Here is a 50908-nt window from a genome sequence, read left to right on the forward strand (position 1 = left end):
TCTGCTGGAAAAATAAAATCAGCGTCTCCATAGCACTTGTCAGCAGAGGGAGGCTCTAAAATGTTCCGGTCAACAACAAGATGATGACACGGCTGGAACTCAAGCAGCTCGGAGCCTGTGGTGCTCCACTCGTCCTTGGCACTGATTTTAAATTAAATTCAAACGAAATGCAAAACCTGCTTTCATCTGGAAAAGAGGACTCTGACCCACTGAGCGGCGGCCCAAGTCCTTTTCTCACCCCGGTCCAGGTGACATTCTTGGCACATTGTCTCTGACTCAGGACGAGCTTCATGAAAAGAGAATGTGACCTTTACTCTCCACGTTTAGGGGAGGCTCCAGGTCCAGCTGCAGGCCACAGTTTGAACATTTGTCATTCATTCTTTAATGGGTCTCGCTTCCAAATGCCCTAAATGCTTGTTCACCTTTATCTACCACATTTTTTTTCCTTTCACTAAACTTTCCATCGATGTGGTGGGAAGGAGGGGATAGAATACTATAAGATGAAAAGCCAGCTGCGGGTCAAATCATCACATTTCTTTAAATAAAATAAAAAAATAAAAAACATATTGTTAATGGCGTAATCTACATTTTCTGAGAAACTGTATTTCTGTAGCGAATCTATATCATATATTAATTTCACTTTTTAAATTCAATTACCGGAATTAATTAACATGTCGATGACGTCCTAATTAGAGTAGACGGGCCTGCTGTGTGAATTGAGATTAGGGACCCCCAAACTAAATCCTGCTTGGAGCTCAATACAATAACGGGCCAGATATATTTGTCACACAGCCATAAATAAATAAATAAATAAATAATACTAACGTAGAAAAAAAAAAACCCACCGAGATTTGACGCTGCTTTCTAACCGCACGTCGCCTTTCATATTTAGGTTCTATTTTCTATCAAATTATCCACGTGCCTCATTTGCCACCTAATGTGTGTTTAAACCCAGCCGAGCGCTCTTTAGGACTTTCAGCGGAGCCTTCTAGGTGTGTGTGCTTCTCTCTGAGCGAGTGTTTGTGTGTGTCTCCGTGTGCGCGCGCAGCCAGTGCCGTGCGCTGGAGGCTTATGGTAATTGCGGTCTCCCGACTGGCCTTCTGGGTAGAGTCTGCGCGAGTGGGAGTGGAAGCGAGTCGCTCAGTCTCGGCAGCGTTCATCCATTCTCTCTCGCTCTCTCTCTTTCTGTGTGTGTGTGTGTGCGTATATATATATATATATATATGTGTGTGTGTGGGTGCGTGGGTGTGTGCGCGCGGCACTCCCCGTAATCACACAGCTCTGTGTGCGTCCTCGGTGCGAACCGAGGGGCTCCCGACACGGGCTGTTCTCTGCCACTCTGGAAGCGAGAAGAGAGTCGGAGCAAGAAACAGAAGGAGAAGAAGAAGAAGGGGAAAGAGAAGAGAGAGAAACTACACGGGATAGATTCTCTCCGAAGCCGCCCTCTTGTCGCACGGATTCCGCTGTTGGAAGCAGGGAGGGTGGGGGACGCGCGGAGCGGAGCGCAGCGACGCAAAGCGGGAGGAAAAGGGGCTTTTTCCGAGCGCGGCGTGCTCCGTTCAGACCCAACATGGCGCTGCTGCGAGGTACGGACGAGCTGATTTAATTTCTCCGCCAACCTCAACCTCACCACCTGTGTCCTCTGAGCGGCGCGGACCGAACAGTTTTTCTTTCTTTCTAACTGGTCGGATCCTCTTTTGTGGATTTTTTTTTCTTTCTTTCAGGATTTCCCCCTCCGTCTCTCTGTTTCGGCGCAGGATCTTTTTTGTAGCTCTATGGAAGCTCCTAAAAAGTCCGCTTGAAATAGAGAGTAAAGGATGAGAGTCGGCTGTAGACAGTAGAACGCACATTGAGGGGGTTATTTATAAGATTTCCCTCGTTTCGTGACAAGTGGATAACCTGTTAGACACTTTTTTTTTTTCGTTCTTTATTTTTCCTCCTCCTGGTCGGGATCGTCTGTCTCCAGCAGACGGGACCGTAACCGGGGGCCAGTCTACGTATATACGTCCACGCACTGGGAAAAAAACAGGACAAAAGACTTGAATCGGACTCTACGGAACTTGCACCATTTTAACAGGTGAGCCGAAAACAAAAGACTAATCTGAATGTGTTTTATTTCCCCATCACCATGTGTGAAATCCCCCTTTTTCCGGAGCCCCGGAAAAAATTAAGAAAGAAAGAAAGAAAAACAAAAAACGTGCTCCGCTCTTTTTATAATTGTGCCCGTAACGGTTTTGGCTGTCTTGCCTGCTTCAGTGTGATTTTCATGGGAAGAAAAAATAAAACAGAACAAAACAAAACAAACTAACAAAACAACAACAACAACAACAAGAAAACCCAGACTGGCTTCTGATCGCGATGATGTGCGCAGGGACTGTGGGAGAGGATCGGACCACTTCTAAGAATAGCGCATAGGGTGGTCTTTGTGCGTTTCGGCGGGGCAGCGGCATGTGGTTGATAAACAACGCGCACACACCGCACACACACGCGCACGCAGACACACACACACACAGCTTGCGCTCCCAGCGTCCTGTCAGCCGGACGGAGGTGAGAAGGACGTCCCAGAGATTAGCGAACTTGAAAGTGGCGCCGTCCTTGGTTGGTGTTGGTGGCGGCGGTGCCTGCTCGGGCTTTTCGCACCCCGTTGTGTGTGTGTGTGTGTGTGTGTGTGTGTGTGAGAGAGAGAGAGTCTGCCTGTGAGGGGCTGGTGCGAGTGCTCGTGCGCGCACACGGAGCTTCTGCGCTAAACAAGGTTACAGGAATCCAGCCTCGCCCTGTACCAAAGGCAGCGCGAGCGCCGCTCGGATGAGACAGTCCGGTTCAGTTGGAGGGCATCCCCCCGCGGCGTGTGTGCCCCTGCTGCCGCCGCTGCTGTCACCGCACGGCGTGGAGGTGTTGGAGGGGGGGGGTGAGGTTAAAAGGGGTAGAGGGGGGAGGGGGACTTTGTTTGGACAGATCGGACCCTCATCAGTCCCAGAGGTAGTGTGAGGCGTGTGTGGTTGTGGACCGCTCACCTTCCTGTCTATAGAAGTTGATGGAAACCGCTCTGGCTGCGTGCCACCCCCCCCCCCTCTCGGCCCCCTCTTTCCTCTCAGCGTGTCTCGCAGGTGTTCTCGGGTCTGACTTTGCGCTGCAGCGTGTTGTTTCTCTTCCCCTCCTTTCCCGCACGCAATCTCGCCCCGCGCGGAGGATTAATGCACCCCCCCCCCCCCCCCCCACACACACACACGCCCCCCCTCCCCCCTCTACATTCTCCACAGGATCCCCGGAGCTCCGATGCGCGGTTCCTCTTACTCTTTATATCCAAACAACCTACTTTCCAAACAGCCATTTATCACTGCCACTATAATTTCCCTAATTGCTTGGTGAGTTTCGCGTTGTTTCCACACCAGTCTCGTTTTAAATGATCCTTTTCTTTTTTTTTTTCCTGTCGCCGTGGAGCGCATCTTGCAGCCTGAAGTTGCAGTTTAATTGAAATAAGAGCCGCAGGGCTTGTTGGATGCGTTCCAAACTGAGAGTTTAAAGCTCATCTGCGGGCTACGCAGACTGCTTTCCGACGATACCGTTAAGCAGGGGATCTTTTTTTTTTTCTTTTAAATTATTTCTCTTTTAGGATCGGAGTCCCGGTTCAATAATTAAGGGGACGCTCTGCTCCCCTCTCCTCACAGGGAGATCGATGCGCTCCCATATTGGCTGGCTTCAGCTCGCTGACTGATTTTAGCAGCGACAGAAATACCTCTTCATCCTTCCCGGCGGCCAATCTGCGCAGATTAGACCTTATAGGCTGTATAGAGCATCGCGCGTATAACGCGCGAACAGATTGGAGGAGCAGGATCAGGACCTCGCGTTTATGGGACGTTTCCAAGGAGCAGAGAGGAGAGGGGGGGTGGGGAGGAGGTGGTGATGGTGGTGGGGGGGAGATTAACTAGTGGGGGGAAGGGGGAGGTGGAGGCTACTTCAGTGGGCTTTGATGCAGAAAGAGAGCTTTGTTGTGTTCGGATTAAAACCGCGGTCTTAAACCTACCAACCCAGACTTTTCAGTAGAAATCAATCATACTGACTCCAGACGTAGTTCGCCACCACCGGACCTTTCTATTTATTTTAGATGTAAATCGGTGTTTAATCAAGATAAGACATACTCAACGTGCCCTTGATGATATCACTTTAGGTACAACAGTTCTTTTACTCGTTTTGCCCGTTTTGAACGAAATGCCCCCCCCCCGTCAGGGGTGTGTACTTGTACCCCGCACGTTTGAATTTCAGGAAAAGTTGGCAGCAATGAAACAAAGAGAAGATTTTCAGGAGCCCGGGGGGGGGGGGTCGGATAAGATCTGGTCTCAAATCCTATGTCGAAATCTGTTTTCCAGTCTACCCTGATGTTTTCCTCTTTCCTTCCAGCTCACCGCTTGTACCTCACGTTACGTCATCAGCCCAGATGCACCTAAATCGGAATTAGGTTTTTAGTTTGCCCCCCTCCTGCTCCCCCTCCCCCCCCATTTCGCTTTGAAATTTCCTTGCGTTTTGTGCGAGCCCGTCTTAGAAATCTATACTTTTATCACACACTCTGCTTTGCTAGTGGAAATAAAGTAACGCCATCCGACTGTGCGTTTCACTGGCGACGTGAACCCTGAAATTTTGTGGTAAAACAAAGAACTCGCTTCATTCCGAACTTGTACACTTTAATTTGAACTCTGATTGATTTGCGTGAAGCTGCCCAATTATCAGTTTCTCCGCCACAGAAAGCGCATCTTCAGTCACCTTCCATTTGAGCAAACCTTAAATAAATAAATAAATAAATAAATAAATACAACATCTCACACGGGCTCACGCGGTGGACGCCCCAAAGCACAACTCTTCACATTTTGTGTGGGCCGAGTTTATTTTTAGCGCGGCCCCGTCGGACTGTTTTGCGCGTCATTTTTCCACTGAGCGCGCTGTGAAAGTCGGTGCGGGGACTGATCTGTTCTCCAGGTGTTCGGAGCACAGACGGGGAGGTTTTACTTTCTATATCATTTTTTTATTTCTCTCCCCTTTCACGCGTTCGGGGAGCTCTGCCAGCCCCCCGCCATAAACGGTGGCTTTGATTTGCGCTGATGTGCGTTTGTCAGGTTTCATTTGGTTCCAATTTGGATGGCGAGGAATCCTCACAGATCGCACTCACCTGTCGGTGTCCTCAAAGTTAATGGATTTGGGGGAATTTCATAAAAGGGAGGACACCGTTTCCAAGCAGCTTGTTGGATTTGCATGGTTGAGGGGAAAAAAAAAAAAAAAAAAAAATCACCTGAAGGCAGTTCCAGCTCGGCTCCTGCTGCTGGGTGTGGGAGGGAGGGCTCATTGTCATGGTGAGTGATGTGTGACAGTGGTTGTGTCAGCGTGGTGCTCCGTGAGGACCTGCTGCGTTAAAGAGAATGGGAACAACCACACCGCCTCCATTCTAAACCCATTAGCCTCCTGTTTGTCCCCGTTTTTTTCTAATCTGGGATCAATAGGGACCACGGCGGGGGGAAAATTACGCACGGGGAGGGTGCGTCGATACAATCACGGAACGGCTTTTTGCTTATCATACCCATTGTGTTAGAATGGGTGGGCGGGAGGCGGGGGGTGGGGGGGGATGGGAATAAATTAGTTTTAAAAGAACAACCGATGTTCTGTTTTATATCCAGACGGAGTTAGGAGGCTTGTTTTTCTTTCTTTCTTTCGTTTTTTTTTTTTTTTATTGTTGCCGTGCTTCTCTCTTCTCCTTCACTCACGCTTGGATATAAAACAACAGTCTCGTCGCTGCCGGCGCTGCTCTGCGCTGCGCTGCCGAGTCGAGATGCGTGTGAACAAAAGCTGAGGCGCGACAGAGAGCCGCGGTGAGATCGGTTTTCCAGGCGCTGCGCTGCTCCCGGAGGAGACGTCACGGTTTGATTGAAGCTATGCTCCGTGTTGGTCTCCCGGGACTTGGCGATGAAACAGGAGAACCCTCCTCCCCTCCCCTCCTGCCTCCTTCCTTCCTCCCCCACACAAAGCCCTCAATCTCCCTCCTCTCCCCTCCCTCCCTCCCTCGGCGCTCCACAAAGCTTTTTGTTTCGACGAGGTCTGGAGCGCACGGGTCACTTCCCCGCAGAGATGTGTCGGGGCCCCCAGCGCTGCTGTTTTCACCCACCGCACCGGGAGCAGGGAGCCAGAGAGCATTATTCACGAACACAGCGGCTCTGTGGCATTTTCAGATCAGAAAATACAGACGCGCATGAATTTTGTTGTCGCCCCCTCCACCACCACCCCATATGAATGCCTTAAAACAAAAGCCTTGAGATGAATTCAGGCTTTATCGCTTGAATTTCTGTGCCGTGTTTCTGCCAGTTGGACAGCGTTTAACCTTTGCTGTCAGAGCGAAACCCCACACCTCACAGGACCTAAAGGGTTTAGGGTTTGGGTTTGTGGAGGACATGGAGGAAGGCTGATTCTGTACATTCTGAGCCATTTCATCTACTTTGGATCGCAGTGACCCAGTGGAACCTATTTTCACTTTTCTAGCAGAGGCCTACTGATTTGTATTTGAAAATGTCCGGCACTTCAAACAGTTCTTGGTGCTTTGACACTAAAAAGAGATTTTTAGTGTCCTTTGGAAGAGACGCAATCCCACAGCATCATGGCGTGCTGTGGTGGCGCAGGGGGTTAGCACGCCCCACATTTGGAGGCCTTAGACCCACGGATGTGCGGGTTCGACTCCCGGTCCAACGACCTTTGCCGCATGTCCTCCTTCGTGTGTGTGTGTTAATCTGTGTATAAAAAATTCTTGCTGTAACTGCGAAATAATTTCCCTGCTGGGATGAATAAAGTAATTCTTCTTCTTCTTCATAGATCCTCTCCTATGCATAAATAAAGTGCAGAAGTGTTTGTTGTTCAGTCTTATTTCTCTCATTACTGAAACAGGTGGTTGCAGTTAAAGTTGAGCTTAGCATGCTGAATGTTGGCGTTTGTGATGGTAGGACCAACTAAAGGCTTCTTCAAAATGCTGTCTCTGTGGGTGGATTAGGTTTTATGGTCACTATGGAAACTTGGTGGAGATGCCAGCAATTCTCTAGCAGTGATTTGGAAATGTCTTCTACCTTGCTTCTTGGTACTGTGCACCATACACACAGTCGTTACCTTATACACCAACGTAACTACAAGTCCTGGATTACTAATCAGAAGAAGTTAGAAGAAACTGATCTACTCAAAAGATTATAAACATGCAATGCAGGATTTTGGTTAAACGTATCTTTAAAGAGATTGTTTTGTGCCACCATTAACCTTTGCTAAAAGCCAATTGTTTCTTAAATGAACGAACGTCCTTAAATTAAAGGTTGGGTTTTTCAACCGGCCCCTAAACACGTTTATCAAAGGCGCCACTGCCAACAAATCTGTCCGTGTCTGTCAATTTAGGTCGACCTTCAAGATGTTAAGTTTTTCCCTTCTTAATCCTGGCACCAGAAGGAAGATTTGTTGTTGTTGTTGTTGTTGGGAAATGCCAGCTGCAGGGATTGGATGTGAGGAGACTACAAAGGCTGTAAAGAGAAAACCTAAACCTCCCCCTAAGATTGCGCTCGGCTTCACCGGCCTCGCTGTGGCCTATCGGAAGATTGATTTGGCAGAAGAGCGCTGATGACATGCATACCTCCCCTCCTCTGAAGCCCGTGCAGGCACAGTCTTGATCAAGGCTTTTGGTTTGTTTTTAGACCTCGGTGCCTCGGGCATCGCTGACGAAACCCCACGGATTTTTTTTTTTCTTCTTTTTTTTTTTGGCAGCGCAGTGGGGAGGTAGCCAGAGGAGTTTATTGCACCACGTAGCCTTCAAAGCAGGAATGTGCTATCTGCCGTTTGGCTGGAGTTCATGTTGGCTGCAAAGCTTTTGACCTGCCGTTCTGGGGCCTTTTTATACAACAGAGTCAATAGGCTGCCTATAGGGTTCCCTTCAGAATTGATCACGTATACCTGTTTTTTGGCTTGAGCATCAGAAATACGGCGTGTGAGGGTTTTTATTTATTATTTCAACCAACAGTAAAGCTACCCTGAACTTTTCTCCCTGTCTGATTCTAATCACCCCAAACATTTTAAGGTGCCTGTTCACCGCAGGAACGTTTTCTGGAATACAGGGCAGTTTTGTTGTTTTTTGTTTTTGCTCTGTTGCTCTGCTCTACAGGAACCAGGGCTAAATCAGATAACCAGGGTAGAAAACCTTTGAAAACAGCTCTGTCAGAGAGGTAGTACTTTTTGAATGTCTCTGCCCTGAACTACGAATGAAGTTGTTTTACCCTGGCTGTTTGGTGTTCACGTTTTGAACAACCAAGCTACTTATGCAAATTACTTCTGTGATGACTGGCGATGCAACGTGGGGGAAATGTCCCTCCTATTAGAAAGGTCTGGCCACCTCCCATGACAAAACTTCTCCAGAAAAGGTTCGGGGTAATTACAAGGACAACTACCTTTGGTTGCTTTCATCGAGCGAGTGTTTGCCCTGAAAATGACTTTTATAACTGTTTCCTGTACTGAAAAGGACCCAGAAAACTAGTCTGGTTCCTGAAGAATAGATCGACCCTTTCAGTTTAGAAAGTATTCATCGGCCGCCTTGTTTAATATATGTCGGATGTCATGTGGAAGTATTGTTCCTATAGCATATCACGACAGCGAGGCCAGCTTCTGAAAAAAACAAAAAAGAAAAAAAAAAGCGTCAAGCAAGCTCCGGTAAATGCCGGACGACTTGTGCATGCGCATCTCTATTACAATCGTGTCCTTTGGTGGCATAAAGAGCCATTTAGTCCCCCATTTGGCCCGCGATGAATAGAGCCAGTTCACTGGCCGCCACCCGGGCCCCTGTGACAGCACCAGGGGTGGAGGCGGTGCGACGGGGGAGCGCACAATGCCTCCGTTGTTGTCGACCGTGACGCCGAGGGGTAGGGATTGAACCGAGCACCGACTTGCGTGCGGCTGTGTAGCGGGCTCCGGGGAGGACGCATGCAAGCGGGCCCCCCTCACTTGTTTACAACTCGCTCGCTAATAATGTGACAGTTGAAGAGCCGCCGCCATCTCCCTCCAGCAGCTTCTCCCCCTCCGTGCGTGGTGCGCGCGCGCGTGAGTGTGGACGCGCTCCACTCTCCCTCCCTCCTCCCCCCTCCCTTTTTTTGGCCCCTCTGAGCTCCCATCTAAAAATGAGAAACAGCTTGTCAACTTTTCACAGGGTCTTCATTGTGACGATCAGTCGGACCATTTGGCACGCGTCAGCCTGATAATCAATAACAATTAAAATTGTGCCGGCATTCTGTGCGCCTGAGCTTCTTGCTCATTATAATGCGGGGTGTCGGCGCTGGTGAGAGTGTGGCCCGAGGCGGAGGGGAGTTTGCCGCCAGGCAGCACTTCTGCCCCTCGCTCGTGTTGTATTTTCCTCCGATTTGCTCCCCACTGCTTTCCGTTTTGTTCACCTGCAGCGGCGTGCGCGAGTTTCCCTTTTCTCTCGTGTGTGTCCGTGTGTGTGTGTGTGTGTGTGTGTGTGTGTGTGTGTGTGTGCGTGCGCGCGTGCGGCCGTGCTCGCGTTTAATCCATGTTTATCCTCACCCCACCCTCGTCGCTGCGGAGATTATCCTGCGTCACAGTGCCTTTTTTTTTTTTTTTTTTTCCTGAGCTGATCGGAGCTCTGCGCTTCACAGAGCCTGCTGGCAGCGCTCCAAGGACAAAGAGCGAGAGGGCGCGCGCAGTTAGACCTACATTCCCCGGTCTGCCGTTATTCTAACGAGCTTTAAAGCAGGACACGGCAAAACGCTGCTCGTTTGCCGCTTATTTTTGCTCCGCTCGTGTATTCCACTTGGCGATCAGATCCCGCCAGTATGAAGATAAATAAGGCTCTAAATTGTGGATCGCACGCATGAGCGGCATGCGCGCGCAGGGGACACACAAAGGGCCTCAGCCATGCAGGAGGAGATGATAAGCGGAGCCCGGTGTTTGTTTTTGTTTCCACACCGCGGGTCACTGAGAGTTCAAGGCGCTGTCACCAGAAGGAAGAGACAAAGAAAAATAAGCATTGTGTTTTTTCTTTTCTTTCTTTCTTTCTTTCTTTTAATCTGTCAGTTTTGAACTTATCGGTTTTCCGCGAGAATCAGCGCAGAAATCCGAACCTAATTATGTCCATAAAGGCTGGTGAATGCTGCAGCCCCCCAAACCCCCCTGCTACTTCCTTCAAACCGCCGCCTCCTCCTGCCGCTGTTGCTGCATGCTGCTGCCGGCCGTGCAGTGACGGATTGGTTGGCCCTCGGGAGTTGTTTGTTGCCCCAAACTATTCTTAGCTGCAGGGATGGGCGTCGACGCGCTCCCTTTCCCTCCCTCCTCATCCCCCCCCCACATACACACCCCTTCATCTCAGGTCGCTCCTTCCTCCCCGTCCGCTCCACTCGTGGCGCGGTATTATGTTCGGATTTGGACCCAGAAAAATCCTCAGCCACCAGACTCACTGGCTTCTAACTGCAGGCCCGTTTGATATCTGACACCCTCTGCAGGCCCGCAGCTCCCTCTCTTTCGCTGCCTTTACAGGCTCCACATTATTGATGTGAATGTTAGAGGGTCAATATTTCCCGACAAAACCAGCGTTGCTCGAAATAAGTTGGACATTTTAAATAAAAAAAAATGGCTCACATCTCACTTTGGGGATAAATTTAAAAAAAACAAACAAAAAAAACACCTTTATTGCTCTTTTAAATTTGTTCTTTATTTAAAGTTTGGGTTAACTGGGACATTATTTAAGATCACTTAATTTTTCTTTGTATTTAATCATGTGACGATTTATGTAATTTTAGTTCATCGTAAGAAATGTCGCCAAGACTCCAATAAATAATAGACACCAATAAGAGGACTAGTTATTTTAGTTTGATGAGGGTAATAAGAGTCATCTGGCAGGTTTTTTAAGTAGCTATTATACAATTACATTGAATTATGCACGAGGTTTGAGCATTTTTATGATAATTTATGTCAAGAGTTCGAGGAAATACTTAATTGAAATGAATATTTAATACAAATTAAATAGTCCAAGTTTGTTTACAGGTAAAAAATTGGAAGTAGGACGTGACAAAACAGCAAAGTGTCAGTTCGGATATTGAAAGTGTGGGTGCCGTTCACAACAGGAGCACCACTGTAGCACCACGGGTCATGTTCTAGCTGCCTCGACTAAGGATTATGATAAGAAATGCGGGTTTATGACTCCAATAAATAACACAGGAAATCAGGAAGTCGCTTATTTTGGTTTGACTAGGCGACCCAGTCTGCCATATTCCACAAATGCCCCCAAATCGAGATCAAAATCTAAATAAAAGAGAGCAGGATACTGTGAAATTTAAAAGATGTGACAAATGAGCATCTTTATAATTTAAAATCATTGTAACTTGTAGGGGGTAAACACTAAGAAGGACAAACCAACATGCAAAGGTTACACGACAACGCAGTTTATTTACAGGCTTGCCACGGGAAGCGGCTGGTACGAAAGGAACAAACTGACCCAAAGCCCTCATGTCTGCAGCTTTCCATTTCGAAACCATGTATCTTAACACATTCTAGACTTTAGATCATCATTTGTCAAAGCAGGAGCTGCAAAGAAAGTCACAGTCGGAAATGAAACAGATGAAATCAGGAAGTTTCTCCCTCCCCTCCTGATTAATATGTTTATTGTTCTGTGCTTTAAATTATCCTTATTTTATTTTTATTTATTTTTTAAATCACAGCTTCGCTAAAACGAAAGAAGGAACAAAATAAGTGAATGGCTGAAGGTTTAGTTTAGATTTTGATTGATTCCTGGTGTTCTGCGCAGACTTGTCAGCGCACGAGGAGCCGTTGCCTGCCAGACTCAGACACAGAGAGAAAGTGTGTGCATGTGACGCTTCACGCACGCAGCACAGGAAACTGGAGAGAGAGAGAGAGAGAGAGAGAGAGAGAGAGAGAGAGAGAGAGAGGTGATTTCTCAACAGCGTCTGCGCTTTCGGAACGGAGCCGAAACGCACACGTGGCCCCACGCACACGTTCATCCCGCGCCAGAAAAACTCACGCACTCACGCACGCACGCACGCGCGCACAGCTCCGTTTCGGTTCCGTCAGATGCGGATGTTGTTGAAGCAGAACGGACCGACCAGAGCTGCTGGGTGAGGAGAAGGAGGGGGTGGGAATGTAGAAGCGGAGGAGGAGCGGGGGGTCTCTCTCTCTCTCTCTCTCTCTCTCTCTCTCTCTCTCTCTTTCTCTCTCTCTCTCTCTCTCTCTCTCGGCAGGCTGATTAATGTGCTCCGGGTCACCGCAATAAAAAAAAGTGGTGTGCCAGCGGCGCGGCAGCGAGGCGTTTCACCGCGATGATCGAGGAGTCGAGCTTCTCTGCTGCTCTCAGCTCCGGAGAGCTCCGCGGAAGGCTCACTCTTTCTATTTAAAGCAATTGCTGCCTCTCACTTTGCTCCCGTGGAGGCTCTTCCAACCGGACTGCCTTGCAGAAATACCCACATACTGAAGGTAGCGTTCAGACTTTTAGCTCAAGGGGAAGCTGTACTTTCACATCTCCTCGCTGCTGTTTTGATGAAGCCTGTAGAAATTTGGCAAACCACTGAGGGTGTGAAGATGTCACTTAAAGGCTCATAACTGTTCAGTAATCCTGCGGTTTTGTCACTTAGCAGATTTATGAGTAACTAATTGCTGTCTTTTCCACTGGTGGCCTTTTTTTTTTTCTTTTTTTTTTTAAGTTGGAAGTATGGCTCACTGCCCAGGGCGGCAACAGATTCAGCTGCTGAGGTTAACCTGAAATCAAACAAATCTGTACTTTTCTTAACAGATCAAATTATAGCTGCACAGACCAGTAGGCCAGATAAAATGACGATCATTTACGAAATTTATATTTTTTAAAAATTTAAAATGGATTCAATTTTGTTCCCATTAATTGAATCCATTGAAACTAAGGCCTCCCACGATGTTCACTCTACTAACGCATCGACTAACAGCAACATTTTGGAATTGCGTCATTTTGGTTCTTTTCAAAGCTACCTTCAACATATTTCCCCAATCTTTTATCTCTTACAGTTCTTCAAGTAAAAATCAGATCTTTCAGGTCAGAGGCCCAAGTAGTACGGAAGTTAGTATTGGCCAGTAAAAGCTTGATTAGTGCTTTGCTAAAGTGCACAGATGTTGGAGGCATGACAAGTAAAAATGGATTGAGGTTTGTGTAGAGAGCTGCCACTGATCTGTCCCAACCCCCAATCTCCAGTTTGCTCTCCCATGAAAACGTGTCATCTTGTAATCAACTTACAAGGACACCTTTTAGCAAGTGTTTGTTTATATTACCGCATCAATGCAAATACAGATGAGGAAAAGGGAATCTTTCCACTGCAGTCTCTTCAGGCTGTGCAAATCTAAACTGTGTGAGTGAAATCACAGGTTCAGGGAGCCAGTTGTGGAACTTATTTCAGAAATATGTAGAAACATATAATCGATTTTCTCTGGACTTATTTCAGAACGTTTAATAATACTCGTACACTGTAGTGTCTGACAAGAAATTCAAACTTATACAAACACGTCAGGATTCAGGGACATTTATTTGTGCCTTGATGGGTTTCTTTTTTTCTTCTCTTGCAATTTGTTTTTTGAACAAAAGTCTTTTCACTTAAATCTTCACCTGTTTTCCTGCTATGCTGTTTCAGCCTGAGTTTGTTCCCCTCTATATGTGGCTTCTTTTCTCCTACACGCTCTACCTCCGTGCGTGTTCTGGTGCGAGGGTATTGTTGATCTGAGGCTCTGTGTTGGCGGGTGGTAAATGGGCTCCCGCCGAAGTGCTCTGCGATGCATAATCTTCCCTCGCTCTGCTGGCTGAGGCAGCCGAGAGAGCAGGTCAAAGAGGGCACAGAGAAACCGGTGTGTGTGTGAGGGGACGTGACTGAATAGACTTGGCCCCACAGGGCTCGGCTAGCGAGCCCCGCTTGGGGGACGCTGAGAGGAGGTGGGGGGCGCTATAAGGATGAAGGGGTGTTGATGGATGGGAGGGGGCAGAGCTATTGTGGCTGTCCGCTTTGCATTTTCACCCCGTCATGTTTCACTGTTTTCGGAATGACGCTCAAGTACAACACACTGTCTGTTTGAGATTTTATGAAATTTCAGTGGCAGTGTCATGGAATTGTGTCTGCAGTGTGTTCATGTGGCAGAGCCAAGGCGCTGACTGCTAACTGTTTGCTCTTCTCCACAGGGCAACATCTGTTCGTGATGTCGATGCTGAGACACAAACTAACCTGGCACTAAGACGAGGAAACGACATCACACAAAATATGGCAAGTTCCTGTGGTTGTCATTTGTCACTTTGAGAACAAAATACATGGTTAAGGTCGGTTGGTTAAAATCTGAATGGACCGCATGTAAAAAAAAAAAAAACAAAGAACAACAACTGTCATATTTTAATCCTTTTTTATATTTAAAGGTACTAGCCAGACTTGCTAAATTAAGTTAGTCAGATTCACATTAAATATAGTAAGTCATATGTCATAGTCAGTTTCTCTATTTCTTATTATGTAAAATCTGCCCTCATAAACGCAAGCACATGCCTCTGGTGACACCACAAAAGGCATAAAGAATCTGATCAGAGTTCATTTCCTACATCCCAATTTTTTCTTGTTTTTCTTCCTTATTTGTGTTTTTAATCACATTATTTCATTCTCAGGTGTTTACTGTACAGCTGCAGGAAAACATTTGAGCTTTTTGGCAGAGCATTGCATGGACTTCAAAATTTGTAAATGTGTAACCTCAAAAATTTGTGTCCAAAAAATGAAAACTAATTTCTGAAGAGAACAAGGAAATGCCTGGAATGGGACTTAAAGCTTCTGAATCTATGTTGAAATCTCTCAAAAGTCACTGGTCGCCAGTAGAGCTCACTGATGCTAGGTGGTGGACTCCATTCTCCTCCCAAGTACAAACAGTAGCATTAGCATTAGTCCTTTTTAAGAGAGTATTTTAGGAAATCCTTAATTGAAATCCATACTTCATTACAGCTGTGTTTAAGGTATCTTTGTATTGGAATAAAAACATTTCACTAAATAGTAGCTGTAAGTGATTAAACTCAACTAAATGCATTTTTTTTCTTTCTTTCTTTCTTTCAGGTGGATGCAAGGTTGACGCCCCTGGCTGCGATGGGGCTTGACCGAAGCACTCTGATACACGACAGCCTCCGTCTCCATGGTGGAGTCGTATACCCAGGGATCAGAACCCTCTCAGCGGAGAAGAGCAGAGAGACACCCACTCTCCCACTCGCCTACAGTAGGGATGGTCTCCCAGAGCTAATTTACAAACCCGACAGCCCCCTGGACAGTCGTAAGCCTGCAAATGGTTACCAGAGCCTCTACAAGGGCAGCCACCCAAGCCTTCACAAGCCTGTGTTGGTTACTGGAGCTGAGGGCCTTGGCTTGGAACGGCGAGTAGGGCCCGGAGAAAAAGTGTCAGAGCTGGGGCTGGCTGGGGCGGGTGGCAGCTACCTCCGCATGCCTTTGCTAAGCCCATACCCGGAAGCAGGCATGTATCCCTTTATGGACACATCCAAGTATGCTGCTTTGAACATATACAAAGCCTCCCTGCTCACCCAACCCAGCCCCTACCTACCCCAGCACCTGGCCTACCCACCCCTGTGTGCAGCCCGGGGCGCCAATGTTACATCTGCTGCAGCTGTTTCTGCTGCTGAGAGGCTCTACTACATGCCTCCTTACCCTCCATCTCCCATTTCTTCTCCTCTGGTGGCCCCTCCCATGAGGATTCCTGCGGTCACAGTGACCCCCACTTCGCTGGTACACTGCCAAGACAAAGGGCTCGGTGTTACATCTCCGTTTTCACAGCAGCTTCATCAACCCTCTCCTCATCCTCAGCACCATCAGGCAGCCATGGATAGAGACCGTTCTCCGAGCAGGAGCAGCAGACCAAGCAGACCTCCGTCCAGGAAGGGCACAACCAACAATAGCACCAGTAGTACCAGCACCAGTGGCACCACTGTCGGGAATAATAGTCTGCCTGCTGATTCTTCCCACATGTCCTCCCGCCTCCCCCAGCCTCACCCTCTGCCTACTCTCCTTGACAAAGCACTGGATTTGCAAAGGCCAGTTGCCAGAATAGGACAACCATCCGTCTCTTCTGCAGCTGCAATATCTGCATCCTCTGCCTCTACGCAGTCCATTGCTCACCCTTTTTCTATTAGCAGCATGGCATCAGAGCAGGCCTCCTCTGCCAGACCCAGCCCCCACAAACCCAGGTCACGAGATGGGACCTCTGAGAACAGAGGTGCAGGAGTGGAAAAAGTATGCAGCAGGTCTCCTTCATTAGTCAATTTTGAGAGGCCAGCTAACCAATCTCAACCAACCAAAGACTCTGCAGAGAAGCCTCTGGATTTGTCCGGAAGAATGATTGAGTATGCGCTGCCTGCCAATGGTTTCTCAGTTAAGATGGACTCTGTGTCATCTGGCACCCGTTATGGACTTCCCTCCGGTCGAGAGCTTCTAAATGAAAATGTATCCCTCTCCCCTTCCTCCCATCCTCATTCTGTGGTCTGCAGCACTTCTTCAAAGGTCTCAGAGAGACCAGAAATGATCAGCACTTTACACTCATCATGGGTTGTACCAAGCCCATCTCCCTCACATGCACAGCACACGTCGGGTTTGCCACCCTCTCCGAGGTCAAATGCAGACCTGGGCCTTTCACAAGCCAAAGGCGCCTCGCCCTCTGTCATCAAGAACAAGGGCCTAGAGAGGGTTCTCCCTCAGCAGCGAAGCTCGTCCTGTCCAAGGATTGGAGAGCCCAACCTCAGTGTTCCCTCCTCTCAACACTCTGGCTGCTCTTTGATCAGCAGCTCCAGGGCTCTTTCCCCGAAACCTAACGGTGAATGGGTGAAACACAGCCCCAGCCAGTCAGTGCATCACAGAGAGGGAACAGAGAAGTCTGCCCAGACGAATAAGAGAAGTGAACCAACTCCAGACCTGTCATCATACAAGAGGCCATGTTTGGAGAATGGTCACCCTCCTCCCCACCTTTTTCTTTCTCAAAGTGAAGCTTATTTGAACCACAGCTTGGCTTATGCTAACAGATATCTGCAGTACCCCATCCCTGATGGCTTGGCGCTACACTCCGTCCCAATTTCAGGGAAAGGCCCAGTGTACCCTAACCCCGTTCTGCTTGGCAACAACGGCCTTTACCCAACCCACTTGGCTGGAAAACACCCTTTAACCTACCCAAATCTCCCAGCTGGTCCAGGCACAGAATACCTCACTTATAACTCACAGGAGATGGCCCATCCGCTGATGCAGACACTCTCTGACAGCAAGCTGACAGACAGGGCAGATGCAACACTAAAACCCCGGGGACAGGACAGACCACGGGGAGCTGTCGAAGAAGGCGGGATCCACAGAGATCACAGTGCTGGGAAAGAGACAGGCGAAGGCAACCAAATGAAGCATGATAGGGAGGTAGGCGTGCAAGGACAGGGTGGCAGTCAAAGCAAAAACCTCCCCTCATCTGCGGCATCCAGAGAAAAGATTGTCTGCATTGACCTTGTACACTCAGACACAGATATCGAGCCTACTCCAACAGTCTACAAACAGCCTTCTGCTGAGACTAGCAACAAGGGGAACCAAAATGAATGTCATAGCAGTCAAAACCTGACAAACACTGACAGTGAGACTAAACACCAAGCACATCTAAGCCACTCTGGACAGACCCCCAACCTGAAGGTGAACAACACTGATGGGCAGCAAGAAGCTTTATTTGGGAAAGGAAAGATTCCCCAGGAAACACCCTGTCTTGTCGAGGTATCAAGGACGTCCCAGACCAGACCAGAGCTCTCTGATGCAGAAGAAAGCACAGAGGAAAGTAGCCCCAGCCCAGACCCTGGGGATCAAGATCAGAGCACTTTACGCTGTGCCCGCACCTCAGGGGAGCGTAGCTCTGGTAAGGACAAAAGAGATGGGGGCAGCTGCGCTCCTCTTGCACAGCACAATACAAATGCAGTAAAGGAGTGTGAGAGGGAGGCTGAAAAAGAGGACAATATTGTTGATCTTGGGGAGTCCCAAGCAGAGGGAGATGATGAAGAGGAGGAGGACGAAGGTACCCAGGCTTCATCTAAAAACTCTCGTAGGTCCAGCTTGGCCAAACGGATCGCAAACTCCTCTGGCTACGTTGGCGACCGCTTTAAATGCGTCACCACAGAGCTGTATGCTGACTCTAGCAAACTGAGCCGCGAGCAGAGAGCATTGCAGGTAAGTCCACAAGTTTATCTTTACACCACAGATTGTATTGGGTTGTTGTCATGTCATGACCAGACATTTCAGACTTAAATGTATAACCACACGAGAATAAACATCCAAGGGCCACTGCCTTTATTCCCTTTGCCTGTTGAGCAAACCTTGCATGAACTTTGCAAACTTTGCATTTACGGCCTGTAGAGAATAAATTGTCATGCTACTGTCTTGGCCACTGGTTTGATCTTCCCCTTTAGTTTATCATTGGCTTGATTTCAGACACTCTTTCAGGGATTGTCGGTTCAAAGTTTAAACAGGACCGCCATTTTTGTATGTTGATTACCGAGCAGCCATCGTAAAGGTTACTCTGTGTGTGTTTGTGACTCCGTACGTGCCTCTCCTTGTGTGACTGCCTTCAGGCTAAAGCATGTAGTGCTGACTGTGCTATAGACAGTGGATTCAGAGCATGACCGTGACAACCTCAAAGATCACATCGCCTTTGGCTGTGCTTAACCCCAAGTTTAGGAGACATAGGGTTCTTGCAGGATGCTTAACAACCAACAGCTGCCATTTTTGGGGCTCGTTTAAAGCTGTGGTTCTCAAACTGTAGTCTAAGTGGAAATTATGGTGCTTTGGCTGTCTTTGATGGTTCTCTGATAAAAAAAATATTAGTATTCATTTAGTAAATGTGAACAAACTGGCTTCTTATACAGTTTAATTTACCTCTGAAGTCAAAACCTGGAACCTGAGATGATTTACTAATTGATTTTCCCAGTGATCAGGACAACTGATATTAGTAGTACAGGAGCAGTGATTTTGCTCCTTCAAATGTTGTAGCAATATGTTCACCAAAAACGAAACATACTACAGATCGTGAGAAAGAGTTGATAAGCTACAAATACTCAAAAGTACAAATAAAGAAAGGTTTGTATGCTGGACGGCCTTATTAAAAGTAGCAGTTTGGGTAGGTGAGAATCTTGACTTTCACACAAAGAATGACCATGTCTTGGGACTTTTCTATGAATTTGTCTACAAATTGGGATGTTAGAACTTCTGAGCAAAAATGAAATGTCGATTGAAAATGCCGTTTAAAAATACCCAACGGTAGCGTGATACTTGGAAACCTTCATATTTACTGAAGTGGTACTTATAATAGAAAGCTTGAGAACCACTGCTCTAAAGCTCTCTGCATGCCCCCTGTCTGCCAATCACAGCCCTGCCCCCTAATCCCACCTTCTCGTCGGCCTGAGCTGCCCTGCCTGGTCTCTCCAAGGTCATAATCCTCCTCACCCCACTGGTTGACATGCCTCGTCTCCTAACATGCATCATATGACCTCTATAAATGTAAAATCGCAACTCATCCACTATCATGTAGGCACACAGATTAAGTTACATGTTTTAAGCAGTTGTCTCTGGGGTTTCATGTGCTCAGAAACACGAAGAGAGTATTTTTGTTATTATCCACTGGCTCTGAGGCAGATATTTTAATAGGTTGCTCATGTCTGTCTATGTCACGAATGCATTCGAGAAAACGTGGTTTTGTCTGTGTCATGCTTTTTAATTCACAACTGCAACAAAGCTATCAGACTTTGCATTTCTGGGAACGTGCAAACAAAGTGATGGCAAAACTGATTTTGTGTTCCCAATTGTGGTAATATTCTATGTAGAGATGCACCAATCAATTGGTCACTTTAATGCACTTTTTCAGGCTTAGTACAAATCAAATTGATGCATGAAGTGCTATGCAAAAGTATCCCCAACTCTTAAACCTTTTTAACCATTTTGTAAGGGTCCCCAAACTGAACTGTATCTTCTTGAGTTTTCCATCAATTTTGAGTTTAACATGTTGAGGAAGGTGCTCTGGTCAGATGATGGGCAAAACTCGATTAGAGCAAACTAACCCTGAACTCATCATCCCCATGGTGAAATATGATGGCAGCAGCATCATGGTGTAGGAGGCTGATTCTGACTGGCACAGGAAAGCTGGTTAGAGTTAATGGGAGGATGGATGGAACTAATTACTGGACGAAAATCTGTTTGAGGTTAATCTTCCAGCGAAACAATGACCCTGAATGTACGGCCAGAACTATGAGATATCGGAGCATATCTGTGTGTTTGGAATGGCCGAGTTAAAGCTCAGACCTACATCAAATCGAGAACTTACTAACGAGCAAATCCTGTAATGTGACACAATGGGGTAGTAATCATTTTGTGAGGCTCTTTAAATTTGCACTTGAATCTAAGACCAGTACCTTGACAATGGGGCTGCGGTGTTCTTCTTCAGCAGGTCAGACCTTCAAGAAACCTGAAAATCGGCACGGGCTTAGAAAAGTCCGATTGGTGCATCTCTATTTGTTTTCTCTCTCTCTCTAATTTGTTATCAGTTTGCTTCAGAAATGACCTGATGGCTTTGATGCACATTTGATTGACCTGTTGAGTCACTTTACTTTGTGTCATTATGTGGGACTGTGGCTGCTTATTTATGTGTGAAGAATTATGTGGAGAAACAAATTCATTTAAGAAAAAAAAAAAAAAGATGAAATGCTGGACAGATATATTGAGCCCCCCATTCTAATTGCTTAGATGGAAGTCTTATCACGAGAGGAGAGTAATATAAGCCAACCTGCAGCTAACTGGGAGGTCAGTTCTTTACATTTCTTATCACATCTGTCTCTGACAGGCTCTGTCTCCTTTTGTACTCTGTACCGCTGCACACTCCTTCTTTTTGCCTCCCTTCTTTCCTCTCTCTTTTTTCCCCCCTCTCATCTCCTCTCTCTGCCTCAGGGCTTAGATGTATATGTTTCCAAGCCATGTTTATGTTTCAGGAAAGGGAGATGCCAGGACTTTAAGGCCCAGAGCGCATGGACTCACAGTGGCTGCAGTAGTCTAACCTGTGTCTTGATGCCATGCTTGTGATTTATCTGTCTTCCCCCCTTTTTTGTCTTTGTGTGTGTTTGTGTGCGTACGTGGGTTTAATTTATTTCTTTGGCATTTTCTTTCATATTAAGACAATGTAATTGCTGACGCAATATTTGCTTCTATAGCTGTTGAGGCCAGATTGAGGCTTAGAGAGGTGTGTGTGTTTGTGACGTGGGCAGATGAGTGGTTTTCATGGGTTTTCTCTGCTTCTTTTCTTCCTTTTTTTTTTTTTTTTCTTTTTTGTTTTGTTGTGTGTTTGTGTGCGTACAGCGGGCAATGATGCGGTTCTCCGAGCTGGAGCTGAAGGAGAAGGAGGGCGGCGGCGGCGGTTTGTGCGTTTCTGCCTCGGTAGCGGCAGCAGGACGGGAGCTGGCAGACGGCCAGCGCAGAGAGAGAGCGCTGGAGCACTGCCAGCACACCACCAGGCAGGCAGAGAGGGAGGGTGAGTAATGTACACACACACACACACACACGCACGCACACACACATATGTATATGTAAGAGGACAAGACACACTCATAAAGGGACTCATGCAAACAATGGGTACGCGTGCACACTTGCAGCAAAAGCTGAGGCAAAACTGGGGTCACTCTATGAAAAAAAGAAAAGAAAAAGATGCTCTCTCCTGCAAAAACACGCAGCAACTCTCACATAAACCGGGCGTGCAGAAGGGAAAAGGCGAGGGGGGAGTTTTTATTTTCAAGAAGCCTTTTGTGCTTATCTGCGCAGAGAGAGCGAGAGAGAGAGAGGGGAAGCCAAGAGAGGAGAAGGAGGGGCAGAGATTGCGTGAGTGAAAGCGGGGGGAGTTAGCGGGTGAAAGCGGATGGGAGAGCGCAACGGAAAGAGGAGGCGAGGGGGAGGGAGCTGGCGGGGGTGGAGAGGTGAGGGAGGGTAGTTACGTTGGCCAGGAGCCCAGCTGTGTGTTGGAGCAAGGCCGCGGCTGACGTGTGAGCCTAATTATGGCACGGAGAGGGAGACGGAGAGAGGGAGTCGAGGAGAAACGGAGGTGGGGTGGGGGGGATAGAGTCACGCTCTGTGTGAGAAGGGCGTGGCTCGGTCATGCCGTGGGGGAGGACAGAGAGAGAGAAGGGATGTCTTTCCTCTGTGCTGGAAGTGCAAGGAACCATCAGGCCCCGTTGGCTCTGCTCTGCTCCGCTCGCATCAGATTAAAAAGTCTTTACCCCATCAAAGTTTTACTGCCTGTCTTTAAAGCAGAATAAAAGCTGGCTGGTGTTTAACCGCCACTCTCCCGCTCGTCGATCCCTCACATCTTCCCGCCCCACCCGTCGGTTTCCCCTGCCCGCTCTCGGTCTGTCTGGTTTGTGGTCTGTCTGCATTCCTGGGGTCCCCTTTCATCTTTTCTTTTTTTTTCTTTTCCATCTAACCCTGTTCTTCCGTCCCGCTCTGCTCTGTTCAGGTGTCCGTCCGCTGTACGCCAACAACAGAGTTCCGGTTCTCCAGAGGTGCGTGGCGCCGAGGGACCTCGTGTCCCAGGGTCACCTTGCTCAAGATGGAGCCAGGAAAGCGGCGACGAGAGAGTCAGAGGAGGGACTGTGCATGCCTCCCACTCTGACGCCATCAAAGGAGTTCCTGGAGGAAAAGGTCGGCCTGAGCTTCGGAGCTGCCAGAAAACGCCCGCTCATCAAGGAAGAGCAGGACGACTCGGAGGAAGGGGAGCGGGAGAAGAGAGCCAAGCTTTCTACGGGTGAGAACTTCAGAAACGTGCCGCCTCACTCACACTTCCACCTCCCACTTCTTTTTATGTCTTTTTGCTGCTACTTTGATACTCCAGGCTTTATTCCTGTTCGTTTGAAAAAACAAACAAACAAAAAAAAAACACATTCTTTTTTTTTTTTTTTCTACAATCAATCCTGCCTTGAAGCTACCAGGCAGACTTTTCTGTAAATTCAATCAAAGTCATTAGATCCAGTCTGTCACCTACTTGTCATAGTCAGTTTTTTTCTGTTTGTTTTGCTGGTGATATGGCTCTCTGCCCAGGGTGGCACAGTCTCCGGGGCTCTTCAGCGAAATAAAGAAATGCGTCAGACTCATAAGTTCAATTAAAGAAGCCATAAGAGAGCACAGAGGAACGATAAGCATGTGGAGAATCCTTTGTCAATACCCTTTAAAACACAAAATCAGCGGTGGTTTCTGAAATGGGCGATGTGACTCAGTGCCCAGGGCAGCATGACTTTAGGGGCGACCCAGCGCTCAAAAGCAATTCAATTTTTTATTTTTTTTTTAAGTTATTTGTCAGTTAGTTTCCCAATGCTTACTTGCATGTCCTCTGAATAAAAAGTGACCCCGCACCCTCTACTTGTGTATGCACTTTGTTAGCATTGTATTAAGTTCCTGTCTGGTTTGCGTCTTCTAATTCTGTGTTTCAGTAAGCAGCTGCTTAAATTTTTTTTTTCCAAATCTGCCAGACAAGCTTATGTGCATAACTAATCAAAATCATGTTCTCTGTCAAATATTGAACAATCGCGGTTAGCTTGCTTACTTTTGTCTTGCTAATTTATTGTAAACTACAATTTATCTACGATCCTAAAATATTCCATTACTTCCTAGTGACAAAAGGAATAAATGTCACTTGTGGTTTTTTTTTTTTTTTTACTTTTCAGTAATTACATGCTTTTAATTACATTCGCCCTTCTTGAGCAAATCGCGTAAGGCTGCAGCAAAACATTTAAAGCGAATGTGACCGTCCCCCCGAACGTAAAATTTTGCAATTTGGGAAAAATTTCCGATTTGTCAAAATGTCTCAAAAGTTCCCCCTCCGTCATAGTTTTTACAAATGCCATCTGAACAGCTTGACTCCTGTGCCTCTTGTGATGCAATCGACACACAAGTAAACACAGCTGAGTTACCTGGGGATCCCCAACCCCCCCCCAAAAAAGCTTTGTTCTTTGTAAAATCTTACAATGGAATCCAAAACGTTCTTATTATTCTGTGTTTTTAAAGTCATTGTATGTTTGACGGTTAAAAAAAAAAAAAATAGACCACTGGATACTGTCTTTAACCCCAGCACCACCACCCGCCCCCTCCTCTTCCCACTCACTGTCATGCGCTTCGCTCTGTGTGGCAGCCAGCTCCGAGGGGCGTTTAATCCTTCCCTTTGAGCCGAGAGCGCGCAAGAGAAGCGAGGAAGAGGGACAGCCATTCTTTCTCGCTTCTCTTTCAGCTCTGCTGTTCCTCCGCTGTGCTTACCCGCCCTCTTCAAAGCTTTTTTCTTTCTCTTTTCATCTCTTTTTTTTTTGCCTCATCTGTTTGGGTTTCCTTTTTTTCTTTTTCGTCTGGCATGCAGTATCGTGCTTGCTCTCCTCGGCACTGGCAGACAAGTCAAACACCCGTCCCTTGTGAATTTCGGATTGGAGCAGCCAGTCTCGGCTTCTTTGGTCTTTATTGGTTTGTTTCTCCCTCATTTCTTTCCTCCACTGCTCTGTCTGTCGTCCTTCTTCCCTCCCTCCCTTCCTTCCTGCATGAATGTTATGCATGAGGCTCAGACGTTGTCATTAATGCTGTTTTTTTGGCACTCTTGAGCTCGCGAGCAGCACTGTTTGGGCACTGCAACGCGAGACTGAACAACGCGTTTCACTTGTCGGCAGATGAGTGCGAGCAGGCCAGTCCCGATGAGGATGACGACGATGACGAGGTGCGAAAGCTCAAAGTCCGCATCGAGCTCAAGGGACTGCGACTCAGCAAGCCCACGGCGGGCGCAGCGTCACCCGACGGCTCCCAGTTCAAGCAGGAGAGGCCCTGGCCCCTGCCTCGCATGGGAAACCCAGCACAGACTCAGCGGGAGCGCAAGATCCGGGCGGCAGAGCCCGAGGACCGGGCCGCGGCGCAGAGGAACGACATCAACAGGAAGTGGGGCTGCGAGAAGCTACCTAATGGTAAGAGCGAACCACCAGACGCGCTAACCGCCACCTTTTATTCTCCGAGTTCAGTTAGGGTAACGGAAATCTATCTTTGGCTCACGTTTCACTTTCTTGTTGAGCAGGCTGTCTTTAGGGGATTTCCCGAGAGCAGTCAGAGAGGCGAGGGGGGGTGGGGGAGCGGTGAGGCAGAGGAAACGGCTCGGGGGACTCGTCTTCCTGCCAGCCAGAAGGGTTGAAGGGGTCTGGGGACCACAAGCTGAAATGTACAAGCCACGACCCAACCCTCCTCCCCCGTTGTCCCCCAACACACACACACTCTTTATTAAATGTTCAACTGGTCTGCGTCAAGCTCTGTGAGGAGGATGAAAGGGAGGAAGTGGTCAGCGGAGATGCGCAGGTGCGCTGTGACTAATGTGTGATCAGTGATTTTTTTTTTTTCCTCTCGAGACCAGTCACAAGGAGCACTGAACGGGGGATTTATTGGTGCGTTCTGTTGAAGGGGATGGCTGTTCTCATTAAAACTGAGGGTTTTCCCTTATTCTTGTGCTGAAAAGGGAAGCTGAAAGTGGAGAGCAACTATATATGGGGAAAAAAAATAATAATAACACAAAAATAGCCCATAAGCCTTGATTGGTCGCTGACTTATCATTTTTGTTGAACATTTTTAGATATCATCACCCTGGCAACACACGGATTTAACGCCAAGTGTGTGGGTGTGCATTTCTTTACCATAATAAACCCAACACTGTTAAACTATTTAAACTGTCATTAATGATCTGACCACACAAGGTTTTTCTTCTAGCGTGCATGAGATGCAAAGAATTTCTCTACGTAAGCTTTCCTCAACTTTATCTACAAATGAAGGATTTGGTGGAATTTAAAACTTGCCAAATAAAAGTTGCGCGGCGGCATGAATCAGACCGCAGACTGCAGACACTGATAATGGTTTGAGTTTCTGATTAAAATGTTTCGAGGTTTTTGAATTTCAATGTTCGCACTTGCAAAGTTTGTTGAATAGCCAGACGTGTCCTTGCTGCAGGAAATAAGTGCATATGTTGCTTTGCGATTCCACTGCAACTAAGTTTTGATTTTATGTGATACACCAACACAAAGTGGCTCACAGCTACGAAGTGGTAAAACCTATGTGAAACATAGTGGTGGCGGTGTCATGCTGTGGGGGATGTACATTTGACCTATCAGCACATGGAGCTAATTCAGATGATCACGATTTATAGGTTTTAAGGATCAGATCCTCTCAAATGGAAAATGTTTGGTACAACACAGAGTATTTCTTTTTCCTTATTAGCCATGTTTTGTTTTTTTTTTACTTTGATTTTAATATCATTGAAGTCAGGCCACAAACATCCAGAAACTTTTTACCCAACAGACACGAACACCCAGTCATTAAAGGCAGCAAAGAAGCTTCTAATTTTTGTTTCTGTTTTCTAAATCAGTAAAACGGAAACGGCATTCAACCAAAAAAGTTAGAAAACCTGTACATCTTTCTGTCATTAAGGAAAACATCCGAGACCGTTGTTAGGACCTGCAGTAATGATTCGTTCTGTTTTGTAACTTTGTTTGCATGTTTACGTCACAAAAAAATACAAATATTACAATAAATTGTCGCATTTTTGATTTGAGAAAACACGGCTTCTGAGTGGTTCAGCTTAGGGATTTTTGACACACACTCCAAAACATTTTGACACCACTAGTTTGGGTCAAAGCACAGCCATGTGAGTAAAATTCAACTGCAAATTTGCAGCTTAACTTACATTAGTCTCCAGATTTCCTTCATCTCTCCGTATTTTACAACGGAGAAGGGACAAAAATGTCAGTGACTAAATGTTGAAAGTTGTTAGAGAACCTCCCCACCCCCTAAGAAACTGCTTTACTGTTGCAGCAAAAAGGACTTGCAGAACACTGACTACTTTGTGTTGGTTCATCATGGAAAATCCTTTTAAAGTACATTTAAGTTTGTTGTTACATCAATAAAGTAAAAACGAAAAGGATGAGAATAATTTCTTTCCGTATTTTTTTTGTAATTGGTATATTTTTTTCTTGGCTGGGTAGACTCATGTGCTCCCAGGCAGCTCACAGTGCTCATTAATAAACCAGCAGCGTGTCGGGAGACGGCCTTGCAGTACCTTTCTGTCCTCCTCCTCCTCGTCTTCCTCTACCAGCTCTTATTCCCTGTTCTCCCTCTGCTCCCGTTCCAGGAGTAGCTGCTCCCGCCCTTCCCCCCAGCCAGCCGAAGGACAGGCCACACCAGCCGAGCCTCTTCTCAGGTGACCGCGGCCTTAAGGAGCTGAAGAGGGGGCCCCCGTCGCCGGCCCCGGAGCTCTGCCTGGGAGGCGTCCCTCCCCTCAAACCCCGTCGCCATAGTGACACGGACAAACCCAAGGGCAAGCGGCCGTGTAAGACCAAGCACACGGGCCAGCGAGACCGAGACAGAGAGAGGGAGCGGGAGAAGAGGAAAGAGGCCGCGCCCACCAGCCCCGGCCAGCGCTCGGCGCCTGATCTGGGATCAGCCGAGGATGACAAGGTGAGCGTTGATAGGGGGAGTTGGGCTGCGATGCGGCCGTCTGGATGTTTTGCAGCAGCGGAGTGTGTTTCTGTATGCCTGTCGGCGTCTCTCATTATGCAGCTGGGGAAGGGAGGGAGGGACAGAGGAAGGAAGTATGTTTACAATGTTTAGAGGGCTGCGGGAGCTTTGACCTCCCCGTGCCCTTTGCGACTCCCTGAGGAGGCCCCGCTCGCTCACTTGTGTGTGTGTGTGTGTGCGCTTCTCTCTGGCCTTAATTGTCGAGCGTGTGTCATCTGGGCTGTTTTTTGTGTGTGTGTGTGTGTGTTTTGTTTTTTTTGCGTGTGAGCCAGCGATGTGAGTGTCCTGCGTGTTGGTGAGCATTCCTGACAACAAAACCCCGGAGCAATTATGCATCTCGCTGCGTCCTGAGTGAGTGTGAGGAATGTGGCAGCCATGGTGGAGCACATGACGCTCATAAGGAGGAGGAAGAGGACGAGGAGGGGAGGGAAAGGAGCAGAGGGGAAAATCGAGGGGAAAAAAAGAGGAGTCTAGGCTCTTTCTTTTTTTTTTTTTTCCGCCTGTGCTGCTTCCGTCCCCCTTGCTCCTCCTCAGGCTGACAGCTGCTCCGACATGGAATTCCACTGAGAGGGCGACGCGCCGCTCGCACGCACTCACACAAGAACGGGCAGGCAGCTCCCACTGCTCTGTGAGGGCTCTGCGATTAAAGGAAAGGGGCATGGCGGCCTTTAGTGTTCAGGGTGTGAACGCTCACTGTGAAAGATGTCTTTTGTTTTTCTCTCTCTCCCTCATTAATGGACGATGAAACCTCCAAACGCAATTTAGAAAAGTCTTGAAAGCTTCAGAGGTTGGGGCTACAAAACTTGTAGTTTTTCTTTTAAATAAAAATGTCATGCTGTAGCTATTTTCTTGTAAATTTCTTTGTATTTAGCACACACATAAGCAGAATTCTCTTTACATTTCTGTAGTTTTGTCCGTATGCCCTTGAGTGTCCCTCACACTTTCCTCTCCTCGTCTCCCGTCAGCTGGCCGAGCAGCGCAGCGTTCCGAGGAAGAGAGCCGCCTCTCCTAATCACTATCCCTGCTCTCCGCTGAAGCCCTGCTCCCCCGCTGCACTCTGCCCGCCCGCCCTGCTGCCCCAGGCGAACGTCAGAGCTCCGCCGGAGGTGCCGCCGGGGCTGCACAGGACCCCCCCTCTTGAGCCCTCCGCCGTGCGCCCCATCCCGCCGGAGGCTCGGCGGCTGATCGTGAACAAGAACGCCGGCGAGACTCTGCTTCAGAGAGCGGCGCGGCTCGGATACGAGGTAACACGCTTCACTTGGCTCATCCTCCCTCCTTATCTCTCTCTTGCTCTTTCTTTTTTTTCTTCTTCTTCTTCTACATTTTACGCTCTTACACTTCATCTCCCCCGAATCCCGGCCCTCTTTTCTTAAATTGAACTCATTTTCTTCCCCGACTGTTCCTTTCCACGACTCCGGCAGACGCTACTCTGGATTTTTTTTTTTTTTTTTTTTTGAGAATCCTTCCTCTCACACACATCTCCAATACTACCTCTTTCTAGCTTCTTTTTTTCATTTGCTTTTTTCTCTCATCTCACCTTTACTCACATTTTCTTTCTCACATGCTCCATCTTATTACTCTCCTCGCCTGCTACTCTCCTCCTCTCTCTCAGGTTTCCACCATCTCCCTCTCTCCCTCCCCCCTTCCTTTCCTCTCGGCGCTCTCTTTCTCTTCCTCTCTTTGTGACTCAGATTGTCGTTGGCACCCCCCCCCTGCCCTTCCTCCCTCCCTCTTCTCCTCCTCCTCACATGTGCACTCGCTCACACACAAACACGCCGCCGCCTCCCCTCCTCTCGCCTCGCATCGCTCTCACATCTCATTAATTCTCCGCGAGGCGAAGTGTGACACACATACACACACGCCACGCACGCGCACAGGCACACGCGAATGAGCGCAGGCAGCATGAGGGATCGTTATACGGAGACGGATGCTCGCCAGCTTCTCTCTCGCTCTCTCTCTGGCATCGGGGAGGTTATTCCTCCGTCTTTGTGCGGAGCTGCCGATCATTCTTATTCCAGCGGCGCCACCGGGGGAGGGCAGAGGGGGTTTCTTCTGCATGTATCATCGCATGTAAATACGAATTTAAGGCCAATATCCGTTTATGTGAGTTGCAACATTTATCGAAAGCATTGTTGTGTTTTTTGACGTGCCACCGCCATCCCATCTCTCCCGATCCGGTCACCTCTGTTAAAACTTTCTCACTTCCCCACTTATCCTCTGCACATTGTAAAGAAAATGGGGAATGTGTGTGTTTTGGATGTTCCCCGTCTAATTTGAGGGTTCTTGGCACATCGCTGGTGTTGGCAGGTCTTACAAATTGATGCGGCTCATGTCGTTCCTCTACTTTATTTTAACAGTGCCCGACCACAGTCTGTGTAGTTTGTTTGTTTTTTAGAACAACTGTGAAGTGTAGGTTGATCCAGTCCAGATTTGAGTTTTAGATGCAGATTTCTCAAAGTTGCCTCCCAGTGGTTTCCTTTTCGGCAACAAATGTACGCTGATGATGGGAACCGAGTCCAGCCACGAGGACTAGACTTTCACTTTGCGATTTTTACAAAATACAAAGAGCAACATAGTTTACCCTGCGTTGTGTGTATTTGAATCGGTGACATCACAAGAGGCAAATTGATCTGATTGGCTGCACCAGCAGAAAAGACACTGGGCTAGCTCATTTTGACAGATCTTGTATGGATTCTCTACTGCGACCCCTTTCACAAACCTCTCCCATATGCTTCCAGAATTTGCCGTAGAGCTCTGGAGTACGGCTCAAACGTGTTCCTGTGGCCGTGCAAAACAAAAGCAAACGCCTTTGAAGGCGGTGTTGGATTACACATGAAGAAAGAGCAAGTGGGGGAGGGGGAACACAAGAGATGGACGTACCTGAAAGTACGTGTGGAAGGAAGCTGGTGTTCGGGAGGGTGGATGTCATCTTAACTCACTACGCTTCCTCACAAAATGGCAGAATAAATAAAAAACTGACCATGAGGTGTTCTAAAGGTGGCAGAACATATATGTAACAGGAGTTCACTTTTACAATAGCGTCTTGCTACGTGCTTTATAAATTGCAAGAAAATACAATTTCACTGAAGCACAGCGCTGCAAGTCAGCGTCGACAGGACACGCAAAGAAGCAATAGAAACTTGCTTAGGGCACAATTGAGATAGCTATTTAAAACATAATTGTCAAGTGCTCAGCCTCCCCCTCAGGGCTATGACGCCCTGGGCAGTGAGCCATATCGACCTCATCTGCTCCCATGTGTGTTTGCGTGCTTTAATGGGTGGGGGGGAGGGAAACTGTGGAAACCGGTATCTTCGTGCTACGCTCGTTCCTGCCTTGCTTTATAGTTGCGCATGTTAGTTGGACACATTTATGGTGATGAGGGAAGTGTGTGCGGGTGATTATGTGTGTGAGGCTGAATGGGAGAGAACAGGAGTGTGAATGAGAGGTAAGCACTGGGAGTATAATCGCGTTCTAATGGCCCTCTAATGTGCCGTGGTGACTGTGGTTAGCAGCGGCGGCGGCTGTTTTTCTCCCTGGCTTTCCGCGCGCGCGCACATACACACACACACACACGCACACAGTCGGGATGCAGCGCAGCAACAGCAGCAGGGCTCAGTCAGCCGTGCTCGAGTGAAGCTGGCTCGTCTCTCTGATTTATGCGTCTCTCTCGAACGTTTTTTTCCCTCCCTCTCCTATATTTTTTCCTCCCCTCCTCTCCCGCTTCGCCTTCCCCCCTTCCACCTCCTCTTCCTCCCTCTCTTCCCTTTCTGCGCTCCTCGTGCGGAGAGGCAAAGAGGGGGGGGAGAAGGGGAGGGGAGGAGAAAACCTGAGACTACACAAACAAGGCGCTGACCGCTGCGCAAACAACACCGCCCCCCCCCCCCTTCCCTCCCTCCCACCCTTTCTTTCTTTCTTTCTCTCTCTCTCTCTCTCTCTTTCTCTCTCCCCCCTCGCTCAGGAAGCTCGTCTCTCACTGCCTGTGTGAGATAAGCCCGGGGCAGGCCCCTGGGGCTCCCACGCACACGCTTACACACACACACACACACCCACACACACACACGCAGACAGTGCGCATGCAGAGACACACACCAGTTTATGCATTCTGTCCCTCCTATACACGCACACACATCCACACAGAGACACACAAGCCTGTAGCTGCACAGAGCGCTTGTCTCTCACTGGTGTTTTAGCGCCGCGAGCTCCGGGCTTATCACACGCAGGCAGAGAGATACGAGGGCCTGCGAGACGGAGGCGCACGCACACACGCACACACACACACGGCTCACATGCTGATTATGAAGCATGCAAGGAAATATGCGGAAAGAAACACCCGCTCTGACCCAATAAGCACACGCACAGACTTCCCTGACGTGTTCCTCTCCATATGCTACACCGAGAGACGACTCTTCTTCTCCGCGCTCGCTGCTGTCGCCGCCGCCGCTGTCGCACACCCACACAAACTCGCACACGCGCGCACACACACAGACACGCAGAGCTGCGCGTTAAACGTTTCGAATAACTTCGTGTACAGACGTACGCACGCGGACTAAAAAAAAAAAAAAAAAAAAAAAAAAAACGGGGATGGAGAAGCGCGGTTTGTTGGCTCAGGCGTCCCTTTTGTGTGAAAACCTGTACACGCAGCAGAACGCAAGAATTGTCGCGCGTGCGTGCGTGCGTCAACCCAGCGCGTTCCGTGCAGCTTCCGAAGCCCCCCGTCCCCGGCACCGTGCATATTTCATGTTCATTTAGTTTCGCAATCCGTGCCTCTGCACATGAAAGCCCACTCTCTCTGCCTTCCTTCCTCCCTCGCTCACTCGCTCTCTCGCCTTTTATTCTCGCCGCTCGCTCTGCCTCGCTCGCTGAGCATTTGAAATGCTAATGAGGAGAGATTCTGCGGATGTCTTCATCCCTCTCGCGGCGCTGATCGGGGGGCCCCTCAGCTCTGCCCGCTGAAGGCTCAGATAAAGGTGCAATCTGTCATTTATTCTCCTCCGGTGAATCGCTTCTGAGCTCGGCTGTCAGATCGATGCGATCCAAGCAGAAGACAAAAGTTCGGTTTCACCTGAAGCGCCCTGTTGGACCGTCTTCTGTGACGGCGAAACTTTGAAGGGAAGTCTGTGCAGTGGCGGGGTTTGGTTAATGCAGAAAGGCGCAATTGCTTCAAAGGTCATCAGACTGACGGCAGATGGTCTGATCTAAAGGAGTATTGAGGACAATCTGCCATAACAAGGTTTTAAAAAGTTAATATTTTAGAATATAAACTTAAATAAAACTACATTACTGTTGGAAAGGTTTTAAGCATCTTTAAAGAAAGTTCCCTCTAGCTGAATGGAGTGTAGATAATAACCCAGTACTGCCCCTCCCCCACCTGTTACTGCGCACTGCGAGTTGAAACGATGCTACCGCACTTTCTCCTCACTTTCAGGAAAGCCAAATTCTGCTGTTCTGATATATAATCGCCATAAAAAATCGAGCCCGTCTCTGAACTGCCTCTGTGTGTTCTTAAATCACGGATCACGCTAGCATGTGATCGCTTAAAAAAAAAAAAAAAAAAAAAAAGTAAAATGAAACCAACTTCTCAGAAATCAAAGAAAGCACAGAGAGAAACTGCATGGTCTAAACAGAAAATAAGTGTAAGACGTCGTTCATTTGAAATAGCAAGCACGTCAGCGGTCATATTAGTTTTCTGCTTTCTACTGAAGGAACTACCCTCTGCTGAAATCCAGCTATCTGTCTTGTTTTGCAGTAATTCAGAGCTTCTTGGTGTATGCGCGAAAGAACCCGTGGTCATCTTAGTTTGTTTTCGCCCTAAATCCCCCTGCCAGCTGCTTTCACTGACAGCTTGTCGTGGCTACATCGCAGCAGCATTGAGCGCGGGAAGCCTACTCAACCTACTCCCATCCCCCCTCTGTGTCGACTGTTGTGGGACCGTGACTAACTTGCTCGGAGGAGGGCTGACTTGAACCCCCCTCCCCCCACTCTATCTTGGTACGGACACAAGAGCTGATGAAAAGCAGTCTAAATTTATGTTTTGTGTGTTTTGAGAAAGAGTCTGATGCTGAAAAACTGCAAAGGGGAAAAAAAAAAAAATCCACCATATTATTCATATGACTCATTTCCTCTCATTTCCAGTATATATATATATATATATATATATATATATATATATAGATGAGAGTTTCCTCAGATAGTTTTGACCCTCACCCACTTGTTGCTGCACACTGCTGAGCAGCTGGCAGAAAAAAACTGTCTGCTTAGATATAAATGAATGTGTTTGGGTCGTGAAAAACACAGTCGTGCGTAGAAGTTAAAAGGCACCACTCATTACCATTTCCGATAGGAGCAGCTTGTGTTTAGCAGCCTGGACCCCTGAGCAGATAGCCCAACTAATTTAACCAGCCATGACAAGCTGTCAGCTTTTTATATTCCAAGTGGTATTCTACGAATAGTAGAACAAAAAAAGGGATAATATTTGGTGCAATAAGCACTTCAGAACCACTGCTAAATTTTGGGACTATTTATAGTTGGACAAAAAGCCATTCCGATCATTTTCCATTTTAAATCAATGCTTAGCTAGTTTCCTTTTCGGCAGTGTTTGTAGTTTGCATGTGTAGATTGGTCTTTGGCTCTTGAAGTAATTTACGTACAGACGGAAATGTGAATATTTGGACTGCACAGATTAAAGGCAGTCCTGCTGCAGATAAGCCAGAGCTGTACTCATGGAATTGGCTATAAGGGAAGACCTTTACACACTTTTACCGCCTATTTAGATCAGAGGATAGCATTTTTTTTTTACTAGTGTTTTCCTCATATCTATATGATATTCTAATTTTGTTACAATTTTGTATTTGCCTGTATTACAGAAGAGAGACCTTAACAACATAAATCCCTTTGGAAATTGTGTTTCCTGATGGGGATTTTTAACAATACAGCCACAAAATGATTGTTTAAAAGCCTTCTGTTGCCATCAGTTTATTTCCATTTCCATAGCCGAGTTTTACATGCTGGGGTTTAATATGAGTAAGACTCTGGTACTAATAATCGACTTATTTTTTTAATGATTTATTAATTTTTTTAAAAAATCTGCAAATGATTTTATTTGGACTAAAGCAAGCCTTTTGAACAACGAGGCTGCGCAGATTAATTTGTTTTCAGAGCCGGGCTCAAGAGGCCATTCAAGGAACTTAAATGGATTATTTTTTTTTCTTTCTCCACTTTGGTGTTTGCTTCGCTTTCATTACCCCGAAGTCGCCGCCGAGCGTCGACATGGAAACGTCCAAACAGGCTTATACCTGGGAGCTGGAAAGTTGGCGAGCAACCAGGTTTAGCAGTCAGCAAGCCGTCATCCCGAGCTTTCACCAACTTCTTTTTGTTTTTTCTTTTTGTTTTATTTTTTGCCTCAGTGGCTGTCTGACGTGCCACCAGAACAGACAGTGACTCATATTAGGCCCCTTGAATCACTCGTTTTGCATGTGGATGAGGGGGAATACGTGGCGCAAATTACTGCTTGAAAAGGAGGGCATTTATCACGGCAGCCAGAGGTGACTTTTCTCTCTCTCCCTCCCCGCCCTCCAACACCCCACGCCCCTCCCACACCCCCTCCACACACACTTTTCTCCCCTTTTTCTTCTCAGCTTTGTTAATAGAATCTGAGTGGCTCAGTGTTAGATTAATTAACTGTGAGATCATCATCAGCGGCGGCAGCGGCAGCGCCTTCAGTCTCACTGAATCCTCACCCCACCCACACGTTTCACTTTTTCGAGCACGCACCAACTTTCCTTTTCGCCGGAAAACTCCAGTCTGGCAGATTCGCTCATGCATCACCTACACATGTGACACGCATCCAACGCAGGCAGCGCCGGAAGGGGTTAAACGTCTGAGTGATGCATTGATTGCAGGGGAGCGCGGGGAAGCATTCTAGAGTGGGAGATTAGAGGACGGAGCGCGAGAGAAGAGAATAGAGGAAGCAGTGGAGCGGAGGGGAGGTGGAGGGGGGAGGTTGTCTCGTTTTACTGCGGAGGAGTGTGTGTGTGTGTGTGTGTGTGTGTATGTGTGCTCGCGTCTGGCGGGAAGCCGGGGCTTTCGTGCTAAGCTCCTCGCTCTCTCCCAGCGATATTAAACACGGCTCCGGAGGTTTAGCGCTGCGCCTCCTCCACAGCCACACGCGTCAGCAGCACAGAAACACACACACACACACACTTTGGCACGCTGCATATCAACACTCCCTAGCCGTCAGTCTCTCTAACACTTGCTCTCACTCTTACACACACACACAACACACAACACATGCATAGAGCGAGTGGAATCCCCCAGAGGGGAGCTTCGGCACAGCGCTCCTGAATTTCTCTCCAGCAGGCAAACAGAGTGTTGGCAGCGAGAGAAAACCAGTTGGAGCGTCTTCCCACCCTCCCCTCGTTTCTCCACGTTCACTCTCACTCGCTCACTATTTTCTCCCACTCCGGATTTCCACTTCTACCTCCTCTTCTTCGGCATCATCTCTCCGCCTTGGTTTCACTCCCCTCACACACACGCACGCACGCATGCACACCCCACCCTTTCATCTCTTGTTATTATCAGCTGTGGCCCCGAAGGACGGCCCCGGCAGATTTCCTCCACGGATTCATTCATCTGTCATCTGCCGGGTTGTGCTGCCTCTCGTCCCCTCCGTCCTCTGCTCGTCCCTCCCGTCCATCGGCCTGTTTTCTCTCTCCACTGCCGTTTTTTTTTTTTTTTTCTCTCCACCCTCCAAGCGCTGAAAGGGTGGGGAGAGGGAGCGCGATAAACACTTGGACTTAGATGGCTGGCCAGAATTAGCATAGAAATGGAGGCTTGGTGTCGTCTACCCAGGTTCAGATGAGCCGCTTTGGCTCCCCACGGCAACAGGACCGCTTGCAGAACGGAGTATGAATGCATCTGGATAAACGAGCCTTGCATTCACATGCATATATAAATATTTAATAACGGAGCGTTTTTTTTTTTAGGATCCTGAAACACGACGAGGGTGCGGGGGAGGGCCATTTAGAAATAGTTGGATTTTCGCATCTTTTTTAGTACTTTCGTGTAAAAATGTAATTTCTGAGGTGAGTTAAAAGAAAAACACGTAAAAACCAGATTCCTTCCACCCCCAAATTCGCTGGGTTTTTATTTTATTTTACTCATCTGCTCTAAATAAAAATGTTCTCACTGTTTTATTTTAAACGATGACGTCAGATGAACATTATGTTACCAACTGTCTTAAATTTTGTCTGATTGTTTTCCAAGTCCTTTGGTTATGAAGTTTAACGTCTGGATAATATCTTTGCTTCATTTCTCACATAATAACTTTTTTTTTTGTTTGTTTTCCTTTATCAACTGTTACAGATACTGACAGAAGACACATACATTTGCACTCATTTAAAAAATAAAAAAGGGTAATTTATCTGCTTTTGGCCTCTAGACCTTCTCAGATCAAGGTTTTACTCTAAACCTGTAGTTCAGAGTACTTAAGCCTCTATTTTAAGTTATTACAAACAATATAAAGGCGTCACAGATCACAAAGTGTGCTTCAAAGAATCTGTTTATTGTTGAATAATCCGCTCCAGATTTAACCCTAACAGTTTGTTATGGGTTTTGAAACTGACCTGAGCTAAGTTGATCCAGATGCCTGCAAAGATCAGTGGAATAGCCCTGCACCCTACCGCCGAACAGGAATCCAGCTTGTTGTCTCACGACTAGTGTGGATTTTTATTCTTTATTTTTACGAGAGGGGTGTAAAAACTTATGAGAAACGTGTCATTTCACAGTGGAAAATTCGCAGGAACCATGATCTGTCCTTTCAGTCGACACGGATTTGTTCAGGAAGCAGCTCGGTTGGAACTGCAGCAGCAGAAGGTTCCGTTTTCCCCACCACCAGCCTCAGCTGCACGTCTCTGCCTCACAGAAAAAAACAAACAAACAAAAAAACATCTTAACTTATTTGTAACTCCTAAGCTAATCAATGGCTGTGTATAAATGCGTATGCGCTTTCACGGTGCACAAAAAACGCTGGTCTTTGGCGCAGGCATATTCAATGGTTTGTGGAGAGGATCTTTGATTGTATGGAAAACAGAGAAAATTCGTGCAAGTCTGCTTGAATTTTTTGAAGCTTTGATTTGGGAGTTTAATGTATGACTTTACATGTCTAATCCAAAACAAACAAACAAAAAAAAAACAGCATTTATGCTTATTGAAATCACTTTAAGCATGTGCTTCTCCGCAGGCTGCATGTTAATAGCGTAGAAATTCTCCGTCTGACCCAAGCAGACCTTGTATCCACACGCTGCCCAGAAGCTTCCTGTCTCTGTTTCCTCTCTGCCTAATGGCGGCAGACGCTGCTCCCGTCCAATAAAGACCATTCTGACTACTTAGCGCCGGACGCCCAACTGTCACAGCCTTAGACCAGAGAAAACGCTTCCAGCTCTTAAGCGCCTCCATCAAATCTCTTTGTTCCGTTTCCATTATGCCGCGCTCGGAGCCCAGCCATTGTAGCTGGCTGCCACGGCGGCGTCCGGGCCCCAATCACGCTGCACACACAAACACAAAGGCGCGCGCGCGCACACACACACTCACTCGTACGTGCGCGAGCAGAATCTGGCAGGCAGAGCGCAGTTGAGTCACTCTCGGGCTCCTCGATGCGTTTGGCGCCAGCTCCGGTATTATGGAGCGTTTGTGCGCCTCTGCGTATGTTTGTCCGGCACAAGAGCACACTCAGTTCTTCCTCTCCCGTCATTCCTCTCCCACAGGAACCGTAAAGGGGAAAGGCTGCGACTGCTCGTGCGTACTCATTGTCATCACGCGTAGAGAAACACCCTCTCGCGCTGAAAAGCGGCTCACCGTTTTGTTTTGCCGTCTCTCTCAGGAGGTGGTGCTGTACTGCCTGGAGAACCGAGTCTGCGAGGTCAACCACAGAGACTACGCGGGCTACTGCGCACTCCACGAGGCGTGCGCCCGGGGCTGGCTCAGCATCGTTCAACATCTGCTGGATTATGGCGCCGACATCAACTGCAGCGCACAGGACGGGACCAGGTAAATTAAAAAAGAACCCCCCCCTCTCACTCATTCCCCTCCAGTGTATTCAGTGCCTATTCTTCTATGTAAAAACAGCTGCAGCTCTGTCAGAGTATATGCTGAGCTTTTGTATATAACAAATTTCAATTGTTGCCACAGAATTATATATAGTTCTAGACTTTAACTGGGCTATTTCGTTGGATGCATAGATTTTGATTAAGACTATTTTGATGTAGCTATAGCTACAGTTAAAGGTCATGAACCTCTTTCCTCCTTCAGGTTTGTTGTCCTGCATTTCCCATCTTCCCAGTAAATATCATCATTATTAGAGCTGAAGAAAAGCATTCCCACAGCATGATGCAACCACCACCATGTTTTCAGGGTCATGTTACATTTTAGAGATGCACTGATCCGATATCAATATCTGTATCGGTCCCAATATTGGGGGGGAAAAATGTTTTTCATTGGCTGTTATACTCGTAATTGTACTATAAAAGTTGTTTTTACATGTTGATCAAGCTTGTGGAGCTATTTGTGTATTTAGGTGTGCTGTACTGGTCAGAGTTGTCAAATAAATTTGTAATGCAGTCCATCTAAGTCTGTGTTTTAAAAAAAGAAACATTTTAAGTAAATTCAGCACTGTTTTTCTGTATCGGATTGGTATTGGCCGATACTAAACCTCAGATATCCGTATCGGTATTGGAAATGAAAAAAGTGGATTAGTGCATCTCCATTATATTTAAGGGTATCTGAGTAAAGAGGGGCAAAGACAAAATGCAGGAAAGGACAAGGCTTATTAAAAGCAACTGTAATTTTCAGATTAAATCGTTTTAAACTGGAATAAATAAGGTGTATGTTATGGGGGCAAGGCAGGTTAAAGGAGCATAAATATTAATGACACATGCTGTAATTTCTCACCAAGCCCCCCCTGATCTCGTGTAACCTCTGTCTGTGCATCATCGTGCGTGTGTTTAGACCCATCCACGACGCTGTGGAGAACGACCACCTGGACGTAGTGCGGGTCCTGCTGTCGTACGGAGCCGACCCCACTCTGGCCACGTATTCTGGCCGCAGCCTGCTGAAAATGACCCACAGCGACGGCATGGAACGTTTCCTCACCGGTGAGTGTTGTTTACATTTTCAAACAGAACTCTAGTGTAAGGTTATTAAGGTTCCAAGAAAAAGGGAGCACACAAATGTGTATGTGGACATTTTTCTAAACGGACCTTATTGTATTGAGTGGCAACAAACCCAGAGAGAGAGAGTTGCACGTGATCGGCACAAAAACATAGCTTTCTCAAAAATTTCAAAAAGTGGAAATTTAACCAAAATCAAAATGTTTCCGGACTTTTCTTTTTCTCTGGTCTGAACAGACTGGGATTAGAAATCAAATACCTTTAATTTCATTTAAATGAGAATAATAGTAATTTCAGCTGCTGAGAGAAGAAGCTCAGAAGAGTGGCGATCAGGGTTAGGGCCGGGGGTAAACGGTTTAAAAGCTTGGTCACCAACCCTGTTCCCAGTGCCCCCCCCATGCCTGCTCTCTCTGTTTGCTGTTCTTTCACTGCTCTGACCTCTGCTCAACCTGCTGGCAGGACTCCCTCTCTGTAAATCCTCCTCTTCCACCTCGGAGCAGCAGCAGCTCCACACGTCCATCTCTGTCATCTCATCTCCCCTCAGGCGCCCGCCTCCTCCGCTCCGCACTCCTCTCCCCTCCCTCGGCCACCTGTTAGACAGGGATTCTCGGCTCGCCGGGGTGCGTGCTGCCGCCGCCTCTCGGCTCCTCTATCTGGTTACCAAGCAACGGCCACAGTGTTTGCTCGGCGTACGTGCGGAGGGGGGGGAAAAAAAAGGCTTCGCTCTGGCTGGAGAGCGCCTGTCGTTTCGCACGGCAGCCTCGCTGGAGTCTGACACGCTCTGTGTTTGGAGTTTGTGTGTGTGTGTGTGTGTTGCGAGGGCTCGTCTGGATGTTTATAGTTAAGTTGAGTCAACACGGCTCTGTGTGCGGGAGGAGAGGGAAATGAAATCATGCTCAGCTGCCTCTCTCCGCCTGAGCGCCGAACTAGTTACGACCCGTCGCGCGAGGGAGAAAACGGACAGGTGGCGGTCGGCGTTGAATTTTGAGGCGACGGGACGGATCGATGTCGGGAGAGCTGGAGAAGATGGAGCGAGCTGCGCGCCGCCCTCCCTCCACCTGGTCCCACTCATCTGGAGGCCGTTAATCCCTCCAAACACACGCCAGACGCCCCACGCCTCAGCGCTGGCACAGAGCCTGGCTCTCGCTCTGCAAATGTGCGCGCGCGTGCTGAATACACACCGCGTTGCTTATCCAGCTCCCTCTGCTTGTTTGTTTCTCTCTCTCTCTCTCTCTCTCTGCTGTGTGTGTGCGCTCTTGCTCTGAGCGACTGTGTGTGGTTCTTGTTTGATTCCTGGCAGCCGTCTGTGGCCCCGCTCTGAACTGAGCCGGCTCTAACCCAGCAGAGACGGTCGTTCTCCTCCCCCGCCGTACAGCCCCTGGCCTCTGACCATCACCACCTCAAAACATTTCTCTGTTTGTTTTTCTTTTCACTCTCTCTCTCTCTCTCTCTCCCCTCTCTCTCTCTTTCTTTCTTTCTTTCTCTCTCTTGACGCTCCCTCTCCCCCTCTGTTTTACTGTGCTCTTTATCCATTTGTCTTCTGTAGTCTCCAAGGGCAATTGTATTTGCCTCGTTGCCTGTCCCCAGGCGCCCGGCTCTTGAATAACAGGCTTCTCCTCTCTCCACAGATTATTTTGCTGACCTTCAGGGCTGCTCAGATGACGACCCAGGGCTTTATTGGGAGTTCTATGGCAGTGCTGTGTGTGGTGAGTACTGATCAGCGCTCTGTCTGTCCTGTAATGCTTAAAAACGGTGTAGTTCTACCGCAAGAAACCTTTTATCTCCCCCTGGCCTTGGGTTGAGTGCGTTTCCACTCTGTCTGCAGGGATGTTGCTGCTTCAGTTTTGTTCCAAAACTGTGAAACTAGACCAGCCTTCATCTCAGATGTACAGCAGTTATGGTTTAAAACCTGAGTAAAGTCACTTCAAACTAAAACTGGGCCGATCTCGACTACCGAGTGTGAGACTACAGAAAGACGCTTCTGTTTTTGGAAATAAAAATCTACAATTTTCAGCACTAAAACCGATGGATGGTTTAAAGCGATTACACTCTACAACTTACGCGGAGTAACTTGAAAACTCATCGAAAGATTCGTCTATTCAGATGCAGTCTTCTGAGGCAGTAATTGCACTGTGAAACAGAATTAAAATCTCTTAAAAACCTGAGGTGATTAACCGCGTGTAGCTTTCATATTTGTGGGAGTTTTAGTTGTTTTTATTTGGGCCTGGAACATAAACAGAGTAAAACATTTGTACGTTATTGGTTTAAGTCCCTAAAACTGATCTGAGCGCAACGTTTACTCTCTTTGAAGTCTCAGATGATCCACGCTTCATTGAACTTATTGAATCAATATTTTTTGGCTGATCTTATTAACATAAACTCTTGTTTAAAATGAGTTTCTGGGTTTAAATATTACTTGCAAGCAAAAAATAGCAATTACTCCCATAGCAATTTTTTAAAGATATCTGAAATTATTTATGAGTATAAACAAAAAGATGAAAGATTTCTGAAAAAAAAAACTCAACTTGTAGTTCAGTGTAGTCAAAAGTATAATCTGGTAATCTCTTTGGGGCTTAATTTAGAAACTAAAATATCACCAGAAACTACCGTAGGAGCTGGAAAAGGTTCTTGCAGTAGGAACACACCGTTTGCTCCGTCAGCAAACCTCTTCTAATCAAGGCAGCTTCTTTACGACATCGATAATGACGATGCCAACTCATGTTGTTGTTTGCATGTCAGAATCTGCCGAAGAAGGCGGTGTTTACAACATCCTGGCAGACGCCCCCGGCCCAGACAACGAGGATGAGGACGAGAAAAGGGAGGTGTTTGAGTTTGAGTTCTCTGACCGACCTCTGTTGCCGTGCTACAACATCCAGGTGTCCCTCTCCCAGGGGTGAGCTTTGATCTCTGAAGCAGACATCACTACTTATTTTTTATAGCCTCCGCCCGCTCTCATTCCTCAACTTCTCCCTCCCGCCCCTCTTTCAGACCAAGAAACTGGCTGCTGCTGTCCGACGTGCTCCGGCGCCTGCGCATGTCCGCCCGCGCCTTCCGACAAGCCTTCCCCCACATGGAGGTCGTGACGGTGGCCGAGGCCGAGTTCTACCGGCAGGCGTCCCTGTCGCAGCTCTTCTCCTGCCCGGAGGAGCTGGAGGGCTTCCACCCGGACAGCAAGGACCTGCTGGACCTGGTGGAAGACAGCGCGGAGCTGGCCGCTCTGCTGGGCTCAACACTGGAGTGTCTGGACGACCGCTGGGACCACCAGGCGGACAAACTCAAGGATAAAATGAAGGCGGCGGGCAGGCTGGCCTCATCCTGACCTTGTTCCTCACCGAGTGGCGTTTGCTTTAGAACCAATCAGAGGTTACAGATATGCCTTAGCGTGACCCTTAGTTCTCTCGGCTTTGGCCCGGTCCCGGACCAGCACTGGTGCACTGTACAGACAGACTGACCCACCGGCTGACTGGGCTGCGGAAACATTTCTCTCCGTTAACTAAGGATCGACACATTTCTGACTCAAGAGACTTAATAATGGTCTTATTTTTATAAATTAATATATGTATAAATAAATATATACAGTATATATGATATGGAGAGTTTTTTGTCCCCCCCCCTTTGTGACGTTGCTCACTGCTCCTCTGAAAGCTTTTTTTCCCTTTTTTTTAATTGAGCAGTCGTGCTTTCAGCGACTGAACGGAGTGTGTGAATGTACAGCGCACTGTGCATGTTTCATTGTACAGAATAGTTCTGAGGCTGTGCTGTTCAGTCTGATATTTGTGTTTATAGAAAGCACATGATGTCCATTTTTTTTCCCTCCCCTAGTTCTCAAACTTTAGTGCTCGCTTGAGCCTCAGGGGCTACTTTGTTGTAATTTTTTCTTTTTTTTTTCCTTTTAAGTTTTCTTTTCAGGCTTGTAATTTAAACGTTCGAAACTGCAAAACTGTTTGTATAATAAAGTTTTAAGATGGTGTTGATATTCCCCCTGTGGCACAGAGCTTGTATATAACGGGGAAGGCTACTGCAGTACGGTCATTTTTTTTTCTTTTTTTTTTTTCTCAGCGTGTTCATTTTTGTTTTGTTTTGTTTTAACTTTGTAATTAAAATATCCCATAATTTGTATTTATATTTTACAAAAGAAGTTGCTTTAAAATAAATATACAAACTGCAAGTTGAACCAAACTCCCAGTTTTTGTGTCATTCATTAATCTCAGATGTCAGCTTCTGATGCGTGTCAAAACCCCTTTTCATGCCTAATTACCCAGCATGTGACCGCGGTGTGAACACGGTGCTATATTGCCCCCTCTTGGAAAATTGATGCCTGGCAAGTTATTGCCGCGGCCTTGAAAGATCACTGCCGCCTCTCTTTCGACTAGAAGCGGAATCTGTTAGTCTCAAAGCGCCCTCTGGTGGACAGAACCGAAAACAAATTCTAAATGAGACTAGTGGAAAATCCGGTCTCCAGAGTTGAAGTTTATAATAGCCTTTAATTTGGATCCAACAATAGCATCTTAAAGAGACAAAGGAGCATGTTGTGTCTTCACCTGTATTGTGAAAGAAGTTTTTAAATCTCTCATGTCCTGTGATTGCTATTTTGAGATAGAAGACTGCTAAATACCTTTTGCATGTCTTGCCTGAGTTAAATATATTAGTTGCTTTCTTCTGAATCAAAGTGACAAACGTATGAAGATTTGGGGCCTTTTCCTGATTTACTCCACAAAGGTTTAACTTAAAAATATGCTTGATGCTGTAGGATTTTATTTTATTTTTTTACCTGGGCCTGAGTAAAACTCATGCAGTAATTTTCCATTTTAAATCGTTACCATTTTCTTGTCTGCTTTGTTACTACAACTTGATTCAAGCACAGGATAAAACAAAATGTTTGAAACCTTTTTAAATTTGTCATTTAACACAGTAAATAATCCAACACATGCTGCTACTGTGACTATTTTATTTTTTGCGTCTTTATTTTTTTTAAAAAAAGCAAAGATGTGGTAATTGGAAACGCCAGATAGGGAGCATCTTTTCCTTGCAGGGATTCATGGTACCATGGTTCTGTCTATCTCTGTTGCCCTGTGATGGACTGGCAACCCGTCCAGGTTGTACCTGCCTCTTGCCCAAAATGTCTCACTGGAGATAGGCACCAGCACCCCTCCTGACCCTTTATGTTTGTAGAAAGCACATGGGATAAAGGTGTAAGAAAATGGTTGGATGGTTTAGTGGTACCTCCTAAGAAGGACTCATCACAGACTGTTTTTGGTTCATTCAGTTGGTTGAACCAAATGCAGCTTCTCCACATAGATTAGTCACACACAGACGTACACACACACACACACACACACACACACACACACACACACATATAAATACATATATTTCACATAAATTACTTTATTGTTCATTTATTTATTTTTCTGGAACCTGAGTACAAATTTCGTACCACAAACCCAAGCTGGTATGACAATTAAAAAAATAAAGTCCCTGAAATCCTTGAAGTTGAAGAGCTTTGTGAACTACTCATGGGTTCATTGGACTTCATCCAATAATCCACTCTGGATTTATCTAACAGTGATTGGCTGCACATCTTGAGTAATCTGTTTTCCTCTGTCATGACTTTAGGTCAAAGGTTGCAACACTGAAAAACCTTTGAGTAGTGTACCGTCACTCGAATGAAGTGGTTAGAATCCGAACCCATGGGCGTAAATCAAGGGGAGGTCGGGGGTCTGGACCCCCTCAAAGAAATCATAAAACAAACGTTTGTTTTTAAAACAATATCAATAAAAAATGCAATAGAAACAAAGAACAAAGTAAATCTGCCATTTCTCTAAGAAAAAAAAAAAAATTTTTAGGCCCCACCATTGTTAGAACAATGGTTCAGTCTGAAGTGTAGGAGGAGCAACAGCAGGCTTCTAACCGCTTAAGTGAGGAGTTAGCTGTGGCTATGCAGCACAACTAACAACCCTCCTGTAAGTAAATACTTAAAGCAAAAGACATGTAGACACCTTCTATTTGTTTTCACTGCTCAATAGGAAGAAGCACATTAACAGTAAGAATCAGACTGCAGTTTGTCATTTTATTACTTTGGCTTAATCATGATAAACTGCCTTGTTATGCGTTGTAAATCAAAACTAGCAAAACTGGCTACATTGCTTTCATAGACTTGGTTCCTTTTTCTGTGGAAGGTAGCCAATATTTCAATTATATTTAGCTCTCTAACTCTTATTTTAATAGGAGTTTGAAATGGGAGAGAGCAGCTGAGCATTACCACTACTGACAATTCTGTACGACGTTTGAATCTTAGTTTGACTTCTATGGGTCTCCGGTTGTTTACTGAGAAAAACACATTTGATATGTATTGCTACATACTGGTAATTTTGGTCCTGCAGCTTGAACACACACACACAAAATATAAACCACATTTTACGTTACATTTGACTGCAACTTTGCCGACCCCCCAAAATCACTCTTCAAAAATGCCCGTTTATTGTCCCCCAGCCCTCAATAATGAGATGGGATTTACTCCCATGTCCAAACCCATTTCAACCTTCTTTTCAGATATCAGTGGATGTTACAAATTGCCTAAAAATGTGGTCATATAGTCTAGTTCTACAACACTGAATGCTAAATAAATGATATGAACTAAAGTATTTGTATACTTTACGTTGAAGTCGGCATGTATGAAAATGAACGTGGCATGAAAATTTGCGTAAATATACGCAAACTTTTGACCTGCTGTGAAAATGTGCGGCAGCCACGCAAACTTTTTCTGTTAACCAACTACAAAGCGTTAAAACTCACCTAAATACACCGAAGTCTGACTACATTCAGTGCTTTTTATTACGAGTGTAATAATTTTCAGTTTGTCTGCGTTACATAAAGATGTAACGCATGCGCCAAAGCGCATGAAAAGCATCAGAGGGGTAATTTCATTCTGTCTGAAAAAGAAAAGGCGGGGTAGGAGATTAACTCCAAACAGGTTTGATTATATGTAAGGTGATCAAGGTGTGTATACAATCACACGGATACAAGTAGTTGCGCAAAGGTGTGCTGAGTAATAGTGGAGCGCTTTTTCTCTGAGGGAGACATTGCCAGTCTAGGGATTCAGAGGGAGCGGGTGTTCAGAGACCATGTTGATCTGCTGGGAAATGTTGATTTATCATCGCTTAAATTGCCCACGCTGATCATCCTGGAAACTGAGCAAAACTTAAGAAGTCGTGCGTTACCGGTGCAACTGCAGTCAACCATGCCCGCTCTGTTAATGCGCCTTTGTGGACCGAAAGCATCTCTGCTCTGCAAATACAACTCATGCACATGATTTCTCCATTTAGAATAAACGTCCACATTCCCCACTCAAAGGACTCCGACACGCTGTCTGTCTTTAAATCTTGCCTGTTTGAACTCTACAGTTCAAACAGGCATTTGCACGTTTGAATCTCTTTTTTTTTTTATTTGGAATTTTTCCTGTAAAATGTATTTTTTGTGAGGTGACCTTGTTTGCTCTGAGAGCACATTTTGAATAAAATATAAATATTTATACTGCTACAAATAAGGACGATGCCATGGTTATTGCTGCAAGGGGTTGCAGACTTCCAGGTATTTCTAATTTACATATGTATTTATGGGTGGGACAGGGCAGACCAGCAGCTGCACTCCATTTCCCGCAAATATGTGCATACGTACATTACGGCTGTTGCTGAACTCCTCAGTCAGCCTCAGCGAACAAAAATGTACAGACCCTCCACCCCAACTGCAAGACCAGCCATAAGTACAAAGACAGATGCCATTTCACTACTTCAAACATTTCCTGAAACTACCCCATCAGAGACCCAATCCCCTCTGAAGGGCTGGTTCACAGTAAATACCTTTGATAGTAAACAGGCATGTTACTTTAGGCTTTCCCTGAACTTCCAGATTGTGCTAAATGGGTCAGTTGATGCGTCGCGGGAGGCGTCTGTCCATGACACCACTACTTCCACTTGAGAGAAAATTCCCTTTCAATTCTTTACTTTTACAAACCTTTAATATCCTAAGAATTAGAATTTTTACCTTGAACATCTTGAATCAACATGGAGTCTCTTGACACAAGTTAGGTAGGAATCTTTGACTATATTCGTGTTTAAATAATAACAATCAAACACCAAAATCATCAGAGAAACTTCTGTGTATTCATCAAAAATTTGGAGACATCTTATGCTGTACATGTGAAACAATCTTTCTTTAATTTCTCCATCACAACAAAAAGTACCACTGTGTGAAGTGTATCAGTAAAAGTAGAATGCAGTTTAATCACTTTGATTATGTCTATTCAGAAACCATAAATCTGCAATAATCTGTTGTTCGTTAAAAAGGGAAGTTGGTTTTAGTGAAACTCTCATTGCTGAGTTTGGCCATCACACATCTTCTGCCTCAGGGTTATGATTCAGTATTTAGGGGATGTGAAGTTCAAATCTTTCACTGAAATGTGTTCTGCACATAAATTAAAGAGCTGGTTTGGATGAGTTGCAGAGATCTCACAGATCCTAAATTTAATATCCATACAAAATCTAACAAGTATTTAAAGGTGCACCAGTCAGATGGAGGTTCCTAGTTTTCTTTGAGGTCTGCTCTAAACCTCAAAGGTTTGGGTCTGATTTGTGTTGTCTTTTTTTATTATCCTTGTTTCAACTTTGTTTTTATTCAACAATTAAAATCTAAAAACAAAAATACATAAAACTAAATGCTGTACCAGAAAATCGTTATCGTTTTACTTTTTTCAATGTACCCTTTGCCAGAAGTGGAAAAGTTGTACGTCCCCACAAGATGGCAGTAGACCACTGAATAGGGACATATACTGACAACAGGTTTTTCTCACTGGAAAAATGGAATCTAGAAACAATCTAACTATAGGAAAAATATTTTACTGTCTCTTTCTCTCTCTCTCTATCTCTCTTTCTAAAAATGAAGCACAAAGGTTTTTGTGCAAAAGTTTGCGTTTTTAATACATGAACCCTGAATTCTGGAGGAATGTTTGAATGAGGAAAAAGGAGAAATAAACTCTAAGTGAGCTAGCTTATGTCAGCAGGTGTAGATCTAGACAACCAGCTGTTGTTCGCCATCCTCAAACTGGATGGTGGTTCCTATTTTGGTGCTACTGTCTGAATGTCTAGTCTCTAGACAATAATTTCAGAGTCGACAGAAACAAAAACAGTTTCTTTTCATTGTTTTTGTTTCAATGTAGCCTTTGCCAGAAAGCCCTGACCAGAAAGCCCTGACCAAAATTCAACAATGGTACTAATTTACCCATTACCACAGATGCCTGATGCAGATGGACTTTTGTTTAAAATGTCTTTCAAGTTGAGATTTTACTAGAAATATTAGGTACAGTACAAATTATTTCTTATAAAAAGCATGTCTTTTATTAGTTTCATATTAAAGAGGACCACAAATGGCTAGTAGGAAATTTTCCTCAGGCAAACTTGGTAACACCCATTCACTAAACTCAGCAAGACTTTTCAAAGAAAGTAACAAGCTAAAACATTTTTTCTGGAAAACAATTATTCCACATCTTAGGAAATCAGCTTTCTTTTATCGAGGCAAAAATGCCACACCCTTTCAATATTTCTGATGTACAATGAGCTACAGATTTCTTTTTTTGTACAAGAATCTGACTACTTTGCCTGTTAAGTTTGATTAAGATTAGTAAAAAAAAGAATCTAAGTAAAAATGTTTTGTGTTTTTAATAAAAAACAACTTTTCACAGCCTACAAATATTTTCTATTTGAAAGCCTGAGTTGCAGAAACTGTACAATTCATTTATAAGAGGAGGAGCTGAGACTACACATAGCAGTAGCTCCTTCAATCGCTCTCTGTAGGAAAGCAACAAGGTCAAAGTCACAATTATTCATTCGATTCTATCCTATATGACAAAAATTAGAGATAACATTACAATATTAGCAGCTGTAACTCAGTCAATAGCCCCTTCTACGAAGGAGACACAGCCAGACACATGGGTCATGTATTTTGTCTGATAAATAACAACAACAAAACAGAAAGAGAAATCTAGGCACGGTATCAAACATTTCAGCTGAGTGCTGTCTGTTAGCTCCAACAGCTACTGGACAGCTAGTGAGAACATTTTCAGCACATTGTGTTTTCAATTGCTTCGGTTTTATTCTTGCAGCTACATAATCTGACTGTCTGTTTTCAAGAAGTTAAAAGTTGTAACATATCAATTTAAAGTTTGTAGTTTGACCCTTTAAAGATGGTTGTTAAATTCAACCTTTGCAATTTAAAAAGCATATTATATTAAAACATATAAGCAAAGATAGATACATTTTCTTTACCCTGATTTTAATTGCGGTTGCTGTTGGGACAACAGCACCATCAATTGGTTGATTTTCAAATTACATGCAGGTTTTCACAGAGACGTGATAGATCAGAAAAGCAACAGAAAAGCCAAATATTGCACCATGGTTGTATTAGAATGTAATATTACATTGTTGTAACTTATACGTGTGTCAGGTGCATTTCAAAAAATTTGTAAATTGGTGGAGAAGAGTTGACCAAGAACAGAAAAAGTTGTTAAATAATCTTGATGTTCCCCTTAAGCACCTCTTCCTATAGACCAGCAGATAGGTCATGCTGGAAGTCTCTGATAATTTTATGTGCTCGTGTCTTGCAGCATTTCTTAAGCAACACTAAACTGCTATGGACAAGTAAAAAACATGAACAATGATTTAAACATCAAAGACATGAGAAATGATATCCCACCTTACGGCTGTTACATCCTGTTTTAATCAACTAACGGCTCCAACAAAAACATTTAGAATGAATTTATTAATTCATTAAATTTTTTTATTAACAATTAATTAAACAGGATTGACAGCAACCTTGTGATTAATCAGATTAACTGTTTGGCACCCCTAAAAAAACATTAAAAAAATATAAAATATATACATTATATTACATAACTGTAATATAATCTTGTATCGTTCAATGAATAAATTAAATACAATTAAATACAATTTATTGCAGCACAAAAATGTTTCACTGAAAACGCTTTGAAAACAATTAAGCACATTTATTCAATGGTGAAGAAAGCCTACCATTGAAAAGCTTTAACGAAATCAGAGGTATCCCAAT

The 50908-nt window shown here is 46.0% G+C and overlaps 1 protein-coding gene across 2 annotated transcripts; it reads left to right on the forward strand.

Annotated features, from left to right (window-relative positions):
• The first annotated feature begins 12215 nt into the window (after positions 1-12215).
• bcor (BCL6 corepressor) lies at positions 12216-43349 on the forward strand. Of its 2 annotated transcripts, XM_028022554.1 has the most exons (14): positions 12216-12495; positions 14213-14294; positions 15117-18248; positions 20814-20870; positions 21420-21591; positions 22567-22854; positions 24755-25042; positions 27244-27569; positions 28595-28873; positions 38506-38672; positions 39630-39775; positions 41419-41496; positions 42530-42683; positions 42779-43349. In XM_028022554.1, the coding sequence occupies exons 2-14, from the start codon at positions 14292-14294 to the stop codon at positions 43107-43109; spliced, it is 5421 nt and encodes a 1806-aa protein (XP_027878355.1). In that variant the 5' UTR covers positions 12216-12495; positions 14213-14291; the 3' UTR covers positions 43110-43349. The 2 variants fall into 2 exon arrangements, with proteins under 2 accessions (XP_027878355.1, XP_027878356.1); XM_028022555.1 differs by lacking the exon at positions 20814-20870.
• Positions 43350-50908: the final 7559 nt, after the last annotated feature.

The sequence above is a fragment of the Xiphophorus couchianus genome, chromosome 7, assembly GCF_001444195.1.
Source record: "Xiphophorus couchianus chromosome 7, X_couchianus-1.0, whole genome shotgun sequence".
NCBI lineage: Eukaryota > Metazoa > Chordata > Actinopteri > Cyprinodontiformes > Poeciliidae > Xiphophorus > Xiphophorus couchianus.

Coding starts and splice junctions, on each gene's coding strand:
- bcor (XM_028022554.1), top strand. Junction 20,871..21,419: donor AACCTGCAGCTAACTGGGAG/GTCAGTTCTTTA, acceptor GTGTGCGTACAG/CGGGCAATGATGCGGTTCTC. Junction 39,776..41,418: donor CATGGAACGTTTCCTCACCG/GTGAGTGTTGTT, acceptor CTCTCTCCACAG/ATTATTTTGCTGACCTTCAG.